The sequence below is a fragment of the Pelmatolapia mariae genome, linkage group LG18 (genome assembly GCF_036321145.2).
Source record: "Pelmatolapia mariae isolate MD_Pm_ZW linkage group LG18, Pm_UMD_F_2, whole genome shotgun sequence".
Lineage (NCBI taxonomy): Eukaryota > Metazoa > Chordata > Actinopteri > Cichliformes > Cichlidae > Pelmatolapia > Pelmatolapia mariae.
Genome location: NC_086243.1, coordinates 11,941,180 through 12,003,600, shown reverse-complemented (window position 1 = coordinate 12,003,600; position 62,421 = coordinate 11,941,180). Strand labels below are relative to the sequence as shown.

At 40.3% G+C, this 62,421-nt stretch overlaps 6 protein-coding genes across 7 annotated transcripts; 4 read left to right on the top strand and 2 right to left on the bottom strand.

Annotated features, from left to right (window-relative positions):
* The first annotated feature begins 82 nt into the window (after window positions 1-82).
* On the top strand, window positions 83-6,061 carry cnn2 (calponin 2). The gene is made up of 7 exons (XM_063462567.1): window positions 83-264; window positions 2,857-2,978; window positions 3,121-3,187; window positions 3,521-3,658; window positions 3,759-3,875; window positions 4,568-4,714; window positions 5,303-6,061. Exons 1-7 carry the CDS (start codon window positions 208-210, stop codon window positions 5,606-5,608), a joined length of 954 nt encoding a protein of 317 aa, XP_063318637.1. The 5' UTR covers window positions 83-207; the 3' UTR covers window positions 5,609-6,061.
* Window positions 6,062-9,615: 3,554 nt separating this feature from the next.
* rps15 (ribosomal protein S15) lies at window positions 9,616-12,051 on the top strand. Its single transcript, XM_063461880.1, has 4 exons — window positions 9,616-9,709; window positions 10,108-10,193; window positions 10,612-10,846; window positions 11,891-12,051. The coding sequence occupies exons 1-4, from the start codon at window positions 9,707-9,709 to the stop codon at window positions 12,002-12,004; spliced, it is 438 nt and encodes a 145-aa protein (XP_063317950.1). The 5' UTR covers window positions 9,616-9,706; the 3' UTR covers window positions 12,005-12,051.
* A 445-nt stretch (window positions 12,052-12,496) lies between these two features.
* Window positions 12,497-26,811, top strand: LOC134617201 (dipeptidyl peptidase 9-like). Of its 2 annotated transcripts, none has more exons than XM_063462403.1 (21): window positions 12,497-12,632; window positions 13,929-14,012; window positions 14,156-14,394; window positions 14,601-14,713; window positions 15,579-15,752; window positions 17,057-17,225; window positions 17,468-17,578; window positions 18,216-18,344; window positions 18,447-18,508; window positions 18,621-18,721; window positions 18,944-19,121; window positions 19,219-19,378; window positions 19,517-19,596; window positions 20,280-20,432; window positions 20,931-21,066; window positions 22,625-22,770; window positions 22,944-23,090; window positions 23,187-23,339; window positions 23,786-23,928; window positions 24,614-24,725; window positions 25,679-26,811. In XM_063462403.1, exons 2-21 carry the CDS (start codon window positions 13,957-13,959, stop codon window positions 25,769-25,771), a joined length of 2,655 nt encoding a protein of 884 aa, XP_063318473.1. In that variant the 5' UTR covers window positions 12,497-12,632; window positions 13,929-13,956; the 3' UTR covers window positions 25,772-26,811. The 2 variants fall into 2 exon arrangements, with proteins under 2 accessions (XP_063318473.1, XP_063318472.1); XM_063462402.1 differs by having other exon boundaries at window positions 17,054-17,225.
* A 2,565-nt stretch (window positions 26,812-29,376) lies between these two features.
* On the bottom strand, window positions 29,377-35,588 carry angptl4 (angiopoietin-like 4). The gene is made up of 7 exons (XM_063462810.1): window positions 34,954-35,588; window positions 34,023-34,133; window positions 33,795-33,888; window positions 31,340-31,453; window positions 31,153-31,248; window positions 30,688-30,972; window positions 29,377-30,581 (listed from the first exon to the last, which is right to left on the bottom strand). The coding sequence occupies exons 1-7, from the start codon at window positions 35,479-35,481 to the stop codon at window positions 30,397-30,399; spliced, it is 1,413 nt and encodes a 470-aa protein (XP_063318880.1). The 5' UTR covers window positions 35,482-35,588; the 3' UTR covers window positions 29,377-30,396.
* Window positions 35,589-48,371: 12,783 nt separating this feature from the next.
* Window positions 48,372-51,312, bottom strand: rps28 (ribosomal protein S28). The gene is made up of 4 exons (XM_063462166.1): window positions 51,233-51,312; window positions 50,877-50,924; window positions 49,162-49,284; window positions 48,372-48,491 (listed from the first exon to the last, which is right to left on the bottom strand). Exons 1-3 carry the CDS (start codon window positions 51,269-51,271, stop codon window positions 49,162-49,164), a joined length of 210 nt encoding a protein of 69 aa, XP_063318236.1. The 5' UTR covers window positions 51,272-51,312; the 3' UTR covers window positions 48,372-48,491.
* Window positions 51,313-52,183: 871 nt separating this feature from the next.
* On the top strand, window positions 52,184-56,790 carry si:rp71-39b20.4 (potassium voltage-gated channel subfamily V member 2). The gene is made up of 4 exons (XM_063462312.1): window positions 52,184-52,992; window positions 53,091-53,724; window positions 54,276-54,401; window positions 55,893-56,790. Exons 1-4 carry the CDS (start codon window positions 52,466-52,468, stop codon window positions 56,208-56,210), a joined length of 1,605 nt encoding a protein of 534 aa, XP_063318382.1. The 5' UTR covers window positions 52,184-52,465; the 3' UTR covers window positions 56,211-56,790.
* Window positions 56,791-62,421: the final 5,631 nt, after the last annotated feature.

Genomic DNA, 62,421 nt, shown 5'->3' with positions numbered 1-62,421 from the left:
GATTCGTGAATCAAGACTCTTTGACAGAAACCGTGGGAGCGCTCTAATTGGCGGCCGTAAAAGAGAAAGGAAGTATTTAGTTCACTCCGAGGTTTCATTGGAAGACAAACTCGAAGATATTTTAGCGCAGTTTTTATCCTCAAGTCGGAGTCTCTTTCTTTTATTATTGTTTGCCACTCTCAAAGGAAAAATCTCAACACTTTGAAAATGTCTTCCTTTAACAAAGGTCCGGCTTATGGGTTATCCGCAGAAGTGAAAAACAAGGTAGGTGGCCATACTTTTCTCTCCGATATAAAGTTAAGTCGCATTGAACTTTTCTCGCCTTCTTCATTGCGCTTCTCTCAACGCGAGAATCACCTGGCCTCCATTTTAATGTGGCGCTCAGGTTAAAAGGTAATCAGCGGGGGTAAAAAGGGAGTTTGAATAAAAAGATTTAAAACTATATTTTATACATATATATAAGTCGGAAAATGAATAAATAAATAAATGGATAATTAAACTCTGGTCGAGTGTGACTAGTTTGCAAAGAAATAAACTGCGGTCTAGTTAGACACCTTGGACCTCCTTAGTCCCTCTCCTCGTGCAGGAGACTTAACTTAAAATCACACCATGGGCGTTGTCCCTCTTGGCAAACAAGCATGTCGTTGTGGCAAAAAAAAAGAAAAAAAAGTTACCCCCGTTTCCAGCATTTTCCTCCGCCCGTGCAGCTCTCTGCCCTGCGTTGTGACCCGCATTAGTAGATAATGTAATTGACTTGTTAGCCCTCGGATTGGATGCCACCGTTCTCATTGCTTCTCTCTGTGTTCTTGTGGTTTCTGCAAGAATAGTTTCCCCACTTCCCCTCGTGCGGTAAGGTGTAGCGCTGCTCTTCGTGCTTTAACTTTGCTCTCCACGCCGTGCCAGATCAGTGCAGGGACAAAGCCTCTCTCCTCCTCAGCCACTCACTCTGTGAAAAATCAAGGTGTTGACTGACACCCCCTCCGCAAGTTCTGGGTAATGTGTAACTTTATTGATTGGGACCTTCATGAGGAAAGCAGCTCGTTTATTTGGACACAGCCGGATCGAGTTAAAACCTCAGAGGTAACAAGCCTGATCACGTTGGCACATCACTTTTCACCAACTTTCCTCCTCCCCCCTTTTTTTAAGTACTTTAAATGTGTCTTACTGTCCATTTCGTTGATATTGGGAAGCAGACTGCTACTTTTTCCTTTTTTTGGTAATCTTTCTAACTTCGTTCCTTTATATTTTTTTTCTCACTCAAGTGTTACAGCTGATCCGTCCTGGAGATCTGTCCTTAGCCTTCTGTTCATTCTCTTGACACCCGCATATAAGGGCACTTTAACTTACCTCCACCTCATCCCCCTCCCCTTCTGCATTCTTTGGATGTACCCTTGTATGGGGGAGAGGGAGAAAGAGAGGGTCGTAACCCCTCCCCAGACCTCTGCAGAACAACATGTGGCTGACGTAAAGAAAGCATGCAGATTTCCTCTGTCCATTACCACAGGCGTCCTTGAAGGAGGAGAGAGAGGGGGGAGGGGGGGTGTCTACTAAATAGAGTGGTATTTCCTGCCGTCAGTGACGTAGCTCACCCTTAAAATGTGAGGCATTTAAGGCTTTTAAATTCCACCTATCCCCCCCCCCCCTCCTTACAAACTGATAAACACAGACAGTCTTTGTTTGTAAGATTAATCCCCAAACTCACACTGATACACTGCAATAACTGTTTTATTTATTTATCTCAGTGCACATTCATTCATCGGCTCGGCACACAGACACAATCCGGCGCCCTTCTCGCTTCATTCAGCTCCCTTTATCCCAGCACTGCGGGCTGAATTCCTCGCGTTCAGCTTGTCGCTGGAAATTACATCTGTGTCGGATTCCTTGCGGGCAATTAAAACGGCCAGTGTTGTCTTTTAATATGCGGATAACTGGATGAAGGGAATTTAATTAGAAGACAGGCATTCCTGAAGAGCGCAGCCAGCTGTGAGCTGTGTGCGGCCTGCTTCTATGTAAATAGTAGGTTACTTTTGCGGTTTAGTTTCCCATTGCCTTCGGGGACAGGGAAAAATTGTTGGCTGGTTGTGAGTTTGCACGCAGAACTTTTTTTCTTCTTCTTCTCTTTCACTGGAGGAGGAGAAATGCTGACCTGTTTAACTCTTAGGTCACTTTTCTCCATTTGTCCGCCTTTCAGATTCAGCTCATGAAACTGCTGTTTGTTTACGTGACCCCGATTCTCCTCCTGAGTGGCCTCTTTCTCATGCTCTGCATCCGTCGGTAAAGCTTTTAAATCAGAGTAACGCCTCAACCGTGACGCCCTCAGCAGACCACGTTAAGCCCCTTAAAACTGACGCTCCCTGTTCTTTCTACAGCAGCTCCCTTCCTGTGCCTCCGGTGACTTTGTTACAGTTTACCAAACAGGATATCCGTGTGTGTTTCTGTGGGGGTGTGTGTGTGTCGGGTCATGGTGGAGTCACCATTTATGAGAATGAAATCTGACAAACTCTGTCTGTAGGAGTCGGTCAAAGTGAAAATGTGGGGATGACCATGGAGCCTGGCCTCATGCAGTCACAATAAACCTTTTAAAACTAACAACAACTAAAACTGAAATCTTCGTGGTGTGTGTTTTGGTTATCATCACCTCGGTCCTTGGTGTTTGCGTGGCTCTGTTATCAGCAGCTGGAGAAAAAAAGAATTCTTATATCTTAAGAGTGTTGAAGTGGGAGGTCATTGAGGACAGGGCGAGCTATTCCACTGCTGACAAAAGAAGCTGATGTGACTGCATCTATTGTTCTTCAAAAGAGCCACCCACTTGGTTGCAGAACACACATGTGACCTCTGACCTTTGTTACCAACTAGATTGCACAGAAGTACGACCCTCAAAAGGAAGAGGAGCTCAGGATCTGGATCGAAGACATCACCGGCAGTTCCATCGGCCCCGACTTCCAGAAAGGCCTGAAAAACGGAGTCATCCTGTGCGAGTAAGCAGAGCCTACATCAAAGTTCTGTCACGCTAAACCGCCAGGGCCTCTATCATCTGTTTTTAATATGCACACAGATCTGGAAAGCTCACTTTCTTTCTTTCTTTCTTTCTTTCTTCCCCGTTCTTTCTCTACTTTGCAGGCTTATTAACAGACTGCAGCCAGGCTCTGTGAAAAAGATCAACCAGTCAGCACTGAACTGGCACCAGGTGAGTTTGTCTGACACTTATTTTAGCTAACTGAGGGCGCGGCAGACTTGTGAGCAGGAGCACTTCATTGACGCTAGAAGTGCAGCAAGCAGTTAGACTTGCCTCTTCCCTGCATTGTGCTGAGGATGTCAGTGCACTGAATCACGCTACGTCATGGCTATACTTGGACATTAGCAGTGTTGCTTCTGCTTTTATCTGAAACTGGTTTCTTAATAGTTAGTGCTTATAAAAATATTTGACTGCAACTTGTTAATGAGAGGATACAGGCAGAGAAATAATCGCCCGGCTTCAGCTTAAAACCTGTCGCGCTTGTTTACTTTGGTGTGGCTTTAGCTGGAGAACCTGACAAACTTCATCAAAGCTCTCACAGTGTACGGCTTGAAGCCCCATGATATCTTCGAGGCCAACGATCTGTTTGAGAATGGCAACATGACGCAGGTCCAGACGACTCTGCTCGCCCTCGCCAGCATGGTGAGTCTCTAAAAACGTCACATCACATGACAAGTGGTAGTTTTTTGTGGGGAATGATCGCAGTTTAATGAGAAATCTTCTACACCGCCTTTTCTCTCAGGCCAAGACCAAGGGCTGCCAGTCGCGGGTTGACATTGGCGTGAAGTATGCGGACAAGCAGCAGAGGATGTTTGACGATGAGAAGATGAAGGCTGGACAGTGTGTCATTGGCCTACAGGTACAGTTTTCAGTGTCAGTAATATCACAGGACTGATGCTCTCAGAGTGAAACTCGGGGCCAGGGCTTTAGAAGGAAATGCAGACAAGGGACTAAACTTGATTCTTTTTTTTCTTTTTTTTCTTCCTGAAATATAAAGATCAAAAAATTAGAAATAAGATTTTTTTTTTTTATTTTTTAATTTATATATTTAATTTATTTATTTTAAATGATCTGATCATTCTGGCTGCGTTTTGACAGGCGGGCTACGTGCTCGCAAAGCTGAACTCACTGCGGCAAGTGGCGAAACTGTTGTGAAAGAAGGCTTTGTCATGATGATCTCATGTTGAGTAGCGTTCTTCTGTGCGAGAGCTGCACATTGTCACTGATGCTTCAAACCTCCCTGCTTTCTTTTCTTTCCTTCCCCCTCCATTACCTGGAAGGGTATCAAGTAAACACAAGCACTTCTCAAGCAATGAAGAAATACTTTGACTGCAATTTGAGAGCGGTGCAAATATGAGGAACAGCTTAGTCAAAACTTTTAAAAACACGTTTGGTTAGTGTTGCACCAGTATCAACAGTCCCACGCTTGCTTAAAACAATAAAATGTGAGAAATGCAGTGATGTTGTGCAACAGTTTACACCAAAACTCTTTATTGGTCTTGTATGACTGTTGATCATTTATATACAACAAGTGATTGTTCTGTTTTTCAGATGGGGACCAATAAGTGTGCCAGTCAGGCAGGTATGAGTGCGTATGGCACCAGGAGGCATTTATATGATCCCAAGGCTCCAGTCCAGGCCCCCATGGACAACACCACCATCAGTCTGCAGATGGGAACCAACAAAGGGGCGAGTCAGGTATGCATTCTTAAAGGACTGCAGCAGAAATAAGCTTCAGGACACTGGTTATGGCTTGTCCTTGGCGTTCTTTGCCTGCTGTAAACTACGGTCATGTTTGGTCTTGTAGAAAGCTGTAAACTCCTGTATTATCTAAAAGGCAAAGCTCAGTCTCTGTCTGAGCAAAGTCTTTTGTTATATTTTTGCCATAACAAATTACAACACAGACTAAGGAAACAATTTGAACACATCAGCAGAATACTAGATTAAGGATAGCTTGACATCAACATATATTCTCAGTTTATAAAAATGGTCACTTTGTTACAGTGAGTACATTAATGACATTATGGCTCTGTGTTTGTTGAAACCATGGCAGCTGCTGTTAGTGGAAATAAATGGTTGCTGGGTAGCATTTGATTTCCCCAACAGATCCCCTAATGTGTTGCTGATCTTTTCTAGATGAATGACATGTATTCTTTAACCCAGTGGCCAAATGTCTGGGGCCAGTCTCGTGTTTGCCAAGCAGGAGGAGAGGAAGGGGGGGGGGGAAAAATGCTGGGGAGAATTCCACGAAATCTGACAGTTTTCCTTTTCCTGTCTCCACTTCAGGCTGGGATGACGGCTCCAGGAACGAGGCGTGCCATTTACGACCAGAAGCTGGGCACAGAGAAGTGTGACAACAGCACCATGTCTCTACAGATGGGATACAGAGAAGGGGCTAACCAGAGCGGGCAAAACTTTGGCTTGGGACGGCAGATCTACGATGCCAAGTACTGTCCCAAAGCCACTGAGATTCCAGGTGATGAAAATGGAGCAGGTGTCGCCCGTGAATACATCCCAGATTACCAAGACGAGGGCTACCAAGGCTACCAGGAAGAGGAGCAGGTGTACCAAGATGATGGAACAGATTATTAAAAGATTGGAGGGAGCTGAGGAAGGGAAAGTGTGATTGTGTAAGGCTGGCAAGTTCTGCGAGACAGAAAGGTGGTTTATTTTTTTATATCGTTAGGATGTTGCACTTTTTTTTCTTTCTTTGTTTTTTTGTAGGCTGTATCCTCTTAGTATTGTACGAAAATGTCTCTTACCCCTGTTTGTACAAAACCATCTCTACACATATCATGACGAGCTGTATTTCTGTAATTTCTTTATATATTTGAAGTGACCACAAAAGCCAATCACTTGGCTTGGCTAGATATCCCAGGGATTTTTGTCCATGTGCCAAAGTGTGGTGGTTTTGTTTTGTTTTGGGGGGTTTTTGGCCTCCTGTGGCTTTGCTAACTCATTAGTTTCATTGAGGGATCCCAAGATTTTCTTTAAGGGCAACATAAACTAAAAGTGAAACCTTAGGGATTTTTTTTTTTTTTTTTTGTGTTAACAATAAATGGTTATGAGAAAATGCATGTTTCCATGAAAACACCAGTGCTTATGTTCCTGTAATAGCTGTAACATCTGTGTTTTAAAAGGAAAAAAAAATCCTGTGAATGAGAATGTAAACTTATTTTGTGTTAGTTGTTACTTCAGTATCTTCTTCATCCTTTCAGTATTGACACGCGGTAATCATCCGTTTTGGTTATTCTGACAGATGAGGGAACAAAATGGATTTGTTAGAACAAACCAGTCTTCTTTAAATTCTGCTATTTCTCTCACTTCTTTATTTCACTCTTTAACAGAGGAAATATTTCCTTTGTTTGCATAACCAATCTGACTGGAGAGAGGCTTGTTTTCTTTGGACAGTGGAGGAGTGGATAAAATGATACTCAAGTGAAGTTTTGAACATTCCAATCAAGAATACTGGATTCTTCTTTATTTTTCAGTGAACAATGTTTCAGTGACTTATTAGATATTGGTTGATATGCAAACCAATCATATATTTGATCATGTAAGATTATTATTTATACATGTTTGTGATAATTTTTTTTTTTTTTTTTTTTTTTTGAATGGAGGCTGTTTTGTACCTTGACATTGAATAAAATTTGGTATTGGACTATGCTGCTTTTTTGTGTGTGTTTGAATTAAGACAGACTCGATGGCCGCTCTATGTATAATGGCTCATTAATCCAAATATCTAATCGGCCAATCGCATGGCAGCAACTCTTTGAATGTGGTATGGTTGGTGGTGCCAGACAGGCTGATCTGAGTATTTTAGAAACTGCTGATCTGCAGGCATTTTCCCACACAACCATCTCTGGGTCTGAAAGAGAAAATAACCAATGTGCAGCGCTTTTTCTTTGCAAGGTTATTGTTAAATAAAACTTGATGTGAAAATGAAATTTAAATGGATACGTGATTTTGTGAATGTGGAAAACAAAAAATACAGAAGAAACATCCTTAGTATCTGTTAATTTAATTAATTTTATTACAACTTGCCTGATCTTTATTTAGACTTTTGATATTTACAGGACTGAGTCATCTGTCTTTATTATTACACCTACACTGATTCTTCGAAATCTTGCCTCTGGCATATGCCCTTCATACAATAATAATTCAAAAGATTAAAACACTGAAACTGATAAAAATGTAAAACAATACACTCTGGAAAATAAACCTGAAATTTAAAAAAAACACTATCAAAAAATAAATAAATCCAACACCACAAACTGGTTCTCTGGGCCTTGGTGATGTCAGAGTTCAAAGAATGCTTTGAATAAGAAGGAAACAGTGACTCAAATTAACCACTCATTAACCAAAGTATGCAGAAGAGCATCTCTTAATGCAGAACCTGTCAAAGCTCGAAGCAGATGGGCTACAGCAGCAGAAGACAGCACAGGGTGACACCACAGTGTACATGAATATTGTAGCTGACCATGCCCATCCCTTTTAAAATTCTAACAGCTGCTTTCAGCAGGATAATGGACCATGTCATAAAGCATAAATCACCTCAAACTGGTTTTGTGAACATGACAATGAGTTTTCTGTACTCAGTTGACCTCCACAGTAGCCAGATCTCAATCCATTAGATTGCATCATGTCAGTAAGGGCTAAAATGTCCATATTGGTGTAGCTTATGAAGTGTCCCGTGAGTGCGTGCTGGTGTCAGTTCAGTCAAATGAAACGTGTATTTAAATGCTGTTTGAATTTGGATTTACAAATTTACTATCTGCAAAAGCATAACTGATTTTATATTGACCTTGTAGGTGTGTGTGTGTGTGTCTGTGTGCATGTGTCATGGAAAGCTGTGAGACACCTACTGTCATATTAGCTGCTGTAAGTTTGGGTTTTAAATGCTCTGGCAAGTGTTTGTTTTGTCAGCAGTGCAGCAGAGCTCCAAATGGAGGCTGAGTTCAACAATCAGTGTGGTTTGCCCTTTCAGTAGTTGTCTAACTAGACAGACATTCAGAGATCGTAGATCTCTGCCAAAGTCCATGTACTATTTCACAGTTTTAAGGAAAGTGATACAGATCTGTACAAAATTGAGTGGTGTCTTCCTCTGAACACACTCTCACCAAGCTTCATTAAATTTGGCTTGGTAGATTCTGGGCTATGTTGGAGATAATAGAGTGTTCATATAGATGTAACTGTGAACAAAAAACTCATATATATATATATATATGTATATATATATATATATATATATAGAGATAGATATATATGTTTGTATACACATTTAAAAAAAACAGAATAAAAAAATAAAACTACAAGTGATTTGGTGCTATAATTTTTGAATACTTATTCACTATGAAAACCCATGCTGGGTGTGAACTTGGGCGTGTTATTTAGACTGACACATATTTTGAATTTGTGCCACAGCATTTATGTGTAACCAAGGAACAATGTATACATCCGTCACGGGTGAATCCAGGCAAGCTAAAAAGGACAATTGAAGATACAACAAACCAGGCAGAGATGACGTAATATAAGATGGGAAGGGTCATGAATAACATTGCAATAAGCAACCACGTCCCAGTATAACAAATAAAATAAGTTACATATTGCTATATATCCGTAGTCTGTTAACTAGTTTTATATAAACCTGGACAGTTAGAAACTGTACACGTATGGTCAGAAATTGACATCAACAAATAATTCTGACTGAATATTTGGTCATTCAATTTTCAGTAGGATCAAGGTCCGCGGCTTTGGGGAGGTGAATTCTAGAAGCTGAATGTTGGGCTGCTTTAGCCATTTGAAAACCAGTTTTGATATGTTCTTGGGATCATTGTCTTGTTGGATGACCCAACTGTGTCCAAGTGTCAACTGTCTAGCTGTTGATGTAAAGTCAAGTTGAAGCACTTAGCACTTGTATACACAAGGTGAACCCAGGAAAGCCAAAACGGACACTTGAAGATACAACAAATTGGTTGTTTATTGTAGTTTGCGAGTTGTTCCTGATCATCCCAACCAGTTTTCTCTCATCTGAGGGTGATAATTTGGGTCTTCTTCCAAACCTTGGCAAAGTGGTGGTATATCTGAATAACGTGTACTGATGTAAAGTTGTTTGAACTGATGATCTTGGACTCTTGACTCTTAAAAGCCACAAATCACCATGATATTCATGCCCATAACCCCCAGTGTGTATAAACTACTGACGACAACTGTGTATGTTTAGTCCCGGGGTTTCCGACCTAGACCTATGTAGTCATGAGATAAATGTGAGGAGTTTTAGTTATTTAAATGAAATGGCCTCATAAGATTTGAGGCCAATTGGGACACCGTATGAACTGAAAATACTTCATCTGACTTAAAGAATTTCGGAACACTTTTACTGCCTTTCTGCGAAGATCTGTCTGCTCACTACTTTCCTGTAATGTTTTTGTTTGTGTAACTCTTCTCTCCTCCTAAAAAGCAGAACTAACCCTGCCATATCTGTGGTAACACAGACAGTAATGAAAACAGGACACGTTGGTTGAAATCTGACACTGGACACAAACTGCAGTAACTCTGCAGCTGCGCCACCTGCTGTTCACAGAGGAGATCAACGCCCGGAAGACATCACCGGATGTTTGCCAGAAATCGCGCGATATCTGGGCTTGCGAGACTTCGGGCCGTTCTTTTCCCCCCGGAACATCAGGCAAGATGGTAGGTGTTTGTGCCGTCTCGCAGCTAGTCAGACTACAATCTGTATGCATCGGGGCTCTAAAGTTGTTGATTTGAACAGCTGACTGTGTCATCGACTAGTTCCACAGTTTTTATTACCATCCAGTAGAAAATCGTTGCTCAAAATGAAAGATTAAACTGTGTTTACAGCCTCCGTACTAGCCGGAGCTATGGCTAAGCTAACCCGGTGGTAGAGCGTTACCCGTAGCAGTAGCTGAAATAAAATAATCATTATAATATTACTGCAGTTGGTTGTGCATGGATTATTAAACCGACCTATTGACGTTTAATGGTGAAAATGAGTGACGCCTGTTAAATTCTGAAGCATCAGTGTAAAATGCTAAGCTACATACTCACTGGGGTGATCCCGTTTCTTCCAGGCGGATACCGAGATCAAGAAGAAGCGTACCTTCAGGAAGTTCACATACAGAGGTGTGGACCTGGACCAGCTTCTGGACATGTCCTAGTAAGTGACACAACTGAGACGGTCACTGGTGATGTCATTCAGTCAACTAGAGTTACTGTACTACTACTGCACATCCTGACATAATGTAATTTGTGAGTGTCTTACTGTGACAACAGAGGTGTTTATAAGTGATAATACTGACTCACTGAAAATAAAATTGTCCAATTTTTAAGGTGATTTATTCAACTCTGACGCTTGCAGGTCAAAACTGAATAAACAGGCTTGAGACTGGACACTGAAACTAGAATTTACTTGTCTAATATTGGCAGCCATTTTTTTTTTTTTTTTTTTTTTTTTTTACCTCTATGTGTCTGACAGCATTGAATAGTTTGTGTATGGACATGTGATTCCTTCTCTTACTTGCATCTGGGAATTGGAGAATTGATTTAAATTGTTTTCCTCTATGTCCTGCCTCTAGTGAGCAGCTGATGCAGCTGTACTGCGCCCGCCAGAGGAGGAGGCTGAACCGTGGCCTGCGTCGCAAGCAGCAGACTCTCCTTAAGCGCCTGCGCAAGGCAAAGAAGGAGGCTCCTCCCATGGAGAAACCAGAGGTGGTGAAGACCCACCTGAGGGACATGATCATCCTGCCTGAGATGGTTGGGTCTATGGTTGGAGTGTACAATGGCAAGACTTTCAACCAGGTTGAAATCAAGGTGAGATGTCAGTCTGGTAATTGGCACAGTTTGAAAAGCTGGGCTGGCTTTACTTCTGCCATTGAACTAAATCAGCGCACCCATCCAATAAAACTGATCATATAGGCCATGATCATTTATTTTTGGGAAAAACAAAGGCCCCAAACTAAAGTGTGCATTGGTCCAGCAGGTATACATGACCAAATAAATTGACCTTTTGCCCATTTACAACCTCATTCAGTTTTCACTCATTGCCCTCTAAAAATAGACTTTCAGCTCAAGTGGCTCACGGAGCATTTTTATCAAATGTAAGTAAAATGTAATGTGGAACTGTAGCTACATCTGACCATGGTTGTCAAAGTGATTCAACATGGCTCATAATTAGTACACTGGGAAAATACAGATACACTAAATTGCAAGAAAATATGGGACGTCTTAGTTGGTTAAAAAAATGTAAGGGGTCTTTATCAGTTTTCCAAGAATGTATTTCTTATAAGCTAGTTTTCCTGAAGTCACTGCTTGACATTGAGTACACTGTGATCCATAATCTACTGCAGTATACGACATATTTTTAGACCTGCTGGACATATTGTCCAGTTAAATTAAAAAAAAAAAAATCACATCAATTTTTAAGTTGACAGTAAAATATGCTATGAGCCAAATCACCCATTGTGCTTGATTATGAATGCAGGATGATGCATAATAATCAGGTGTTGTAAAACCTCTTAAGCACGCCAGCTTCAATGTGCACAGATCCTGCATGCCTCCAAGCTTCCCTATTTTGGTAGTGACCAAGTCATATGTTATTTAGTGGCTCCAAAGTGTACAGGTTTACACTGACAAGCAAAGGTTCCTGTGTTGATCCAGGGAGTAGGCCCACATCTCTTTGGGGTTGCCAGGAAGGGCATCCACCTTTTAAAGAAGGGGGCAGCCAAAAGTAGTTTGAATCATACATTACGTTAGTGAATCTTGCATATCCTGTATAAAAGAATTCCTACCGAGCTCTGTCACATAAAATTCTATTGCCCCGTACTTAACATGTTGTTGTTTGTCCTCTCTCCACAGCCTGAGATGTGTGGTCACTACTTGGGAGAGTTCTCCATCACCTACAAGCCAGTGAAGCACGGTCGCCCTGGTATTGGAGCCACACACTCTTCTCGTTTCATCCCTCTGAAGTAGAATGGCTGTATTATTTGTATAAATAAAAAATTGGGTGCTCCACACAACATGATTGTGTTGATTTTCTTTTACATTATGGGTCAAAATGAAAATTGAATGCATATTTTAAAGATGGCATGGTGAGATACCTCGTAAATGCAAGACTCCAAGATAAGGTGCTTTGTTTGAATTTTGATTTATGCTGAAAAAATGGTCGAAGTCCTTGAAATGTAACATTTCTTTACAAAACAAAAGACGATATGCACGTCAAAATCACTGGTGACTTGCACAATTAACGGCTTTCAGCCTTTCTGACATGGTCTGTGCTTCATCTTGAAGCTCTTCACATCAGGCATCATCGCCTGACCTGGGGCGCTGTTCATGCTCAAATAAGGTGAGCAGTTGTAATACTGACCACAAAGTTCCTGCCGCCGCTGAAACCAGAGCAGCAACAGCGGTGCGGCTGAAAAAAGCACCGGGTTTGTACTCCACCAGTACGAATGTTCCGCCTCTTGAATCTCAGAGCCAGCTGCAATTTGAGTGTGGCCATTCTGGGCCATGGATACAAGCTCTAGCGGTCTCAAAAACTGTTTATTGACATCGAGCTAATAAGGTTTGTAAGCCGGGTAAAGAAACAGTGGCCGAATTGGTGAGTGTTGGTTTAAATTTTAACTTCTTTCACAGAGTCTGTTTTTATTGAAAACCAGACACCGCTAGCTTGTGGCAACCTAGCTTCCAGCCCGGTTAACGGCAGCTAGCTAGTTAGCTTCAGAGCGAGAATGACAGAGGGGAACAGTCCTGTCAAAAGGCAGCGAAGGCAAACACGATTTAATAACTGTCTTTTGCTGCCTGTTTTTAAAATCTTGGGGGTTTTGTTGTTCACCTCAGGATGTAAGTAACATCGGCGGAGTTTGAAATGTTCGCTCAAATAAATTTGCCGGTGTTTTTCCCGGCGTGAGTGAGTTGTTGCAAATCAAGAACAAAGATCTATTGTAGGCGAGCTAACCTTAACTGTTACCATCAGCGGCACCGGTATTATTATTATTTTACCATTTCACTCTACTAATTTCCCATCCTTAATATTAAGCCTTTAAACGCTGTCATGTATCTACCTGACTCAAATGGGCTCTTTCCGTATATTATTTTACAACTGGCACATAGGTCCCTGTAATTTTAACGTGTTTAGTGAGACCGAGGCCACGTTAAGTTAAATTTTAATTGCTAATAGGAGGATTACAAGGACTAGACATACGGTAATAACGTTACAGATGTTCTTCATCCAAGTGAAGATTTACGGTATGGCTAATTCGTACATGAGGATTAACAAATTATTGTTGAATTCGCTATTTAGGGCCGTCTATACGAATTCTGTGGTACATGCTGGTTGGTGTTTTGATTGCGAGTTTGTTAAACACAGATGTAAGTGGCCTCACCATAATATTAGATTAGTCAACTATAATTACCAAAGGAGTAGCATCAGAAAAGCATCTCGGTTGTTTAGACAGTATCCCCCCACACAGGTGTTTGCGTCATATAATCTCTCACTAAACAGAGATTATAAAGGCAGAAATGTGGGCTATACTCTAAATCCTGTGTTTCACCTGAAGCTGAGTTGTAGATGTGTCAGCTGCTTTTGTGCGACCATAGACTTGCATATAAAAATCGTTCAGGGGATTTCACATCTTTAGTGGACACTGCAGTATGCAAGTATCCTTTGAAGTCTTAATAAAGGATACATTCTCCCCTCTGTTTGGGGCCCACTTTCTGTATTTGTGTTATGCACTGTGGCTCAATGTAATGGGACAAGAACAGCCTGGTGCAGACAGATTTCTTGACTGTGTCTAGCTTTTGTTATAAAGAATTGATTACCCAAATTCCAAGTTTGCTAACTAACTCTATTTACAATTTTTTAACATTACATCTGTACTTCTTCTATTGGTTACAGATCTGCTGTCACACGTGTTAACCAGTGAATGCATAGAGTCAAGAAGGTTAAACTTTGTGATAATAAAGAGGGCATTTGGACAAGGTACAGTGTTCATGTAATCTCTCTGCCTTGCTTAAAAAAATGGATGAATAATATTTAAACCAGTTCCAATAAATGAATGGCCTTGTGTAGGTGTGCCTTGGTTTCCGCACCACTTATCAGTTCTTTGTAATGTCAACGTGCAGCTGTGTGACTGTGAGCATGACGGCTGTGGACGGCCTTTCGGATAATGCAGAGGTGGTGGAAATGGAGGACGTGCCATCTCAGTTCTTTGTGGAGAAACACTCTTGGGAGGGCCTGCGAGATATTATCCACTGTAGCAGGAAGTACTCAGGCATGATTGCCAACAAGGCTCCCCATGACTTCCAGTTCGTGCAGAAAAATGATGAAAATGGACCCCACTCCCACCGGCTCTACTACCTCGGTAAGCCGCACAAAAATGCCCAGTATCAGCTTGTAATTGGTAATTTCTGTCTTTTTCTCAACTGTACTCCTTTCAGTTGACCTCGGTCATGCTTTTCTGCTCAAGGCAGCAGAGGATGATTGCCTCATGATACTAAAAGAGTCACGGTGAAATGCCTGTTGTTTCTTGTTGACACTGCCTTTGTTGCTTTTCTTTGTGCTTACCAGGAATGCCTTATGGAAGCAGAGAGAACTCATTACTCTACTCAGAAATCCCCAAGAAGATTCGGAAAGAGGCCCTCTTAGTGTTGTCATGGAAACAGATGCTGGATCACTTCCAGGTGAATTCCCCATCTCTCCTCTCTCCTCTCTGTTTGTGCTGTGCCACTACCAAACTACCCAGTATGTTGTTATTGAAGTCCAAAATACTATCCAACCACTATGAAGGGATGATGGGGCAGATGAAGGTGGTTCAATCATGTGTTTCTCATTTATTATGTTACATATAAATATATATATATATAGATGTATGTGTATGTATGTATATATATATATAACACTGCCGCTGTTTTTTTTTCCTTTTACTTACTTCCGAAAAAAAAGTCTCATTTCTGCCGTTCAATAGTCTACTGAACAAATTTAAACTTTTTAAAATTATGCAAAATTGCAAAACGCTTAGCTGTGTCTCTAATAAAACCTCTGTAACTTTGCTCTGCTTCACTTCAGCAGCATCAGGTAATGTTCATATGTTGATTAATGGTTTTCTTTCGTTTTTGATCTACTGCAGAATATTTTTATAAAATCCCAGGCCAGGAAAATCACCTTCATGTTTTTCTGTGTTTTATCCTCAGCTACTTTGACACAAAGGCATCTGCTGTGATGCTTACACCTTTGATAAAGTCTCGCAAGTGTCAGCTTTCTTTCTATAGATATAAAAATATGGAAATGTACTGATGCATGATCTGAATTATAATATTTCTGACTGTCTGAGGCAAAATTTCCCTGATTCGAATCGAATCGTGGATCGAATCGATTCGGGACCTTGTGAATTGGAATCGAATCGATTCTAGAAATCAGTGACGATACCCAGCCCTAATATTTACATATATGTACCGTTGCATATGCACAGGTTTACACAGCAAACCTCTAAAAATCCCTTTGGTAAATTCAAATCTTATCCATATGTTTTCCTGTTGTTGCTCTAAGGCTACGCCGCACCAGGGGGCATATTCTCGAGAGGAGGAGTTGCTGAGAGAGCGTAAACGTTTGGGAGCTTTTGGTATTACGTCCTATGACTACCATTCCCAGACTGGACTGTTCCTCTTCCAGGCTAGTAATAGCCTATTCTACTGTCAAGACGGTGGCAACAATGGTTTCATCGTGAGTACAGCTGCTCAATTTTTTGCAATTCTTAGATTCTCTTGATTAAAGAATGGATCAGTACAGCTGTGTAACGACACTGTTATGTTAAATACATTACTTTGGCTCATAAACCTGTAAATACTGTGTAGCCGTTCAATTAGAGGGATACCAAAGAATACCTGCAAGGTAGAGATGATCTCTATCTGTGAGTCTCCTGTCAGAGTTTCTTCCAGACAAACAGTCAGTGAATAGTGTTTCCATGTTATAAGTTATTACATTTCATGTGTTTGTGTGATTAATAGCTAGAGCAGGAATGTTAGACTGACTTTGTGTTGTGGGCCACTTTGCTCTTAAGTGGGCCATAAAACTGAAACTCCCCTTTCTGTCAGTGTAAAGAAGTGTAACTGCACATTAAATCCCTCCGACATCTTAATATAAGTAATTTCGACAGTATAGCTCAGTTTTTACCCATCAGCTCTAAAAGGCTGATGGGGTGCTATCACCCTGCCTGGTGGACAGACAGGCAAGCAATGGAACACCTGAGTTTGTGAATGCAATAACTCAAAAAAAAAGGCGATATAGGAGTTTCAAATTGATACCATAGGTGTATCGACTACAAATCTTGGGAGAGTTAACATTTTTTAGATGCCTATCAATAGTAAAAGCTGTAAAACTCGGTTTGGACCTTGGATTAAGATTCATTGAGATTGTTTTTACTGTTTGTCAGAGGTGCACTTCAGGTCTTTCTCCCCCTTTTATAATTTTAATGCAGCTTTTTAACCTGCTTGAAGGAACAGGGATCTCCTTAGACCCTGTATTTGAAGAGGTTTTGGAGTGCATGATGCTGCTGCTGAATCTTGATGATGGGTTTAACAAGATAAAAAGAATAAACAAACTGGTTAAATAATAGATAAATGAGATTTGTATAAACATACAACAACATCCTCACTGGTAGGAGAAATTGCAATAGCTCGAATGCGTTGAGTCACTTTACAAAATCATGAACTGGTCTGAGTCACTGAAAATAACCACGTGCATCCATATGGGTGGTCTGTACTTGCTGTCATTTACTTGGCTATGCAGACCAACAATCTCAAGCTGTTATTTGAGCTTCTCTTTACAACTCAAGTATTTCAAGTCAGCAGATGTTACAGACTGAGTTAACTTAGTTTACAGAACTCTTTTTGATTGTCCTAATGTCTTTCTTCTAAACTTCCGAATTTTTTTTCATGAATCAGGTTAATGTTTTCATAAGGCTCTCGCTCTGTCCACGTAACATTCAATTTCCTTTTGACTAAGACTGTTTTTGTTGGTTTTAGCAGTCAGCTCCTGTAAAGCCTATGGAGATCAAGACCCAGTGCTCAGGGACCCGTATGGACCCCAAGATCTGCCCCGGAGATCCAGACTTTATAGCCTTTATCAACAACAATGACTTGTGGATAGCCAACATTAAGACAGGCGAGGAAAGGCGACTCACGTACTGCCATAAAGGTCTGAAGACTCAGTTTTTTTTATTTAAGCAGTATTTTTATTGAGTGAGCTTTACAAATTTCATACTATTAGTGTGTGTCTTGTTTTGGCACTTCATCTTCCCTGTTTTTTCTCATCCAATTTCATTTTGTAGCGCAGAGAGAAAACAACTTTGAGATACCACATGTTCAGTTTTGTGTTTAGGCATATGAATATGGCATTTGGATTTGAACCCATTTGCTAATTTATTCAATTTCTTCCAGGTTTAGATAATGTTAAGGAGGACCCCAAGTCTGCGGGTGTAGCAACTTTTGTCATCCAGGAAGAGTTTGACCGTTTCACTGGCTACTGGTGGAGCCCCACAGCAGTAGAAGGTCAGCAGTATGTCCTTTTCCAATAGTACCAGCTCAGCTCGGCTCGACTCAGTTTTTAGGGTTTTCTACTAGGTGGTAGTACCTGGTACCAGGTACTTTTTAGTACCCGCTTGGCCAGGATTCCAAGTGACCTGAGATCTGATCCAAAAAATGTGATGTCATCAGACTGTATGCGACCAATTGGCTAGTCAGTGGCGTCACTTGATGAGTCATGAGAGTGTCTCCTTCACAAAAATCAAAGCTGCCATTTTTTAAACCTGGCAATGAGAGAAAAGGCTGCACAGAAATCAACATTGTGGTCCCCGAGCCTGACAAAAAGGCATACACTGAGCAGCAGGTGTACCATCACCTCGACGCCCTCTATTGTTATGGTGTTCGTGTTGCATACAAATAATGTCGCTGAACTTTCAGCTGCATTGCTATAACGACCCCATGTACATTAGGTGGCACTCATTTGTAATGGAAAACTTCAGAAACTGAGTTGAATCGAGCTGCGTCGAGTTGAGCCGAGTAGGTTCTCGGCTCAACGGCTATTACTAACAAAAGCAATTCATGTGCTTAAGGAACATTACTTACAGCCCATGTTATAGGTTCTGTTTCTTTGGATAAATTGTATTAATTGTTTTTCTCCCGTCAGACCCTAATGGAGGTAAAACAGTGTACCTTCTGTATGAAGAGGTGGATGAGACAGAGGTAGAAATTATTCATGTTCCATCTCCAGCACTTGAGGAGCGGAAAGCAGATGCATACAGATATCCTCGCACAGGTCAGTACAGGTTTGCACAATGTACACACAAGAATTTAGAGTAGTGAAAACACACACACACATTTCTACAACTTGTATTTTTTTCTAATCTCTTATTTACAGGTAGCAAAAATCCCCAGTCTACACTTAAACTGGCAGAGATCAAGACAGATCATCAAGGAAGAGCAAGTGTCTCACTTCCTTTTCTTCACTTTTTTTCTACGTGCTTTAGCATCTTCATTCTTTAGCATGATCTTTATCTCACGTGTGCGTATGCATGTGTATGTGTATTTACAGATAGTGAGCACACACGACAAAGAACTGGTCGCCCCCTTTAACTCCTTGTTTCCTGGGACAGAATACATCGCCAGAGTAGGATGGACGAGTGACGGCAAATAGTGAGTGTTGCAAAATTCTGCCACTCTCAGAATAAACCAGCATAAGAAACTGTCTGATTGAGAACCTTTTAAAATTGTGGCATCAGTTTGGGACCTATGGACGTACACGATAATCTCGTTAGTTTTTACAGAAGTTATACTGGAGGGAACTATTTTTCATTCACGATTGCTCATCTTTCCATACAAATCAGTCTTTTGATCGTTGTCTGCTCTCTGTTGTAGTGGTTGGGCAGTGCTGTTAGACCGCAGTCAGAGGAAACTGCAACTTGTTCTACTGCCACCCGCCCTCTTCATCCCAGTGACAGATGATCCAGCTCTAAGACAGGAGAGTCTGGAGGCTGTGCCCACTAACACGCAGCCTTACATAATCTATGAAGAAACCACTGACGTCTGGATAAATGTAAATGTTTTCTCACAGCTCTCTATGGCTACCTTTAAAATAAACTGATTAAGTACATTTATAAATTCTAATTATGACGCTTTCTTTCTTTCTGCAGGTTCACGATATATTCTATCCCTTTATTCAAACAACAGAAGATGAGTTTACTTTCATTTGGGTAAATGAGTCTAAAACAGGTTTCAGCCATCTGTATAAAATCACATCCCAGTTACAGCCAGGCTGCTACCGTTGGATAGAGGAATACCAGCACCTAGAGGGTAAGAAACTAGGAGATGCCTCTGCATTGATTTGAAATGAGATAATCAGATTTTTTAGGCTGATATTATTTTTGTCTTTAGACTCGGCTGTTAGCGTTTACATTATAGAATGTTGATTTTTACTTTTTTGTCCTCCAGGAGACTTTAAATGTGCAATCAAAGAAGAGGTTACATTGACCTGTGGGGAATGGGAAGTATTGGCAAGACATGGCTCCAAGGTGAGTGCCAAATACAAAAGAAAAAAAAATCACACCTATGAGAGATACAGGTGAACTCAGTAAGAAAATATTTGGGCAGTTCTCACTTTTAATCTCAAGTAATGATCATGAATTTGGAGTGCTGATTCTAAATCCTAATTTTAGGGTGTTTATAAAAAGACTGGTGCTGCAGTGCCTGAAGTTGACAACAGATCCACATCAACTGACATTTGGTATTTCCCTGGAGATTTTCTGTCAGGCTTCTGCTGGAGTCAATTTCAATTTTTGCTTGTTTCAGGCCTTTTTTTGTTTTCAGTCTGAGTAAAACAGATGGACAAAAAACATGTCTAAACATGTCGACATTGTGCATAGTATGGATGCAAACACTCTCAAATGCTACTGAAGCTGAAAGATGACAAGTTAACCTGATGCTGCCTTTAAAAAATCACTAGAACAGTCAAATATACATGTTTGTTTGAACTGTACATTTTCTGTATTTTCTGTATTTTGTATTCTGGAGTTCAGCACCAATGCTGACTAGGTGTCAGCTTTTCTAAAATATTTTGAAACAAAGATGTTTCAGTGGCTTTATTTAGGTTTGTCATGGACTACTTTATGGCATCTGAAAAGACCATTGCTGTATTTTTGCTGAGAGCTGCTGTTTTCATTCACCTTCAAATGTTCTCTAATGTTGGCTTTGCTAGATCTGGGTCAATGAGGCAACAAAGTTGGTGTATTTCCAGGGCACCAGAGACACTCCTCTGGAGCATCATCTTTACGTGGTCAGCTATGAGTCACCTGGAGATGTGGTCAGACTAACTAAGCCTGGCTTCTCTCATAGCTGCTCTGTTAGTCAGGTACTATCATTTATTTGTGCACGTACCTGTTTGCCTAACTCTGTGTGCAAATTTCAGTAATCCAGCTGTTTATCCACCTGTGTTTTTGACATGTTGCTCAACAGTTGAGTTGCTTTAACATATTTTACTGTTTTGAGTAGTTCTGGTGGGAACAAATACTTCAGTCTGTGCCAGAATTAAATTTCAAATATATGAAAAATAAATAAATAAATATAAGTGTTGTTGTCTTACACCTGGGGAAACAAGACCAGTCCAGATTAAGTACAGCTAATAGAGGATATAGAGAAGGTTTAAGTAAAGAGAGAAACTGCCTGCTTAAGAGCAGTGAGAAATAAAGCACTGCTTGAGGGAAGTGTTTAAAGAGAGTGTTGACAGCATACTTGATAGTGTCTCATGTCGGGCTTTGTTGTAGTTAGTGATACAACTTTGCATCCCTCTTGCCTTTTATTTCCTTCCCTTTCTTTATAAGGCATCTCTTTCTCTTCTCTCTTCTTGCAGAACTTTGACTTTTTTGTCAGCCACTACAGCAACGTGAGTACTCCTCCCTGTGTTCACGTCTACAAGCTGACTGGCTCAGAAGGTGACCCGTTGCACATGGTTCCTGAGTTCTGGGCCAGCATGATGGAATCGCCAGGTAAACAGAGCCTGATGTAAAAAAGACCATGTAACATCGCTCATACTAAAGACGGAGAGGCACTGCTTGTCAGCAGTGTGTACACTGAGATAGTATCCAAGAGCAACTGCATTCCTCTGTCTATAAGTGGTTAGTTCCAACAAAAAGTACTTGTTTGACATTTTGCATTACTAAAGGAAAAGTCAGCCAAGAGTCATTGTTTTAAAATCTCTCAAAGGATTTGATAAATTTGGTTTTCACATGTTGTTGCCTTTTTTTTTAAAACCTCTCTTACAGTTAAAAAATTACAAGTCTGGCATTAAACAAAACAAAGCGTCTCTGTGTCAGTATAGTTTTGTGCAGAGGATAGTCTGTCCAAGTGTGAATGTTCATATCAGGAGAAGATCCTAAACATCATCACATTTCTTCGGTTTCTGGGAGCCTTGGAACTCCCGAATGCAAATTTAAGGCTTTAAGTTTATTAACCTCTTTAATTCAAACTACTTATCATGGACCAAACCATCACAATGGATTGAAAATTGCTCTATATACATTTTTTTTAGCACTACACCATTAGTTAATGTAGTTTTCATTATATGGGTGTCAGCTTGAACAGTTTGTGCTTTGTTGGAAGAGTAGGAATTGAAGCAGAAGTCTTGATTTAGACTTTTGCAGTGAATTTTTGCAGACGGTGTAAACTATCTAGTGGCCGACATCGTTGCTAGCATTTATACTTGTGCAGGTGCATTATGTGTAATTACCTTGTGGCCGTATCTTGGTGTTTTATGTGTGGCGCCAGACGGTAGACAGCATTTTATTTGTTTGTTTGTTGGTTTTGTTTTTTTTCTTCCTTCACGTCCATTCCGATAAATTCTGCAATCTCCCTCCTGAAATTTGCTGACATTTGAGAGTCCTTACATTGATGTTAGAATTATGTTTCCTTGTATTTAGCCACTTAGAGAATAACAATCAATATACTAACTCAAAGTAGCCGAACATGCACAATGCACGAACAGGCCAATCACAGTCGATGCAATCTGTAGTTAAATTTCTAGAGAGGTGAACATCAGGTTATGTGGTGGAATTCAGGGGGGGGGCGGGGGGGGGTTGTAGTAGAGGTGTAGATTTCCCACTAAAACATAAATCCCTATTAACCGCCACCCCATTGCAGTTGCTCCTACAGAGTTGCTTGTCATGATTGTGCTTTTAACTGAAACAATGTTTTGAAGCTGTAAAAATCTGGCTGAGCAGAGAGTTAAAATGTGAATGAAAAATAAACCTGCAGCAGAGTCCAGCTGGGGAATATAGTACAGGTTCAAGAGTATCAGTAACCTTAAACACTAAAACGTTTCTTTTTTTATTCCCAATCAATCATTTAGTTCTGTAATATGTTTTAGAGTGCTGAGGTTTTTTCTGCTGTAACATTTGTTGACAAAGGGTTCTCAGGCATGTTGTATGAAGCACTTTGAGTAAAAAAGCATTTTATAAGAGAACCAGTCATTTCACAATTTACATTTTTTTGACATAAAACCTTGTATGCGTATGCATAACCTAGTGACTGCTTGTTGATGTCATCCAGGTTGTCCGGGAGATTACAATCCACCTGAGATTTTTGACTTTCCGGGGAAGTCAGGCTTCCAGCTTTATGGGATGGTATACAAGCCTCACAACCTGCAGTCTGGGCGGAAACACCCCACTGTTCTCTTTGTCTACGGAGGCCCACAGGTTTGTAGCTGCATCTTATCCATCTTACTTCTAACTGTGTAATCATACGGCTTTGTTACATAAGATCTAATCATTGCTGCCTTCCCTTTGTGGCTAATAAATGCTGCTCTGAAAGTCTATTACTGTGTAAACAAAATGTTTCTATGAACGTGATTATGTCTTTGTATATGTAGGTGCAGTTGGTTAACAACTCTTTTAAGGGCATGAAATACCTCCGCCTGAACACGCTGGCTTCTCTCGGCTATGCTGTGGTTGTCATTGATGGGAGGGGTTCTTGTCAGAGGGGCCTTGAATTTGAAGGAGCACTGAAAAACAAAATGGTAAAGTTTGACACATACAAATAATAATCCAGTATCATTAAAGAAATAGATGTGATGTGAAAGCTCCAGCCGAAATAACTCTGTTTGCCTCTCCAGGGTCAAGTAGAGATTGAAGACCAGGTGGAAGGGCTGCAGTATGTAGCAGAGAAGTTTAACTTTGTGGACCTGAGCCGTGTTGCCATCCATGGCTGGTCCTATGGAGGTTTCCTTTCTCTCATGGGCCTCATCCAGCGACCCAATATCTTTAAGGTTGGACTGCCTGTTTACCCTTAAGCTGGCGTTTATTGTTAAAACCATATTAAACTTTTGCCTTTAGCCCAAAACATGCAGGCATTTGTTATTTAATGCAATATAAAATGGAGAAATCTTTTCTTAATTCTCTGTTTGCTTATTGCTCATAACTTAATTTGTGGTGCAGTTGCCAGTTGCATCCACATGGTGTCTGTCTTGGAGTGTGTTAGCCATTAGTCTTTATTAAGTAGAGATGTGTGCAGATACATCGCTATGCTAAAGATTTTTCTTGTGACATGCGTGCATATCAGATGTAAAACAATGACATCAGAATATACCATTAATAATTCTGTTATAACACACACACAGTAAGCCTAAACAATTACTCTCCTGCAAAGTGACTTCTTTCCGGATTAAGATGAATTCTTTTTCTTTTAATGTTATTACTTTTCCATCCCTGACAGCTGGCTATTGCAGGTGCCCCAGTGACTGTGTGGATGGCCTATGACACAGGCTACACAGAGCGTTACATGGATGTGCCTGAGAACAACCAACAGGGCTACGAGGAGGGATCTGTGGCGCTGCATGTGGACAAGCTCCCTAGCGAGTCAGTACACACACACTCTTATTTAAGTTAACAAGAGTTTATGAGGTATTTGAATTTTTTAAATCAAAATGCACATTCTCTGCAGTTTCTAATATTGTCTCTGCATTTTAATAACGATTGTAGGATCTTTAATGTTATATTTTTGTTAAATGTGCTTCACATTTGGTCAGTCCGATTCCTGTGCGCAACTGACAGTTCAAACACTTCTTAAAAAATCAGTTTCTTCTGTCTCATTCTTATGAAACACCTTAAAATATGAATCTTAAAACATTTAAACTCTTGAACTCGTGCTTGTGCATGCCACACCTTGCCTTTGTGTCCTTGGGCTACTTGGATCATTTTCATTAGCTGAGGAACGTTGAGTTATTGATGTTTCAGTAGCAGGGTCTTCCTTTAAGTCAAAAGCTGTGGATTATTATTATGATTTTTTTGTATGTAAAATAAGTTCTGCAAAAGTTAAGATTGCATCCTGACGGAACCTCACTTTTTAGGGTTCTAGTGATGACCTTAAAAACGTCGTACTGAAAGTGAAAGTAAAAGTTTTTTACAACTGCATTTGTGTAATCATTCTATAAATCTCTTTGTGCCACTTAAAACATTTGTAATGTTGGGAACATGTTTTTACTGTTCTCAGAACACATATTTACTGCAGTTTAACTAATCACATCGTGACTCTCTTCTTCAGGCCCAACCGTTTGCTTATTCTCCACGGCTTTCTGGATGAGAATGTACACTTTTTCCACACCAATTTTCTAGTGTCACAGATAATCCGGGCTGGAAAGCCCTACCAGCTTCAGGTTTGTTTTATATCTTAAGAGCATAATACGTGTGTGTGTGTGTGTGTGTGTGTGTGTGTGTGTGTGTGTGTGTGTGTGTGTGTGTATGTTTATGTTGTTCCAGTATTATCACAATCATGTTGTCCAGGATCAGTGCTGCAGTTGATCACTCATGTTGGTTTGTTAGTGATAGTGAATGCTCGAACAACGTCACTGGTCAGATGCAGTGCTGATCCTGGACCACCATTATTATTATGATAATATAGCCTATATGGTGATAATATAACATCACCAACACTTGGATATCAGATCATGCTTCCAGAAACATAGAAGAAAGTGCACTTTTACTGCTAAGGGCCATCTTAGTTTTCACAGGATTTTGCTTGTATCACTTATTTATAGTTCAATAAATTAACTTCAGTTAACATAATACAGTAGTTGGATTATATATTAGGAATAGGACTGTTGTTTTGCATTTTGAACCTTTAGTGTCAGCGGGCAGCTGTTTCCATAATGACAGCCTCTGTGTTCTATACAAATCCTGTGACACTTTGGATCGATAGCGTTCAGTGCGATCATGCAAAGCAGCTTCTTTTTCCTGCTGCGCTCACAGTGCTTTCATTTGGAAATACAAGTTAACTCTTGAACCACTTCTCTGTCACCAACCAATCAAAATCAAGAAGTGTTGAGTTTCACAGTGTCAACATCAACACGGGTAAAGGTTAAACGGAGCTTGTCTGTCCCTCATGGCCCAGTTATATATGGATTAGGGAGATGGTTTGTGTAACCTAGCAACAGCAGGTGCATTCTAGGCTACAAAAACAACCTTTGTAAAGAAGGTCATCAGCGGCTTCGAAGGCAAAAAAGATATTTTCTAGATTAGATATGAGTGGTTACACACACAAAGAGCATGTGTATTAATTTATAAATTAATTTGCTGATGTTGGTTGATTGCTCTGTTTTAATTTTTAAAGGTCTACCCCAACGAGCGGCACAGTATCCGCTGCCCTGAGTCTGGAGAGCACTACGAGATAATGCTGCTGCACTTTCTACAACAATACCTCTAAAATCAGACAACAAGGGGACAAGTGAAGTCAAATTCCCCTCTTCCTTCTTTTACCCCTCCCAACTGTCCGCCCACCTGTATTCTCCATGACCTCCCCACCCCAGCCCATTTCTAGCTGTTTACCCCGTCAGCAAGAAACACATCAGACACCCAGCAGCCACCAGCTCCTTTCCTCCCAACCAACTATTCGTCTTACTTCTGCATTACATTTCCTCCTCTCTGTCTTGTTCTGTTACTCAATTGCTCTCCCAGTCTTCTTCACGCCCCCTTCACCCCCATGATGTACAGTCTGGAGAAAGGTTTACGTGCATGACATGTGGTGTCCCACCCAGAAAGCCGAACAAAGACTTGTGAAGAAATGTTTGCAGGCTGTGTCAGTCTGACTCATTGCTCACTCACATCTTAATTTCTACAGCCACGATGGTTTCTACCAAACGTTATCAAATTGTTTGCCCGCCCTCCCAAACCTGTTTTGTTTACTCCAGTCAGAGGTAGAAGCAGTGGTTACAGTTCACAGATATGACATGGAATGTGTACACGCATTTGCAGACTTAAACTTTTACAGTATACATGCATATGTAAAATACAGTTCATCTCATACATAAGCACAGACACTCACACCCACCCTCACAATAGCCATACATACTGTGGGTCTGTACCTTGGAGTTGGTGTAATAATCAAGAAAGGAAGAAAATCAAGGCTCTTCTTCTGTCTGTGTTTTTAGCGTTTGTTGTTTAAAATGAAATATTTTTATGGATTTTTATTCTTTTTTTTTTTTCATGAGTGCTGATGGAAGGCACTCATTGATGTTTTTGCGCCGTCTTACCCCGTCATATTACATTGCTCGAGATGTCTGCTTGCCTTCTTAACACATAATTTATATTTGCCAAAGTACCTCTTGACTCTTGATCATGCTGGTATTTCCCTTTTTTACTGCAATAAAGACAACAAGAGGGTGAGCACTGGAGTCTTACAACAGCTTTGTACCACCGAAATACAATTTGTACATGATAATGAATAAATGTATGAATCAATCACAAGCTTTCTTCTGGTCCAGTCTTATTATTTTTCTACCTGTGAAGGGTTATATGTCTTGTTGTACTTCATATTTTCTGGGATTAAAAGGTTTTTTAAAATTATTATTTTAAATGTCAGGTGTGGCTTAAAGCCTCAATTAGACCCCCCGGCTCCTGTATTCCTCTTCACATCAGACCTGCACCTGACTTAAAGAAATCCACCTCAGCTACAAGAAGAGGGCTTTGAAGCTCCCCAAACATGTGGCAGCTGATGCTGTGGTAACCTTTAGATGTACTGAGTGATGCTTCATATTGATTTGGGAGCACCACAGAGACTTAACTGGATTCCACTGCCCTTAAAAACACTTCAATAAACAAGCAGGCCTTTGGAGAAGAAGTAAATGCCAATATTTGATCCTTTGCTTGTTATTGCAAGCCTCTAATCAGCCATGTCTTATTAGTGCAATTAGACATGTAGCCATGGTCAAAGCAGCCTGTTAAAGGTCAACCTGGACAATAGAATAAGGAATGAATAGTGATTTAAGTGACTTTGACTGTGGTGTGGTTGTTGATGTCAGGCAGGCTGGTCTGAGTGATTCAGAAACTGCTGATCTACTCGGATTTTTAAGCAAAATCTAGGGTTCATAGAGAATGGCCTGTTGTCCAAAACTGGACAATAGAAGATTGGAGAAATGTTGTCTGGTCTGATTATTCTGCAGCAAAATTCAGATGGTAGGGTCACAATTTGGCATAAATAGCACGAAAGCATGGATCCATCCTGCATTATTTCAATGGTTCAGGCCGGCTGGCACACTTTTATGGCCCTTGGTACCAACTAAGCACCATGGACCTGAGTGTTGTTGAGCGTGGATCCATCTTCTGATGACTGCTTCCAGCAGGATAACACACCATGTCACAAAGCTCAAATCAAACTGGTTTCTTGAACATGACAATGAGTTCACTGTACTCAAATGGTCTGCAGAGTCACCAGATCTCAATCCAATAGAGCACCTTTGGGATGTGGTGGAAGGGGAGATTCCCATCACAGATTTGCAGCAGCTGTGTGATGCTTTCATATCAATATGGACCAAAATCTTTAAAGAACATTTCAAACATCTTGTTTAATCAGTGCCATGAAGAATTAAGGCAGATTCGAAGGTTAAAAGGGGGTTCAACTTGGTACTAGCACGGTGTACCTAACAAAGTGACAGCTGAAAACTGGTTAGATTAGTTTAGCGAAAGGTCTTGATTAAGGTTAATCAAATCTGTCTACCAGCTCCATTAAAGCTAATGTATTATTCTGCTTCATCTGGTGTGCGCTTAACTTGTTTAAAACAAACAAACAGAAACACTGGACTATTTCTTTGTAGGGAGTACAGCCAGACAGCTAATGCTTTGGATTGTGCTGGCACTGTTCCTGAAAGAGCCAAAGACAACAAAACAGCATGAGGTCAACACAAATAAACCAAAAGCGCCTTAAGTGAAAGCTTTATTTATTTATTTATTGTTCAAATTAAAACTCTACTTACTTTATAGGACCACCTTGACTTTGAAAGCGTGAAAATCATTTTAGCAAGTTTACATTCATTCATATAAAACTTTGCAAATCAAATGGGAATAACAATATTTAGACTATCCCAATGTCTGGCCTTAGAAGAACCCCACCACCACGACCAAAAAAAATAAAAAAAATAAAAAAAATATAGAGATATTTAAAGGTGTTAGACAAATGCAAATAGGGTCGTGTTGTCACAGTTTCTTAGTATGCCCTAAAAGTACATTTCAAGAATAAATTGGTTTTAGTTTTGATTTAGAGAGTTGCAGAAAGAACACTTTAAATGCATCCTAAATGAAAAAAATGGTAAACCTTATTTACCGAGGTTTAAAAAAACAAAAACCTGTTCCCATGCTTTACAGTTGCCCAAGCAGACAGTCACCACAACAAGTCACCAAATGCTTTCCATTTGCAGGAAGTGCTGTCCCGTTCTTTTTAAATCACCCAAGCTGTGACATCAGGGCGTCGACTTTCACTGGCAACACCGTAGCCCAGAAGAGAAAGGCGAGTTGAGATGAGGGTAAACTCCTTCAGATCAGCTGTCTCAGATGTTGATCTTGACCCGACTGTCAGTTCTCGGAGGATCATTGTGGATGAAGCACATTAACAGTAAGCCTGACAAGGATGTAGAAAGTGGTGCTCTGGAAATTAAAGCTGACACTTTGGAGCTACTAAGGTTTGCTTTCAGGTATAAGCTGCTGATCGAGAGGTCTGCCACGTGATGCTGCGGTTTAGTGCAGATGTGTGTTTGCGAGGTTAGCAAACTCAGTGTTGTGTTACAAGTCTAAGAAAAATAAATATCAGTTTAATTACATGAGGTAGCCACAATGTGAAATCAGACTACATCCCTTGCATCATATCTTGGTTATGGATTTACTGCAAAACGCAAGAAGTTTTCTTTCCCCACTGTCGCCCTTGGTCATCTGATTCTTGGGGTTTTGCATGTACAGCATCTTGAGGTGACTGTTGAGGTTTGCGGCTGTGTAAATAAAACTGAATTGCATTGAACATAACAGAGATAAAGTGCAGACAGATATTGGTTTCAATCAGTTTTATTGGCTCTTTATGGCCCCAAATCTTTCTCTTAAAAAAAACAGAACATAAATTACAAACAGCAGATACAGATAGATATATATATACATTTATCAGGTGATTTTTTTTACAACATTTAAATAAGAAAAAGAAACATCTACAGTAGCTCTCAAGTCTTAAGGACACAGATAATATCACTGGACAACAGTAACAGTTATAGTGCTGAAAACAGTCCACAGTTCTTCAAATACTACTTACAAAAACTCGTCTTAAAAGTAGTCAATATGACTTATTATCAACAACATCTCCACAGGAAAATCAAAACAACTCAGTTAAGATTAGTTTTCGACTGATTCAAATTTGCAGGCAGAACGTGCAGTATGTGGTACAAAAGGCTGGAACAGTGTTTCTGCATCTAGTTTACAGTGAAGTACAACTTTACACAATGCTTCTGTCGTCATGTTCACGTAGAAAATGACTGTTTGTTTTAATTAAGTCTCCATTCGGTCTGCACCATTGGGTTTAAAAGGCTTGCTTGATGCATGCTGCATGTTTTTTTTCTTTCCTTTTTTTTAAAAAAAAATCTGACAGTCCTTGCTACATTCAAACTCATCAACAGGCCGCATACACAGCTGACACCTCACATGTGATGAGGAGTCTGGACTTGTTGGAAAAGCTTCTTTACTTACAGCTCACTGGACAGGCTGGGACACGCTGTGATGGGACGTCCTGTTGAATAGGAGCACCTGCTTCAAACCAGCAGAAAGAAACTGTGCAATGCTACGACATATTAATTTTTTTTTTTAAAAATTCCATTGCACATTTTAGCTTTGTCTCTTCTGTGGCCATCAATGCCAGGAAGGAATCTGCTCATCTTCTCTGGAGAACAGTCCTGATTTTGAGGGCTGTAGCTCTCGGATTAAGTCCCTAAAGGGAGATAACCAAGGAAGTGGCAAGCTCTACCTCATCAACCAATAGTCCTGCTTCTTACAACCCTTCTTGTTTTTGCCTCGTCCGTTTTTTTATGACTTGCTCTCGATTGCAGCGGGAGCAATCATCATCATACTGGACTTCAAAGGGTAGTAACGGCCTCTCCAAGTCTTCCAGAAGATGCTTTGCTTTCTCTGGTGCCGCTGCTTGGGAGGAGGACTCTGGAAATATCTGCCATTCAAGTTGGAGCGCCCACAGTTACTGAACCACCAACCACCTAGAAAAAACAGGACGATATTAGGTTAGTTGATGCGTTTTTACTGGACTCTATGTGAGCCACATCACGAGTTAATATCTGAAGGATGTTCATCATTGTATCTTACCAGAGAGGTGCTTGGCACAGTTGGTGTCACTTTTCTGGTCATTGTCCTGGTCACGGGTGGAGAAAGGCAGACCAGAGGCGGTGTCAGTGGCCAGGGAGCTCTCGAGGTCACTGAAAGTGCCACCCTTCTGAATCTGGAGGGAATATTTGGTTTCCTCTCCGCCCAGTTGGAACGGGAGACGGACGGTTGCAAGGTCATCCACCCAGTCAGAGAGCTTGATGTTGAGGATGTAGCTGCCATCTTTGGCAATAGAGTAAATCTTCTCTAAACCTAACCAGAACTCTCCTGGACAGGAAGGAAAGAAGAGGAGTTTGAGCTCTGTTTGCATGTGGTCCATTTCAGGTGTAAGTGCTAAAATGTTTTTGGAGGGTATTTCTGTCCATTGATGCAACGTTACTAAAAGGCAGATAACCTGTCTGAACACTGTACCAATCAGCCAGTGAAATAAAATTAAAAAGCATTTACCATTCAGACTGCCGAAGCCTTTCTCGTAGGCTTCCCACAGCTGGTCAAAGTCCACTGAACCATCTTGGCGCCTCTGAATCACTGTCCATCCGCCGTCTGGATAGAAAAACAGAGAAAGAATGATCAGAACATATTCCATCTGATGAAACAGCAGGTTCAAAATCTAAAGGAGTTTTGCTCCACGTACCAGCTGTCATCTCACAGAAGACTTCAAAGGGCTCTGAGTTTGCTGGCTGGATGGTGTACACACCACTGGTGGTCTCTCCTCTCATGAACAGCTCGTGGCAGTCCGATGCCGTCTCTGGAAAAAGAACAAAGAAGAAGGAAAAAACGTTAAAACTCGGACTGTATCACGGATGCCTTTTTCCCTGGATGTGCTTTAGACATGCTGCCTTTTTAGTCCAACCGCTGTGTTCAAATTTAGCCCTAGCTCCCTCAAATGTTTTTATTTTGGTTATCCTACCCAGCTTTCAGAAATAGGTCATTCACAGTTAGTGAATCTTTCAGTAATGGGCTGCTGCACACTTCGAGTAGAGTGTTTTCAAATAAGACTATCTCTCCAGGGGAAAGAAAAATAAAAGCTTATCACTATGTCTGGAGATATGAGTGTGTTCCTGATAGAAAAACAAAACAAAACTTTGACCTAGCTTCAGCAGGACTGTCGTAAACATGACCTTTCTCCCAGTTCCCAGGCAGTCTGCCCTCTTTAAGTGCTGGGCTGTGCAGCCTATAGAGTTACATACTCCTATCCTTTACATTCCTCTACCCCCCCCCCCCCCCCCCCGCCCTCTCGCTCATGCGTCCGATCCCCTTCCTCCCCCTTGGCCTGTCACACCTCCCTCACGTGCACAGCAGCCGCTTGGTGACGAAGATGTGCATGGCTGCTGCATGCATGGGGAATGATCACAGCGTGGTGTAGGGATGAGGGGGGCTGTTGTTGTATGCAGAGCAGGGGTCTCCAGAGCTGGCATGTGCTTTAATAGGGGATGAGGCTAATTGCACCCCTGGCGTAATCCGTTTTTAGTAAGGATGACATTATGTAGTGCAGTTTAACATCCTGCCAAAGCCTCGTCACAATTTACTGTGCATATATATATATTTAAATTTGGTAGTTCTAATTGTTTGAGTGAAAGCTCATCACCTGATCACACAGTAGCAAAATCTGTTTGTGTGAGGTGACCTTTTCTTCTTTAGAGAAATGAACTCTTGGTGACTTGTTGTGGTGACTGTCTGCTCAGGGGTCAAGGGTTCTCCTGAACTTTGGCACATTTCTTATTCATTATAATTGGAAATAAGGGGGAGATGGGGGGGGGGGGGGGGGGGGAGGTTTGTGCACAGGGATGGGGGAGGAGAGGACGACCAAAGGGAAAGGAGGCTCAGGAGGAGGAATGCCTGTTTGATTGTTGTAGGGCAAAGGTTGCTCATTCTTCAGGGATGTAAAAATGTTTGTTTAACAGAAAAAGGTGGGACATCTTGGAAATGGGAAGGAGGTGAGTGTCTTCAAAACAACATACGATATCTGTACAAAGTTCACAGATAAATTTAGACTGCCTTTCCCCTTTGTTTTCCTTTATTATTATTATTTTTTATTTTAGTTAAGACCCAAGGGGAGAAATCTGAACAAGAGTCCAAGAAAACCTTGTTGCCCTTTCCCTCCTCCACAGCACAGAAATGATCTGAGCGTAATCCTGGCATGCTGTCTGACCCTGACTGAATTCTCCCAGAGACCAGCAAACTTTCCCCCAGTTGAAACCCTTCCAGAATAACTTTTTTTCCCCCCTCTCTCCCCTATCCCTGAATCCTGCTGATGTCAGAGCTTTATGGTGTAATTGTGATTTCAATGACTGAACTCTAATGTTACCTCAGCCACATTCACCTTTCACCTAGTTCACACACATGGCTATTACAATAGAATTCAGTTTGAATATATACTTTTCCATTTGTATTAATTTATAATTACTGCAATTATTCCATATGTGCAGATTTCAGCGTTATTTAAAACTAAAAAGGAATAAAATGAGATCTATATGTAATCTGGTAGAAAGTTCAGAGTTTCTTATTGCTTCCCCATTTGTTCTGCATCCAGTCCAGTCCAATCTGGATGAAACCAGTCATTCATGCTGGTTCAGTCACAGCAGCTGCTTGGCGTGTCTGCAGTCTGAGAGCCTTTCACAATTACTGTAAACCACAGTATCAGGGGTGCTGACTAAACACCTTACTAATTTCCCGTTCAACTCCTGCAGCGATATTCCAGCAACTTCCTATTGCTATTGTGATTAAAATCCCTCAAATGTACGATAGACTCAGCTTACAATTAAACAAACAAACAAAAACCCCCAAATCTATACTTTATATTTTAAATATGTTGTACACGTGACTGTGTTAATGCTATATCGTATTTAACGAGTAATACTAATATTTCAGTCGCTCTCAGGGATTGCACTTGTTGGTATTTTTGGCGTCACGCTGAGCTGAAGAGCTTGTCCCAAATTGATTAGTTTCCTTGATTTTAATTGCTAGTGATTTAAGCTTCTTTGTGGCCTTACTAGACAGATGGTCTGTCACATTTGGCGTCAGATTTTGTAGAGTCGACTTAAGACAGTGTCAAGGGGGGATTTTGGACGCTTTTTGGCTTTACTTACCGGCCGGCGAGTCGCGCTGCTCCGCGACACCACTCTGCAAAGAACTCTCGGAGTTGCTGCTCCGCTGGGAGGCTTTCTGTCTTGACTGCTGGATCTGAAAAAGGTTGCGAATCGGTGATGAGAGAAAAAAATGACAAAATAATAATAATAATAATAATGATAATAATAATAAAGATGTTTAAAGAATTTTTTGTGCAAGCAGTGTGCGTAAATATGGCGCCTGCTTACTTCACTCTGCAGGGTCCTGATGCGCACGTTCTGTTTGTCAAGCTTATCCTGCTGAAGTCTGATGCGCTCCATCAGATCATCAATTCGTCTGTTCTGGGCCTCCAGCATGAGCTGACAGAAAAATAAGACACAGGTGGAACAATATTTATTATTTTTTGTCATTTTTATTCGACGACGTGTTTGTGCGTAAAATAATCCATCGCTCAAAGGAGGTCCTCCAGTTAACACCGCAAATAGGGTAACCGTAACAGTTTCAAACTGTTGCTTGAAACTTGTTATTTTATCCTACAATGACAAGCCAATAGTGTGTAGGTGTAGTTATGTAACCCATTCGCTGCTCGGGATTTTCCAGCGCACCATACAAAGCTCTCCGACTCACACACTGCTTTGTAAACGAAGCTTTGCTAAGAAAGCAAAACTTTCATGAGCCCCTTCAGTGTCTGTGATGCAAAATGGAACAGCTGTGGAAAAACGGAAAATTCTTGCATCTGATGCTCTGCCTTTTTATCCGGCAGCTCTGTCTGCACGTACTGCACGTTTATCCACGCCTGTAGTAGTAACCTTCCACTCCGGCTTACCACCACCCGCTGCTTACGCTCTGTTTAATTTTATTTAGGACCACTAAGTGTTCAGACCCCCCCCCCCCCCCCCCCCCCCCCACACACACACACACAGACGCACACACACAGACACACACACACCTTGTAATCCTTGGATGCTGTAAATCCACTGACTTGATAACCAGTGCAAAATCCCTTTGAACTTTGAGGGGCCTACATGGAAGTATCTTAACTATAAGAAAAATGGTTTGCACACTGTGGAAAAACTTCATTTCAGATAATTTTCCTCCCAGACTAACTTTCATTCACCTTATTCAACATAGTTCTAATGATCATTATTAACCAACACACATAATCTTCTCCATTCTTACCTGGATGTTGTGAGCATCACTGCTGTTCTTGGCACCAGCATTCATGTCAGACGTCCCTCCATCTCCCTGCAACATGCCGTCTACCTTCTCCTCCAGGCGGCTGAGTCTTTCACTCATTGTCCTTCTCTCCTGCTGCATCTCCTCTGCCTTGTCCCTCAGCTCGGCCGTGACATTCAGCACCTGCCCCTCTCTGTCTTCCAGTCCCTGGGCCCGAGCTTTCAAAACCTCCCCCTCTGCTTGCAGCCTCTGGCTTTCCTTCCCCAGTTCGCTCACAGTGCGATTGAAGACTTTCAGTTTGCTTGACAGGTCCCTCATCTGGACTTTAGTTTTGTCCACATGCTCCTTCAGCCCCTGGCCCAGTTGCAGGAGACCGTGGGCAAGGACGTTAACATCATCCCATGCTGCATACTGGACACGCTTCTCCTTGGTAGCACCACCAGAGCTTGAGGCTCTTTTCCTCTCCACCGGGAAACTTGTGGCCATGAGCACCACCAGGCAGAGAGTTAGAGTTGCCAGTGTTGTCTTCATTTCTGCAGTTTTACAAAACTTCTGAAATACGTCTGTAAACTGTGCGCAGAATTGTGCAGTGTCCTGCCTTCTCTTCTCGAATTGGATCTGATAGTTCAGGTTCCTGGATAAACAAGCTCAGTGCTGCTATTATATAGTTTCTCAGCCGTCAAGTCAAAGCTGTGAACTGCCTGCCATTGGCCAGCTGAGGAGAAGGAGGCGTGCAGTCACTCTCAGGTTTCTGTCCCTCCTCCACCTCTCTGTTAACTCTTCCTGTCAGAGGCTGACGCCAGAAATGATAAAGTGGTGTTCATCTCTGTGTGCTGGGAGACAGGACAGTTGTGTACCCTTCTATGATTTTTAATAGTAGTATAGTCTGATCATTATGATTGTAATATGATTATGAGCACATGAACATTCTGAAATTAGTTGATAATGATACCAGAAGCCAGATAAAGGGTTATATTCTTTGATGAACAATGTGGTTCTGTGTTTGGCGAGTTCGTCCCGGTGAAAGATGAAGCACAGACCTTTACTGAGCTTCTTCTTTGTGTCATTAGTTCATGCTGACAGTGAAATAGCTGAACTTATTTTATTCATCATTTAAAATCAAGCTAGCATTCAATTTTCTGTGTTCTTCTGTACTCGCTTGTATTATTTAGATCATGTGCCTCATGCTGTTTTTATTTTAGTAGATAACAAGCTGTGAAAATGTCAGTGTCAAAATGTTACAGCTGTGATTCAAATTAAAAATACAAGAGAAGGTGCACCATGACCACAAACGTGGGAGAGAATCTATCCATACTTGAATTATAAATTAATCTCCCTTCACAGTAAACTTTGAAATATTTAAAATTCATACTACTGAAATGAAACACATTAATCTGAAACGAACATCTTTAGCTGAATATTTTTATTCATTAATGGATTTATTGTTGAGCAACTTACATTTTTTATTAAATGTCAGAAAACAGTGAAACTGCACGTTTGTCCACTGAAATCTTAAATTATCTTTTGTGTTAAACACTAAAAAAACCTCACAATCATCCAGTTTCCAAAAATATAAATAATCTTCAATTATTCATCTTGGAGACTTTGGGACAAAAAAATTAAAATGAAAAAATTTGCTTTAAAAATACCAAGAATGGGTAAAGATAAAGTTAAATAGCTATTGAATTTCTCCTCTGACATCCTATTGGGAAAAAATCAGTCCAGAGAAATAGCTATTTAGTCTTTATCTGGATTTTTCTTTATCATAACTCCTTGGATAATGCAAGGAACGTGTGTCATCGGAAGAGGAACATGCGCATTATTTGGCCTGAGGTTCTCCATAGTAAAGATCTGCTGCTCAGAAGCCTTGAGGACTGTGAGAATTAGGGGAAAGTTCACACGGCACACAGAATGCCAACATTACGGGTTCTAGGATTTTTTATTTTTTTTTAAACAACCTCTATTGGCAAGCCCTACGTGATCTGGGGGGAGACCACAAATGAAAGTCCTGGTTAACCCTCTCCTGTCTGCAGGCCAGACTAAGTAGGTGAAAGGTGACGCAGAGACTGCTGACAGTGCTGGGATGGGGAAACTCAGCACCCTCATTCATGGACTGGAATGCAACAAACATTCATTATTTTCCCCCCAAAGCCTCAGCAGGGTTAGGGGTTTCCACTGAAAGCCCTCAGTGCTCCAGTTAAAAATAGGCTTTTCTTGTTCAGTTTTATGCCCTTCATGTAATAGGAGCGCTGAGGTCAATCCACACACATTTACCTTTGTTTTCTCAAACTGACGCACTGCAGGGATGATTCATATCCTCTCAGTTACAGTAGAGCAGGATTATCACTGAATGTAAACATGTTCTGTATATTTACTGAATTTATTTATTTTTTTACAGTTTAATGAAAGGCCAAGTGATTGTAGAGCAGGCACAAGCAGGATTACTGCATAACAAAAAAAACAGACTCGATTCATCCAACAATTCCTGTAATGAACCCGATGACTGTCTGGTTTACGTGTGTCATGATGGTACATGCTGATTACATACCAGCCTTTACGCAGTCCTTCAGGACAATACAGAGCTTGGGAGGGATGTGAGCTACAGTAAGGGTATAAATGAACTAAGGATTACTTTTTTCCTGTAAAGATTGCAAAATATTCCATCTGTCATGTGTGAAAAAAACAAGCTGTTTGAATGTGTCTGTTGAAGGAGACCTTGACATACAGCACACTGGACCGTTTCAGACTGTCTAGAAGAAATGTTGTTTTTCACATATTTAGATTTTATCAGGGGTAGAAGTATTCAGATGCTTTACTCAAGTACACACAAGTATTTTCACAAACTGTGCTCATTACCCACAGCAAAGCCGTCTATTCTATTCTATGTCATTTAATTATGTGATTTATAGCATGCTGCAGGTACACTATTAACATTAAGCTGCATTTTAATGTTTACATCTCTTGACATGCTGCTGGAAACTTTAATCAGTGCCAGTGTTATTATATTTTACAAGATCATGTGTGTAGAGTTTTAATGTATACAACAAATGGTAACTGCGATCCAAAAAGTGTAAAGTAAAAAGTACATGATCTATCAAAATGTAATGGACTTACGACACAAAGTAGCTACTGGAATTACTCAAGGTATGTACAAGTACCCCAGAGCTTAGTATTCGAGTAAAAACAAGAATAAAATCAGCTCAAACATGAAGAGCTGATGCGGTCAGCCGACAGTTTATATATTTACTCCAGAACAGACTAAACCAATTGATTAAATAAACTGTTGTTATCATTTTTTAAAAATTTGTTTAATGTCACGGATGTTAAACAGTGTGGGAATCAGTCCACCCCGTTTCCCTGCTCATCACCGCATCCACACCTCACTGCCACAGCTGCTTATTCAATTTCCCAAAATGGCCGCTCCCATCTCTGGCCGGCATGCTGACCTTTTACCCAGATTCCAAACACAGAACATCTGTAAATCCTAGTGCAGCCCCCCCCCTCCACCCCCACAGACATGGTTGTGTACGAGGGAATGGAAAATGGGAAGAATAAAAGAAGAAAAAAAAAAAAGCAGGTGCTGGAGGCAGTAAACCGGTTCTCATGGGCTGGCTGTTTCATGAGGTTTTTGGGCGATTTAGGTCACAGTTTTTTCCACTTGTCTTTGCCGGAAGTTCACATCCAAAAATATTTAAATGAATAAAATAAAACTAAAACTAAAAATGAAAAACTGAAGAAAAACCCAGAGGAAAGAAAACAATTGAAGCTTCTTCTTTCATGTCCCAGTTTGATGAGATTATAAATATATGATCACACAAGACAGGCTCAAACACATCCATCACACATATCATGAGATATTCATGAGGAGCAGGAAAGCAGTGACCTTTCGAGATGACTGCACAGCCGGCGAATGGAGCTCATGACTGCTCTGTGATTGACTCAGTGAAGATGGATTAAGGATGCAACTCTAGAAGACGAATAGGCCTGCGTACAACAGGACTGGTCATCGATAAAATGCTGGTTTTATTTAGTTATTTTTAATAATAGGGGTGATATCAGAATAATATATATAGCTTTTACTTAAACTCAATTTTAACTATTGAATATAGCACCAAATCACAACAACAGTTGCCTCAAGCCACTTTATATTATAAGGCAAAGACCCTACAATAATACAGTTTTACTCCTGGTATAGAGTATTAGTTTTTTTATTTAAAGGAAAGGTAACATGAAAGGTGGCCCTCATAGTCATGGAACATGCACCATAAGAGATCCATAGTGCATTGCAGCCACAGCTAATTAAACATTTATTCAAATTTACAGTTATAAATCAGACCGGTGTGTCTGACACTACAGTAAAAAGTGGACATTTTAAAAATATACATCTTTGAAGATATTTATTTAAGCAGAGATACACTCAGGCACCATCCAGATGTAGAGGGGAACTAGCTAGAACCAGTTTTCCAGCTCCTGTCCTCTAAGTAAATGCCAAAGAAAACGCACTTCTGCCTCCCAGTGGCCAGAAGCAAGAGCATACCCTGCCTACTTGCTCATCCTTGACTTGTACTCATCTGTCTACAAGGAGGGGTGGTGGCGGTGGTGGTGGGGGGTCTTCAGTGCCTGCTCTACTGCTTTCGCCTTAAGCACTGCATACTGAATGCGACGCAGCATCGAGCGAATCAAAACCTGCCAGTTTCTTTTAAGCCTCCAGCTGTCCTGAAACATGAGGTGTGACTTGTTTCACCTCCAGCTGGGTTCATTGGGTACATAGAAGAAGCGGATACAGGGGGATAATAGAAACAAACAGTTCAATACATGGCCCTGTTTACATATTGCATGTTCCAAGAGAATCCTTCAGTTTCCACACACTAAATGCTGGATTTTATGCCTGTTTGTGAACTTTAACAACCTGCTTAACCGAACTGTGACTTCTCAGTTCTTTAGTAAAATCATGTAGCCATTTTTCTGTTTGAGTTCAAAACATTTGGAACAAAAAACAAGTTATGTAAGGCAAAAGAGTGAATAATTACTATTGCTCTTTTTGTGCAGCTGACAAAACACACACAGTGTACTGCGTGTCTATATAATTATTCATTCTTGCCGAGCACACAGACAAACACCTTTTACAAGTCACCTCACCTCAGACGTACCTGCACAGACATGCTGCATGATACAAAAGAACATGGCGCTTCTGCTTGACTGACAGCTTTGGATATTTTAACTTCTCCGATTGGACATATAAGGAACACATGCAGACAGATGCTGGATGCTTTTCCCTCAGTGTTTTTATTTTTATTTTTTTATTGCTTATGGACTAAATGAGTAACCCAGATGCAGGAAGCAGAAAAGTACAGAATGTAGCCGACACATTTTCCATTTTGGAAAATTTAGATATGTATAGACTGTGGCTGAGAACAGCAGCTGTCTTCCTGTCATATATTTTTTTTCTTTTGATGGTGCCGGAGATCCACAGTGATTTACACACATTTGGGGTTAAACCAAGTACACTGAGCAAACTAATGCTACCCATTTAAGACTTTGAATAGTAATAGAGTCGTCCTCAGGCTAAATTCAGTAAGACTATGCAGAGAAATGTAATATCAGGACAGTTGGGTGACAGATTGCACCAAGAATTTGAGTCAATTCTGCAGTGTGATTTTTTTTTCCTCCCTTCTGGCCACAAAATCCAGAGTTACACAACAGCTATAAAAGCAGAGCACCAAGATGAACTGCTGGGATGGTTACTAATGAAAGCAACCAGAGAAGCCATTGAGAGAACAGCCCAAAAGCTGCTTTTCGGCTTGTTTTTGCTTTTTGTAAAGATAAAAAGAAAGATGTTCTATGTTAACTACTTTCCACATCTGTGCAACGCTAACTGGTCCCAGCAATTCAATTCAATTCAATTCAATTCATATAGCACCAAATCACAACAACAGTCACCTCAAGGTATTTATATTGTAAGGCAAAGACACTACAATAATACAGAAACCACAACAATAAGACGACCCGCTACGAGTAAGCACTTGGCGACAGTGGGAAGGAAGAACTTTCTTTTCTGGAAGAAACCGCTGGTATGCCACGTCTTGGAATGATACTGCCTAAGTTAAGCATATATATGTAAATAGAATTCGTCCTAGCACTGAACCCTGTGGTACGTCATAATTAACCTTTACTTAGAAATGACTGCCACTTATTTTCTTTCTTTAAAAAAAGAAGACAAAATTCTCAATTTTGAAAATAACTAGTGTACTTCCAAAAATGTAAATCTAACGCCTGCCTAGCTCTGCACAAATAGACAACCAAAAAATATTCTCCTCACAGCAACTCTAAACATTTACAGGGATCGTGGTGTATCATTTTTAATCAGAACAAAAGTGTTTAAATAAGGAAGACCTGTTCCATGTTTGAGGTCAGGTAACAGTCTCTGAGGCTGTAACTATCTCATTTATTAAAGCACAGATTTTATGTGGAGTGAGATCAAAAACCTAATCAGTTTATTTCTATATATTCCTTTAACAGTGTGTACATACCAAGGAACCCTGTGGTAATATACAAGATGCTCTGAAAATATAAGCCACAGGAGAACAAAAACAGTTTCCGTGAATTCCTAACTAAATGCTGCAGCTGTAAATAAATATAAACACATATCTATATTGGCTTGGGATTGTGCAGAAATGAGGCTGCGGGCTTTAAATGATCTCTCCAGAACCCGTCTTTTACATTTCATGGACTTAAACCGCAAATCTCTGTGGCTGTTTAGTCTCCTTGGGGTTTCAGAGGATGCAGCTTTGTTCCTTGTTTGTCCCCAAAATGAGCCCCTTGGTGTGTACCCCAGTTACCGAGCCTGATTCCCATGAACTAATCGGCCTCTTATGAAACATTCACGCACGCACACTGAGTTTACCACGGCGTAAGAAGCACTTTGGGTCACAGGGTGTAGGTCGCTAATCACAATGATACTAATTCACTTCTCAATTAATTCTAATCAACAGGAGTGGAGGTGGAAGAGACACTTGAACTGAAGTGGGATCTGACTGTGAATGAGGCTTTTTGTGGGAAAGCTGAGGGTACTGGCAGACAACCTCCCCAGCGTTAAGCAGCTGGTGGTTTGCAGAAGAAAGAGAAGGAAAGCAGGCTTGTGTTACAGAGTGTTCTTGCTAAATAGTGGAGGCTCTGACCCGTGAGTGTGTCCGAGCAGATGTGCACTCTTTAGAACTGACATTTCTGCAGGAATCGTGCTCTTATGTCTCTTATTCCTGCTGCGAAAAATGACAATATGCTAAATTTGTTTGCAGTGAAACCGCCCACCTCCTGTGAGAAGACAGTGTCATGTAGCATTTGTGTTTTGCAGAGGCGGTTCTAACACCGGCACTGCTGCGCTTATTACATATGAATTAAGACATTTTGAGGGTGTTTTACCTGAGTGAAAACATTTAAAAGGAAATCCACCACTTGAACCACTTCAAGAATTATAAGATTCCACATCGAGTGCATGACCTCTGACCATCTGCTGAATCCCCATTAAACCCCGAGTGACTGCCTTGATCCGCGTTAATCCAAATCCAGAATCCTAATTGGAACTGTGGCACCAGAAAGCAGTTCGCGCCTTGCTTTTTTTTCCTTTTTTTCCCCTGTGTTTTCACAAGTAACGGTGCAAATCAGAGCTATTCTTCTCAGCAGTACAGGAATGGAATTAAAAGAAGCAGTAATAATAATAATAATAATGGTAATGCATGAACAACAGTTTTAGCCAGTATGTTATTTTGTGTGTGTTTTTTTCTTTATTTCTTTATTGTGGTAAATAAAAATTATTTTGTCTTTTCACCTGGGCTGAAAGTTGGTACATAATCTTTTCTACACATAATAGAAGGAAGATCATTCACCTGAGTTCAGATAGACAGAGAGAGTAACTTCCAACTGAAAATTTGGTAACATTTTTTTGTTTTAAACTTGGATTTTAGCACTGCAAATTCCATTAAAGCTTGAGTGCTGGGTGTGTCAGCAGCTCGGGCTTTTACAGCCATATTTTGATTTTCTGTGGCTCTACAAACCCATGTAATAAATGCAAAAATCTTTCAGGAATGTAATATAAAACCTAAATGCAACACCACTAGAACTTAACTCTTCAGTGACCTCTGTAAATTTTTAGCATGTGCCAGCGACTGCATATTGTGCGTGCATTCAAACTGTCATAATATGTCTCTTTCTGTATTTTAGAGAGCACAGCTGAACTGACGTGAAATCAACACCACCTTTAACCCAGATAACATTTGTTTCTCGAGCAGGTTTTGCAATGTTTAAGCCCGCTGGCTACTGTGGTTTGTACTGTACATGACGCTACAATGACAAGCAGTGATGAGCAGCATACTGATTCATCTTTTTTACTTTTTACCTACAAGCTGTGATCCATATGAAGAAATAATACAGCGATGTGGAGAGTGAGTGCTTACTGAACCCGACTGTACTTTTAAATTCCCCAAAGTTGTATAGCAGGACCATAAGACGAGCCAGATCACATCACCCCACACAGACATTTTCACGTCTGGAATAATACATGATACCGTGCCAGTACTGAAGTTTTTCCAGCAGTTATGGACCCAGAACATAAAGCCTTGTTGTTACAGTGTTTACTTAAAGACCTGTGCTAGAGAGCTTCAAAACAGTGTTTTTTTCTTTACCATCCCTCCACATCAGGCTTTTTATCAGACGCCAAGAATCTGACCCTGTATGTGAGCCCGTCACTTTCCCGTCTGTGCGAGCACCTGCTGTTGTGCGGCGAATTGTGAGATATTTTGCATAAGTCATGCACGCTGTGTGTGTGTGGGAGTGGGGGTGGGGGGCTGCTTTATAAAATAAATAATTAAATAAGTGAGTGTATTGTGTTTCTGACCTTCGCACAATGAAGCTGTCCCCCCCTCTTTGCACTTTAGCTTACATAAAAGCAAATCAAGCATGTCCAAACTGTGTTTTTCATTTTATCACCCAGCTGCCCTTTTACTCCTTATATATTTCTTTTTTCTGTGGCATGCTGTTCATGGTCACATGGTTGTGTGTGCATTTCTTTCTGTCTGTATTCAGAGTTATAGTTCAGGCAAGGTCTTGGGTTATTTCAGCATGTTGTACTGTTTTTTTTTGGTCCACAATTGTGAACGAAAACCTGTGTGATTTTGCAAACAGATAAACAGAATCAGCATGTTCTGAGTGAAAGATGCACTGTGCATGCTTAAAAGTTTTTAATCTTTTTTTTTTTTTTTTTTCAGCATTTCCCTCTTATAAAGATTCTCATTGACACTGAATGTGAAAATCTGGCTAAGTGGACCAACCTCATTTTCCACAAATTAAAGGCAGGAAATAAGGATAACCTTTTCAAATGCAGAGTGTACTACAGTTCAGTAATCAGCAGGGATGGAGGGGAACAGGGAGGGTGCCAAAGAACTAGATACCAGCAGAGGGACTGAAAGAGAGGGGCAGGGAATGACTTCTAGTTACCTCTGGGGTTATTGTCCTCCTCTGTGTCCTATGGGCCCCATTTGTAAATTTCATGGCCTTGACCCAGGACGTAGTTGGGTTCAGAGTGTGTACATCGGTGGCCTGTCTCCCCTTGGAGGTTCCATCACCCCCCTCTGCACTTCCTGTTACCCTGCATGAGAAACAAAGCCCAAAGCCTTTTGCCAAGTTCCTTCATTTTCAGCGAGTCCCCTTCTAATATTTGTAAGAACGTTATCATGTACACATTTGTACAATTTATACACATTGTACACATTTGTACAATGTGTATAAATTGTACAAATGTGTACAATGTGTATAAATTGTATAAAATTTTTTACCTTCAGTTTTATACTTTTTGATGATACTAAAGTTGCATTTTGATCAAGTAGACTAAGAAACACAGAACTTTCGTGTTGTAGAAGATGCACTATCTTTTATACTTACTAATACATTTAGCAAAGTTTTTATTCATTGGGAGTTTTGCTTTAGGTCGTCCAGAGATCCACACACACACACACACACACACACACACACACACACACACACACACACACACACACACACACACACACACACACACACACCTTACAGCTCTGTTGTCCGCGCCACCAACTCCAAAACACACCAATAACGCTACAGTAGCTGCACTTCTACAAGTCACAACGTCCTTGATTTCTTCCTGGTTTCTCTGGAACCGTGTTAAAGATCTGAGACAAACAGACTTGTTGTCTCAGACTGCTGATGTTTTCTCCTGGATGGGTTAGACCTTGGTGGCATGCAGGCAAACAAGTAGAGACCTTGGGATGGATTTTCTTCTAACCGGCTGTATTTCTGCTTCAAAAAAAGAGTAGGAACAAGGACCGATGGGAGATATGGGAGCGATACGGAAGAGGTGGTAAACACATGCCAACCGAAGTTCTTGAAGGGTTGTTGACGCAGAGGGTTGGAGAGGGGCAGAATGATGGTGACACAGGGGCCAAGGTGACAGCGAGTTGTTTTCATGCACGGAGCTGCCGAAGACTGAACACATAAACACGGTAGGACTCTCTCCTCTTCCTTATGGACTGCTTCTGTTGTTCCAGAGAACGCTGATTTTGAAACGTTTGTGAGTAACAGTTAGCTACAAGCTGAAGTGTGTTTTCTGATTTGCAGGTAAAGCTCATTTGGGTAAATAACCACTTTAGGATAAATGGGGTTTATCAGGATTCATGTCTGAAGGTTGTCCCTTCTCCCCTCTGTCTCTCACCTCTCTCACTGTGTTATTTTGTCTCCTTCAGGTTCTCCGAGAAAAGCTGTCAAGTGCCAGCACGTTCTCCCTGGCAGCTGAATAGATTCCAGGTATTAATTTGTGGCTTGGTGTCAGGTTTCCTCTCTGGTTCCACATATACTACACACTGATCCTTTCTTGTAGAAGTCACAGATATTTTCCCAATCTTTTTAGAAGTCAAACCTGAGTTCAGTTTCACTAGCCACACTCAAGCCTGATTACTGACAGACCTGCTTAATCTAGAAACTACTTAAATAGAAAGTATCTGACAAAGTGAAGCACTAAAAGATCTCAAAAAAGCAACACATTGCGCCACGATCTAAAAAAAGCTGAGAAATAAAGTCACTGACATCTCTCAGAATGGAAAGGGGTTACAAAGTAATTTCTAAGGTGTTAGGATATCACTGAAGCACAGTCAGACCTATTATTCACAACTGGAGAAAACTGAAATTACTCCAAGAGCATACTGATGACTCATCCAGGATGTCTGACACGATCTGAAGACACGCAGGCCTCATTTGCCTCAGTTAAGGTCAGAGTTCATGATTCAACAATAAGAAAGAGACTGGGCAAAAGTGGCACCCATGGGAGAGTTCAAGGATAAAACCACTGCTGACCAAAAAACCTCCACAAAGCCTCTTCTCACATTTGCTGAAAAAAACATCTTGATGATCCCAGAGGCTTTTGGGAAAATATTTTGTGGACTGACGACACAAAAGCTGAACTTTTTGCATTTCATTAAGCATATCATACCAGCAGTCGAACATGGTGGTGATGATGTGGGACTGCTTTGCTGCTTCAGGACTTGGACAATTTGCCATAACTGATGGAACCATGAATTCTGCTCTCTACCTGAAAATCCTAAAGGAGGATGTCCGACCATCTGTTCATGTCCTGAAGCTCAAGTATGCCTGGATTATACAACAGAACAATGATCAGAAACAAACCAGCAAGTCCACCTCTGAATGGCTGAAAACCCCCCCAAAATGAAGGTTTTGGTGTGGCCTAGTCAAAGTCTGAACTTAAATCAAAGATTAAGATGCTTTGGCCTAACCTTAAACAGATCGTTCATGCTCAAAAACTCTTCAGTGTGTCTGATTTAATTATTTCTGGAAAGAAGAGTGGGCCAAAATTCCTCCACATGGGATGTGAAAGACCCACTGTCAGTTAAAAGAAGTGCTTGATTGCAGTTCTTGCTGCTACGGTTGGCACAAACATGTCAGTGTGACAAATGTGCAAAAAACTATTAAATCATAAAGGGGGCAAATACTTTTTCACTCCACTGTATGTTTGAAAAAGGTGCCTAATTGTTAAAGTTAAACTCAGCTTTGCACACAACCTGTCTGTAAAACAGGCCAAGGTAAAATAGGAGATCATTAAACCTACAGTGTACATAACTCAAACTGACCTCCTTTCCTGTTTAAGCAACCGCCGAGATCCTTCATGACCAGATTTCACTTCTAACACTGCAGAACAGAAAAGAAGATCAAGGAGACCGAACACTTCAAAACTGCATTGAGCAAAATTGGAAAGATCTGGAGGGGAAAGCATTGCTATAGCTGTGTTAACTAGTACATCCTCAGATTTGATCTAAAATAGTTGAAAAAAAGAGTCACATAAATGTGTTTTGAACAATTTGAATCTGTTTCTAATGTGTAGCTATACAAGGTACACGGCTTTGGAGTGGTGCTCAAACAGTGGGGAGCCATTGCAGGCCGACAACCAGTTAAAAATATGAAATAAAGCAGATAAAATGACAGATAAAAATGATGTGTTGCGTTTTCTCAGCTAGTCTCATTATTATTAGAGCTTATGATGGAGAAACAACACTGCTGGAAATGAACGCTGGCACAGATGTTTAAGTTACTTAATCTAAAGGAGAGAGCTGCACGTATACAATGAGGGGATATCTTCTTACATGCAGTCGATTGTGCTGTACCTGAAATGGAGGTCAATTCCGTTACTTTTAAAAACTCAGCCACTGCCCCCTGCTGGACAGAATATAAACTGCACCACAAAGTAAAATAACGAAGTGCCAGCTAAATTTGTGGAAATTCCTTACCTTTCAGACACAACTGTGCAACAGCTATACTTAGCCTTGTAATCTTTGTGTATTAAAAAAAGTCTGCTCATCTTTGTCTGGGGAAAAGTAATTACAGAACCATTTACAGGAGCTGGAGGTTGAAAGGCAAAGCTGAGATGGTTTGGACATTTACACAGGTGTGATGGTGGATATATCTCAAAATTGACGTTCATGGGCATCATAAAAGACATGCAGGAAGTTTGTTATGGACAGGGTGAGATAGATTTTTCCCTGTAACGACCTCTAAAGGAAGCAGTTGGAAGAACTAACATCAATTTACTCTGAACTAAGACCTCCAATCTTTAGTTTAAAACTAGCACATTTTAATACTTTTGAACTGTAACGGAATGATAGACTTGAGAAGCTGACACTTCATCATAGTGACCAAATATATAGAAGTATTTGATTGTTTAGTTGAATTCACATTCAGCGTACAAGAATTTGACAGCCATGCCTCGCCTACTACTAACGCATCAATAATGAGTCATTACTTGTCTCAGGCAAGTTTATGATGGCAGGCTAATATACCAGTTTATTAAAGAACAAATCACACTTAGTATAAAAGAAAGAAGACTTTAAGGATCATTTTCAACTCAAATTTATTTCAAAACATCTGAACAAGCGGCGGGTAGTCCACTGAAAATGACTGCATCCTGCTGTAGTTGATGCTCCACAGTGTTGGATTGGCAGCTTCAGCGGGCACTGTGAAGACAGAAGTGAAAAAGGGAGAAGGGTTTAAGCCTGTGTTTAAGTCTTATACATTCCCAAATTCAGAACACTGATACACTCTGAACTGAGCAGCATTAGACATGAGCAGCCTATTGGGAGGACTAAAGAATTCAAACTTCAACCCCTGACCACCACAGGATGTATTCTCTATACACTGAAAACACTCAATCTTTGTGCAGCTCTGTTACACTTTAACTAGATAAGAGCTTCAGACTAGTAGCCCAGATGCAATTATGATCTAATACTGCAGACATTTGTATTGACAACTTAGCATTAGGTTGAGTTTAAGACTCATTATGGACATATGGGCAATATGATTTACTGCAAGCCATTTTTAATCTTTTTTCCAACCTTATAAGGTTTTATAAGGAATATAAATAGTTCCATAGTGCATGTTAGTACTATGGGAATATCTTTAACTTTTGTTAACTATAATACAATGGAAAAGATTGTCATCACCTCCCCTGCAGTGTTTTATTATCCTAAACGGTTCTTGGTTCACTGCGTTTTTAATAATAATGTTCAGCATCGAAGTATCTAAGGTCAAGTGCATATTATCCATCAGCACGCTCACTGAGGGCTTCACCAATACTGACAGTTTAATGACTCAAAACACTGATCACCTGAGGTTATATTGTCTCACCTATCGCAGCCTCCTGGCTTCTCTTTCAGACTCCAGGAGTGTCAGCACATCTCCCTCTCTGACTGGGCCCTTCACGTTCCTGATGATTGAGCGGTTGCTGTCGTCCATGAACTCGACACGGACCTGGTGGGAAACGGGAGGGCCCAAAATGTAAATATTAAAATGACTCTACAGCAGACAATTTTTTCTGTGTTTAAGGTAATGATGTACCAACTAAAAAGGCTCTGTTCAAATGTTTACCGACAGCCTATATTGATTTTTCCTCATTTTGTTTTTGTTATGCATTCCTATTTATGTGGCAAGGGAGCAAAGCAATCTTAATTTAAAAATATTTTAAAACTATATTCATTTTGAAATTTTTCAGCTGTTTAAACTATCCAGTTAACACAGAAAATAAATCAATGCTCATGATCATCAATTTATAGCACAATACCTAAAAATGTATTCAGATTGCATTTTAAAGAAAGTTAGTTTTATAATCTGCTTTATTTTTGGGACCCTGACTCCGTTCCCTGCTGTTTCTCTGTCAGAAAACAGTATCTGAGGATCTCACTCTGCAATGCTGTAAAAGCAATCAAGTGAACACACATTTTAGTAATAAACTACACAGTTAGTGGGCAACACAGTGGTACAGCAGTTTGAATAATCGAAGTATAAATGCATGCACTTCAGGTTAACTATAGTCCCTTTTTCCATTAGTACCCTACTCAGATCGACTTGGTGATGCTCTCATCACGGCACTGACCAGCCAATCGGTGGCATGCAGTCTGGTGATGCAACATTTTAGCACCTGCTCGGATTGCTTTGGAACACCGGCCGAGCAGGTAGTGTGACGTAATGGAAAACCCCGAAAACTTTACGAATCAATCCAAGTAGGTACTAAGAGAAAAGGGGCTTAAGTTGGCTATAGATATGAATGTAACATAAATTGTTATCATTAGCCCAAGTAACCAGTACACCCCCACGCTACCCTAAATGACAACTGAGATAAGGACAAAAAAAATGGATGAATGAAGGCATTAATACATTTGAAAGATAAATCTAGTTTCTCTGTTAAACGTGGTTTCCAGTTAGGATCAGTGGCTTGCCTGAGTATGTCATTAGTAGCTAAAATCCAGTTTAAAACTTTGTCCCCCCACAAAATAACCTGCGTTCTTTGTGGTAAAAGAAATCAGGTGAGTCATATTTTGTAGCTTAATCAGTTTTTCATTTTAAACTTTTGATAATAATTCAGTTTAGTTTCAGTTAGTTGGTACAGTGGCTCTGCCAGTTTCAGCGTTAGTGACTTTAGTTATAGCACTATGGAGGATATTTATCACGAGGAAAAAATTAAGTTCAGATCAAGTTTTTTTTGTTTTGTTTCTAAAGAAACAAACAAAAAACGTGACTTGCAGCTAAATAAATGTCCAAATTTCAAACAGCTGCCTTAATACATTCTCATACTTAATGTGTAGACAAATTATATATGACAAAACTAAACTCTTACATTTTTCATCCTAGCCCTTTTTGTAAGAAGTACACAATGTCGTTTCAGCTATTTTTACCTTGGTTTAGAAATTTATTTATTTTTTTTTTTAGATGAATTTACAGCCCTAGATTGTGTATATCCTTAGCAGTAACTCAAAGTAAGCTTACACGTATAAAAAGTAAACATTAATCGCAGACATGCTGGTTTGCGCCGGACAAAATTTGAGGTGTTAGCCGAACTAGCATACCTGTGTACATTGTCCCTGGGAACCGGTTCTCCCGAGAACCTTGGTGACCTGAAAATGAAAACACGAGAAACATGAACATCAAATCTCTAAAATCAATATAATACACACATATATATTTAACGAACACAGAGAACCCATAACACTGAGCATCAGGAAAGTACTGCGGCAGCTAGCAAGACTGTAGCATTGACAGGCCTCCATGATAGAAGCACGAGAGCCGAAGAGACGTTTGCTAACTACGACACAAAAAATGGATTTAGCCTCAAAATTTTGAGCCCATTTGAAACAATACTTATTATTGTAGGTATCTAAGTGGTTTGATACGATAATTTTCAACGTTTTACAGATTTTCTTACTCTTGCAAGCTTGATGGGCTGCACGCGGCTGGCGTCCATGTTGTCAGGTTAGACCGGAAAGGAAGTCACGTGTTGCACGAACGGTATATATGACAACTGTAATCTTTTAGTTTAATAAAATTTATAATTTTAAATTAATTTTTAATCAAATTACAAGTAAAAGAATGTAAACATATGAGTAATAACAACAATAACGAAATTTAATAAAAACTCTTATACATTCATAGTTACCTTCTTTTCCGGTAGATTGGGAAATACCATTCGAAGCAGCCATGGTGGAAACCTGGGCCAAACCATTATTCACAGAGTTTACAAAACTATTTTAATGTGCAGAAACAGAGAAAGGGATATGTTTCTGTGTAAATGTATCTTTGTTTTGTGCGTACATACAGACAATTCAAATACTGAATTATTGGAGTAACTACAAATGCTTGTGATATCAGTCAAAAAACGCAGCCTATTTATCCAAGGTCAGTATCAAAAAGGTTACTGATTCAGTACATCATTAAATAAATTCACTGTTATATAATCAATACTTTGTTTTTAGTTGGCTTGACTTAATATTGAAATGAATACTTTGTCAATTATACCAGTGAGTTATTGTAAAGAGAAACATATCAGTGATAAACAGTGATTTTGTTGTGGAGCCTAAAAATACGGTTAAGGGTCTATGCAGAACATACAGAAAACAAAGAAAAATTTTATTAGTCATTATTAATTTTAATGTATTTTAACTTTAATTCTAAAATCAGGCTTGTTTAACTAGTTCAGCAATAGGTCAAAAAGGCCATAGCTGATAGTTTGTGTAATCTACCTGAATATCCTGTGTAAAAGCTCTCTGTAGCCTTGTTAGCCATGCAATACTGTCATGACACCGCCCTCTCTGCCTTTCTTCCTCTCTCAGAAGTCAAAGCCTTAAATCACAACACTAATCCTTGTGAACAGTATTTTTAACTTGCGCTGGGACAGAAAGAACAGCAATAGGATTAGAGAATCAGTGAAGAGGCTGAAGCCCTAACTCATGCAGTTGATCTTCTTGCACAGTGACTGAAAAGTACCACAGCTCTTTCTTTGTCTTTATTTCAACCTGGAGGATTTTTTTTTACCATGGTGATATTTTTGCTTGATGTTGTAGATTTAAAGAAAAAATATATTATCATTTTTGTCCAGTGACTTGATTCAAACTTGGCATAAAACATTTTCCAGTGATTGGTCTTCTGAGCAGCTGTCGCAATGGAGAAGTGGAAAATTCTAAAAAAACGTCGCTCCAGTCTTTTTGCATCCGTAAAACGCGACTTTAGTTTCACGCAAAGCATCGAAGAAGAGGAGAGTGAATTCCCATTTTCACAGGACAGCTCAGTAAAACCGTGGACATCTATGGACAACCTTGACACTCCTGGTGCCAGAAAAGAGGTGAAAAAAGATGAGAAGAAGGATGCACCAAACCCCTGGCAATCAAACATTGTCAACCTAAATGTGGGCGGAAAGGTGTTTCACATCCCTAAACACTTGGTCCTCCGATACCCAAAGACCAGGATCGGAGTCCTTGCTCTGTGCAATGATCCAGTTAAGCGTCTGACGCTCTGTGACGATTATAATGTTCAGAACAACGAGTTCTTCTTTGACAGGGACCCCATGTTTTTCCATTACATATTTCACTTTTACTGCAGTAATGTTCTGTGGGTGATGGATAGCCTGTGTCCTGTCAACTTTGAGGAAGAGATCTCATTCTGGGGGCTCAAACTGAAGGATACTCCAAGGTGTGCTGTAGATATTTGGCATGCAGTGTATCTATTGTGGCTTTGTCTCTGGATATTTAAAAAGTAGCTATGGTAAAGCATTTGTCTGTCTTTCTCAGGTGCTGCCGCATTCTGTTTGAGGAGAAATTGGACGACATCAGAGAACACCTGAAGGTTAACCAGGAGCTCATCGATGAGATTAAACCTCACCATGATGACGAGGGCTACAAGACCATGTTTCTTGGAGACTTTCGTAAAGCACTTTGGGACTTGATGGAGAATCCTTACTCCTCACTGTCAGCCAAAGCCTTTGCAGTGTTTTCCAGTCTCTTTGTGCTTATCTCTATCGTTGCCATGACTCTGAATACAGTCAAAGAACTTAGGCAGTACAAACTTGCAGGCAAAACCTACATGGAGTGGGTTGAGGTTAGTTCTATCCTTTTCTTCACGTTGGAGTACTTTCTGCGACTACTCACCACATCAAACATCAAGCATTTTGTGAAGAGCGCCCTCAACTTTGTCGATTTGGTAGCCGTCATGCCCTACTTCCTCCAGATTATTTTTGAGACTTTTGTATTAGACGCTGAAGACATCAGTGCTCAGGAGGATTTGAAGGCCATGTCAAGAGTCAGCAAAGTCAGCAAGGTGCTCAAAGTGGTCAAGCTCATGCGCATCTTCCGTATCTTGAAGCTTGCCCGTCACTCCACCGGCATGAGGGCTTTCGGCTTCACCATCCGCCAGTGCTCTGAGCAGGTATGAAGGGAATAATCAATAAACACAAATGCTGGTAACATCTGAAGGCATTTGAATAACATGGCAACCCATAAGTAAGGCTCTGAAGAGACACAAGAGGAACAGGAGGTAGTTTTATGTGAAAGTCAGCACTAGGAAAAGAGAAGTAGAGAAGAAGGTTATGATAGTTTTACAATAGGATATCACAATCTATTTAAATGTGCGTATTTTATTTCTTGAAGAGAGCGACACTAGATGGTTAGCTTATGATAAAGAACAAAATCCACCTACCAGCAGCTCTAAACTTCACTAATGTAACATGATATCACATTTATTAATTTAATTCAATAACAAAAAACAGAACGGTTTCATTGCATATCATGTGTTTAAAACCCATTAATTGAACAAAGCTTACACAGCCTGTCGAGTGCAGAAATGTCAGGAAGGCTTTATAGTAACATCTCAAATTGTCATATTACTGGATGCAAGCCCCTAAAATAGTAACTGCTTTATGACATAGTTTCATATAAACAAGCGCTGTCGTTGACGTGCTCTGTTCTGTCGTGCTGCAGGTGTGCTGTCTGTTTCTGTTCATCGCCATGGGCATCTTCACCTTCTCTGCTCTGATGCATTCTGTGGAGGTGGATCAGCCCGGGACACCTTTCAGCAGCATACCAGATGCCTGGTGGTGGGCTGCGGTGAGTACGGGACAAGCTCTACATCCAGTAAAGTTCTATGGCTCTAATATGTTTGGGATGCTTGTTACAAATGCAGTATAACTAAAACATCAGATTTGTTTTTTTGTGGCTTTTAGTTATTTCTATAAAAGTTTTAACTTTCTGGGAATTATTTCTTCTTTTTAATGGCAGCTGTGATGATATTGTAAATTATTTTTGAAAATATTTTCAAGTCCAATTTTTAGGTCCAGCCACACTGATGATGTAACCCTACTTATAACACCACAGTTGCTCCACATCTTTTCATTATGAATGGGGCAATTAATGTTTTACAGCATTTAGAGCGTGTAGCCAGCTCTTACCGGCTGCCACTCAGCTTCTTCCGGATCAATTAACTCAGTTATGAAGCTTGGTAAGCTCTTCCTCTTGACAGCACTGAAGGGAAGCTCAGTTGGGGTGTGTCAGTATGATCAAGCAGTGCAGTGCATTTCGGGTGTCAGGGATTAGGTCTATCTGGATTTGTGCTGCCTGCTTAGTCAGACCAAGACAAAGATTCACAGTACAGATCATGTTCTGTACTATTTTTATGCTTTTAAAATGCAGTAAACACTGATTATATTCAAGAGCTCAAACACAGTCTTCTTTAGTGAATTAATGGTTGGCTAAATCATATTTGGAAATTGTCTCTCTTGCAGAAAAACTTACTAACTATAATAAATGTAGGATTTGCTTTTGTGCAATTCTTACCCCAAAGTATCTTCCATAATTGGTACTATATCTGAAATGAATAGAAAGATGTGAAGCAACTCCAGGGTCACATAAACTTGATATAAATTATTTAGCCTATACAGATGTGGAGAGTAGCTACTGGTGGCCACCAAACTGTCATATGGTTAAACAGTAACTTATGCTGAGCACTCTTCTGATTGAGTTCATTGTCTGGATGCCACAATATATGTTCACTCATATGTGTATAATAGAAACCCAAAATTACTTTCAAGCTTCATATATAAACGATCAATGTTTAGAGGTATGAATATCACACCATTTCTACGAAGTTTCACATGGGTCACACTGTGTCACCAGCCTGGTACTCTGTGTGTCTTTCAGTATCATCTGGGGACATGGTTTTCATTTATCTGGTGGCAGCTGTGAATTTATATGTGTCTAATTCCCTCTAATGCTGCGTAATGCGTCTCATTTGTAGCCAGACAGAGTGATTGCATTCAAGAAATATAAAATGTAGCACTACTTTCCTGGAAGGTTTTTTGAGCCTACTTATTCCAAACTTCCAAAATGTCAGTTTATCGGTACAAAAAAAAGCATTTTAATTACTCGATTCACAGAAAGTAATGGATAAAAAGTGCGTGAGGCCAGGTGAAAGGCAGGCACTGTGAGGATTAAACTGAAAACTTCTTCTGCTCTTCTCTTGATCCCTACTTAAATCTACACGAGAGAGCACTGGCTTTGAGTAATTTTATGGAAACTGATGCTATTCCTTTTTTCCTATAGGTCAGCATCTCTACCGTGGGCTATGGAGATGTTGTCCCCATCTCCTACCTCGGCCGCTGTGTGGCATTCGGCTGTATCTCCTTTGGCATCATCCTTAACGGCATGCCCATCTCCATTCTGTTCAACAAGTTCTCCGACTACTATGCCAAACTGAAGGAGCAGGAATACAACTTTTCCAACACAGTGCGCACCTTCCAGCTCAAGAAACGTCTCAGGCGTAAGTTTGACAGCTGCTTCGAACCCCGGCCGGAGGACTCGGATGATGAGATACACTATCGGCCCAGCGGCAGGCAATTTACCCACGAGATCGAGGAATAAGAAAAGTTGCCTAGTTGTGACCTCAGTAACCCTAAATGGCCTTATCACCCTTGGGTATACAAAAGCAAAAGACTCCATCTGCCTCTTAGTCTTAGCCTATGTGATTTAATAAAAACGATCTGATGGGGGAAAGCAGAAAGCTGAGACAAGCATTAAGCCTCAGCTTTGCAGTAGGTACTGTTTTCACACTATAGCGACGATTCCTCTGTCAAATGAACAAGATGCTCAGACTAGACAACTTGTTATGTGTTTCCACAAATAGCACACGTCTACAACTAATGCTCACTCAACAGAAATAGATGTTTGACACAAGGAGGTCAAGCAGTGACATTATGAATGAAGCAAAACTACCCTTATATCATTTTGAAAAGACTACTGTCATTAAAACTGCTATTAATGAACAGTTTTGAGTGACTACATAGTCTCTTACATTTTACTTTGATGCTCAGCAAAAAAAAATTGTACCTTCAACCTCTAACTAGTGCAGCTTTTGGCGATTGCCAGCATGTACCGCCACACATCGTGGCGGCTTTAAGTCACCATTTGCTTAACTGCAATAAAAACATTTTATTTATGTGTGCATCTGAGAAAAACTATAACACCACCAATGGAAAGTTCTCACATTTGACACAATTTATGTTTCATCGAAGTGGCATACCTATCGAAAAAGCACTCCCTCTTTTTTTTGTCCAGTCACTCTGTGTGGTCTTGAAGACACCCAAGTAGGGTGAGAGACATAGCAGCGGGTGTCAGTATACTGATCAGGAGCCTTAGTGTAATTTGGTTGTCAAGGATTAGTAGGATTTGTGCGTGTGCTTCCTACCTAGTCAGACAAGGGGAAAAGTCAATCAAGTACTGTGCTATTTTGGTGACAGAAGGAATCTGATCAGGTGTGCGCAGACAGGACGTATTTAAATACTTACAAGCTATTTTTAATAGACGTACAATAGAGGCCTCCAGCGTGGTGATTTTTCACTCCAACTAACACATGGGCAGTGATGCCTATATCTGTCATCCAACAGCTCAGAATTTGTCGCGATCCCTGCGGCAAGAGAGAATTGAGCTTTCCGTTCTTGACCAGGAGATGTCAGGATCAATCATGGTCTAAGCCTTGTCGTCACACTGTGATGCTATGATTAGATCATAAACCCAAGTCTTGCCCTGGGCACCAGAAGACCAGCATTATAACGTATTAAACAAACATACAAAAACTCTTCGCGGATACAGACACCACAGTTTTCTTGACTCATCTGCTCGACACTGGTTTTAAATAAGAGGGACAGATAGAGGGGATTAGAAACAAGTTCTCTGGTTAGTCACGACAGATGCTGTGGGAGTTACACTCCATTTCCAACTGCAGGAATATTGTGTTGTGCCTCTGCTCATGAAAGACATCCTGAACATCCATTTTACAGCAAACTGTGACTTCATCCATTTGAATAATAATCAGAGACAATGAATCATTAGTGACTGATGTTTCCTTGTCATTGAGTTTTGTGCAAGTGCACTAATTAACGAGAGAACGATCAAATGTAGTGTCAGATGTGTCTAATTTACCCTCTGATCAGGGGTTAAAGTGGTCCGGAACGGTGGCACCTTCAGTTATTGAGTAATTATATCTGATAGGAAGTTTAATATAAAACACTGTCAAACAGTTCAGTTTTCATGCTCTGCAGTCTTTCTGGTCTTTCTGGATGATTCTGATGCCACAGACGGGGTAGTTCACCACACGATCCCGTCTGCACACGTCCTTTTTTCCGTCCCATCCCTGTCAATATTGTTGTATTTGTGGTACAGAAGAGGAGTGAGCATAAAAGGAATAACTTTTAATAAGTGGCAGGTAATTACAAATTCAACGTTTCAAACAGCTCAACAGATTTAATGCACAAATTGTTCCTGTGCAATTTGGATCTCAACCTGTCTGCTAGCTAGAGGTATAGTGGCTGTATTTTTGATGAGTGATGACAAAAAATGTTAATGTGTCTTAATTTTACTCTCAGAGCTGAAGAACAAAAGGAAGGTTTCTATGGCGACTGACATGATTTTATTTGGAAATTTAGAGATTACATGTTATATCATTCAGACACTGTTTCTGTGCATGATGTGTGGCTGAAGTTAGCTATTTCATGTTCTGAAATGTTTTAAAAAATGAATTAAATGATAATAATGCCAAAATTTATACTGGAAAGTAAGTGCAGGCTAAACAGGGTAGTTTGCAAATGTTGTGGTTCAGTTTGCAATAAGGGAGAATATATATATATATATATATATATATATATATATATATATATATATATATATATATATATATATATATATATATATATATATATATATATAAGTATATGGCAAGTATATGGCATATGATAGAACATCAGCAAAAGAGAAAACAATGAGTTATCATAGGTTACAGAAAAGCTTTGATTCCACTGTGGTGCAGCAGGCAGTACCATGATGAGGTAAACACACTCAGCTTATTTGACATCTGCAAACTGATTGACATCTGTGTGTGCTGGGCTAAATGGTTGAAAATGTTAACACACAGCATCACCCTCAGCAAGAAATAAAGGGCAAGAATCTGTGAAGGCGAAAAAAATAAGCAAGTGAGACCAGTGCTTTGCTCTGAGCACAACAGCTGATAATAACAAACAGGCCACTGCCTACCAGTGATATCGTCATTAGAGGTTAAAATGCTAATCATAGCCAGAAGTGCATTTTAGATGTTAAAGTGTCACTTTTCATATTGTTCATCTGTGCTGGAGATATGAAGCAGTCATCTCTGGTATGATTAAGCAACTACAGTATAGCCACAGGGTGACCATGTGTGTGAACAGTTGCGTCATTATCCTTGACATCTCCTTTTTCCGGTCACGCTCTCTTCCAATTAGATCCCATCCTTCATGATGTGTTAAGATAAGATGCTAAAGGGACTCATATTCAAGGAAAATATTTTAACCACAAGTCAGCAATTTTCAAGCATGCTTACTTAGATGTAATGAGTGTTAATATAAAAAAAAGAAATACTTTGTGTCACATTAAAAACTGTATGCTGTGAGCAGGATTTATCAGCAAAACTGGTGTAAACTGCTTAAAATTAATCAGGGACCAAACCCAGATTAGATTCTGCACAATGCAATATACGCAAACAACAGGAAAGATGACTAAAAGCAGAAAAGCTAATCAAATATAAGCACTGAGTCTTTGTTTAAATACACCTAAAGTGGACAGTGGTGGATGCCCATATTAAACATGGTCAGAGGTTCAAATATAAAAGTCAGCGTATATATATATGCATGCACTTCTTTCTATGTGTAAGTAACCACCAACCTTCAGACTGGGAAAGGACTTGCTCTTTCTCCCGAGCCAAAATAATACTCATAATAATAATAACACAATAATAATACTCATTAAAAAAAAGAAAAGAAAAGAAAGAAAAGCAGCTTAACAACAGTAACTGCAGAAGTAGTGACTTGTTACTTCCACCCTGAAAAACAAGATCAGTGCCAGAGCAGATTTTTATCTCAATGAGAGTTTCAGCCTTGAGATTTCACATCACTTTCATGTTGAGCTCTTGATCAGGACATGCTTTTCCCTCACCAAGGCTGAATGTAACTTTTGAGCAACCTGTGGCCACTACACACCCTCCCTATATAAAACCCCTCAAATTCCCCAGGTCACTCATTTTCTGCCTTTGCCCACCAACTGAGGAGCAGTACCACATCATACAATGCCAGCTGCTAGGTGTTTGGTGTCTCTCGTGGCGGTGCTAGTGGCTGCAGTGTGTGTGGCACATGCACAGGAGAGGATCAAGATGTGTGGACGAGAGCTGATACGTCTGGCCGTCTCATCCTGCGGCAGCTCCCGGGTCAGGAGAAGCATCCTGGATTTAGGACTGGAAAAGAATACATTTGCTCCTCTCTGTAAGTACTTAAACAATGTTTTATTTGTGTTTTCATGACATATATGAAAGGTAAACAGGGAAAGACGTACTCTTGCTTCTTGACATCAAAATTTTGCAAGATTTTTTGGGGATGAAGCTGCACATTTACAGTGATCTCTCTAAATCCCAGATGTGTTACCTCTGCACAGGGGAGCAGATCTCCTCCACAGAAGAGTACCTGGCTTCAGGGGCTGTACGCACGGCTTCGAGGGCAGATGGGGAAAAGGACGCCGTCTCCTTGGCTCCTCACCTTCTGTCATCACGGATCAGGCGAACTGCTGGAAAAATATCTGATATTTGCTGTGAGAAAGGATGTAGCATGAAGGAGCTGATACAGTTTTGCTAAATGAAGCCGGTGGCATATCAGAACGAGTTAAGTTATTGTCTTCAGAGTTTGATCTGTGCTGGGTTTTCTGTTAGTGATCCTAAATGTACTTGGTGATATTTATCTATGACATGTAACAGTACTAAAGATAAAACTGGACTGCACATAGGATTTGATTTATTTTTTTTTATCAATGCAAATATAGTATATTAACTGAACTGATATTACTGGACAGTCAGTCCATAAGAAATCACAAAAGTCCCAGAATCAAACCCTTATTTTCTCAGACCTAACAAAGATGACAATAAATACTACTCCCAATGAAGTGTTTCCATAAAGGTTTCAGTTACTGCTTGTGTCTTATACACTAATCTGCATCAACAGATTTGCTGACCCAAATCTTACACAATTATGATAAGTAAACAAATGCAAGGATACAAAAAACTTCAGATGCCAGAGAACCATTTGAACACTTGAGCTGTTTTTCTGCTGTATATGCATACTGGTATATATTAAGATCCATGTAAGTTTCGGTGTGAGCGCAGTTTACTGGTGCCAAAAGAGCTAAATCGGATTGAGGCTATTGGCCTAGCCATTGAGCTATTTAACAGAAATAATCTTTGTAACCCGGCCTGTGCCTCACACCGAGGAGTGTATAATTCTCTCAACAGATAATCAAATGTGCCGCTGATTAGCTGCCACTCTATACTGCAGCCTGCGCCGAATGACTCCTAATAGCAAATGAAATCAGCCTACAGTGACTGATTGGTTAATTTGTTTTAATTGAGGGAAGAATGGATTGTGCTGTACGTACGATTTGTTTTTGCATAATTGGTTTTATTTGCTGTGTTATCAGACAAAGCATGCAAAGATGAATGCTAAAATTAGATCAACTTGTTAGCAGATTATATTGTTAGAAAGGTTTTAACTGCAGATAATCAGAGAATACAGCACACTAATAATGCCTGTAACAATTGGCTTAATCCATCAAACAATAATGAAATTAAATTAGAAAATTTGGGTTCAAACTGATGGCATGCATTCAAGATTTGTCAGCCATCATACTACAGTATTAGTAGTATGATGACCCATGCTTATAGTAATGTGCAAAAGTCTTGAGCCACCCATCATTTCTTTATATTTTGCTTAGAATTGACTAGAATCAAGCAATAGTTCTCCAGATTTTTTGAAGGACTTTTTTAAAAAAAATTATTTTTACTCCAGTCATTGTACCTGACCATTTGAAATGTTATTTTTAGGGTTTTTTTTGTTGATTCTATGAAACATAACATAAGATAAAGTAGCATTTTTGTACCAACAAGGTGATTCCTGAAGAGCTATTAGGTGAAAACTTGGCATATCTCAGTGTGGTGTGCAGTGTGATAGGCATGAAAAACTATCTGCAGAATATGATTAGTATCTGAAAGTGATGTCCTTAAGAAGCAGAAAAAAAAATCCAGCACAGACCTGACACAGGACCCATGTATCCTGACCCTTCAGTTGATCATCGACTGTTCACCGAAGCCTTATCAGAGACAGAATAATGAAGTTAAATTAGAAATTTTGGGTTCAAATCTTCAACAATAAATATGGAAGAGGCCAGGATAAACACAGTGTCTGCTGTCTGCAGTGTTTTGGAGCTGCATTTCAGTTAGTGGAATCTGGGATCTCATCAAACTTGAATTGCGGTCAGATTTTGATCTCTCATGCAGACCCATCATATGACAACAACTTTATTTTTCAGCATGACTATAACCCCAAACACACCGCCAATGCAGTGCAAGAATCCCTGCAAAGAAAAACACACAGTGGATCACCATCAGCCATGGACTGGCCTCCCCAGAGCACGCACCTCAACATTATTTATAATGTTCACAGAGAACAGAAAAAAAGCCACTCGACATCCAAAGAAGAGCATTGAATGTCAGATTAGAGAACTAAGAGAG

Coding starts and splice junctions, on each gene's coding strand:
- angptl4 (XM_063462810.1), bottom strand. CDS start 35,481: ATGAAGACAACACTGGCAACTCTAACTCTCTGCCTGGTGGTGCTCATG. Junction 31,249..31,339: donor CTTCTGTGAGATGACAGCTG/GTACGTGGAGCA, acceptor TTTTCTATCCAG/ACGGCGGATGGACAGTGATT. Junction 30,973..31,152: donor AGGCTTCGGCAGTCTGAATG/GTAAATGCTTTT, acceptor CTTCCTGTCCAG/GAGAGTTCTGGTTAGGTTTA.
- rps28 (XM_063462166.1), bottom strand. CDS start 51,271: ATGGACGCCAGCCGCGTGCAGCCCATCAAGCTTGCAAGA. Junction 50,925..51,232: donor AGCCCATCAAGCTTGCAAGA/GTAAGAAAATCT, acceptor TTTCATTTTCAG/GTCACCAAGGTTCTCGGGAG. Junction 49,285..50,876: donor CCCAGGGACAATGTACACAG/GTATGCTAGTTC, acceptor GTTTCCCACCAG/GTCCGTGTCGAGTTCATGGA.
- LOC134617201 (XM_063462402.1), top strand. CDS start 13,957: ATGCATAGAGTCAAGAAGGTTAAACTTTGTGATAATAAAGAGGGCATT. Junction 23,929..24,613: donor GTGGACAAGCTCCCTAGCGA/GTCAGTACACAC, acceptor TCTCTTCTTCAG/GCCCAACCGTTTGCTTATTC. Junction 24,726..25,678: donor GAAAGCCCTACCAGCTTCAG/GTTTGTTTTATA, acceptor TAATTTTTAAAG/GTCTACCCCAACGAGCGGCA.
- cnn2 (XM_063462567.1), top strand. CDS start 208: ATGTCTTCCTTTAACAAAGGTCCGGCTTATGGGTTATCCGCAGAAGTG. Junction 3,876..4,567: donor AGTGTGTCATTGGCCTACAG/GTACAGTTTTCA, acceptor TCTGTTTTTCAG/ATGGGGACCAATAAGTGTGC. Junction 4,715..5,302: donor CCAACAAAGGGGCGAGTCAG/GTATGCATTCTT, acceptor TCTCCACTTCAG/GCTGGGATGACGGCTCCAGG.
- si:rp71-39b20.4 (XM_063462312.1), top strand. CDS start 52,466: ATGGAGAAGTGGAAAATTCTAAAAAAACGTCGCTCCAGTCTTTTTGCA. Junction 52,993..53,090: donor AAACTGAAGGATACTCCAAG/GTGTGCTGTAGA, acceptor TGTCTTTCTCAG/GTGCTGCCGCATTCTGTTTG. Junction 54,402..55,892: donor ATGCCTGGTGGTGGGCTGCG/GTGAGTACGGGA, acceptor TTTTTCCTATAG/GTCAGCATCTCTACCGTGGG.
- rps15 (XM_063461880.1), top strand. Junction 10,194..10,611: donor CAGCTTCTGGACATGTCCTA/GTAAGTGACACA, acceptor TCCTGCCTCTAG/TGAGCAGCTGATGCAGCTGT. Junction 10,847..11,890: donor TCAACCAGGTTGAAATCAAG/GTGAGATGTCAG, acceptor CTCTCTCCACAG/CCTGAGATGTGTGGTCACTA.